The following is a 72,089-nucleotide window of genomic DNA, read 5'->3' as shown; positions in this document are numbered from 1 at the left end:
GCAAAGAAAAAGCATAAGCCGCAATGGATGTTGCAGGAGTACTCTCCTCCATCTACAAAGGCGAGGAAAAATAACTCAGCATAATCAATGATGAATGTCCTATTCTGGAACGTTCGTGGAATGAGAAGAACATCTCCTAAGTTATACTTGGAAGAAATCATACAGAAGTAGAACATCTTATAGCTCCCACTATTACTCCTTCATGGCTGGTTAACAAGTGCAGACTCGGCAGCAAAGCATGGTGCAACTTTGGATAAAGATGCATCGGAGTGAAGTACATTAAGACCATATTTTGTACCCAAAATTGAGAGTTCAGACCAGTTGTACTTTAGATTTAGCTAGAGTACGCTCAATTCTTTTGCTCTATGGTGGGAACCTATCCTGTAACATAAATACTTTGTCTCATCGTGTAACCTTATATTTATATTAATATATTCACATTTTGCCTGCAAAAAAAGGGTTACCGGACCGGTGGTGACAGGTAGCTAGACCTCTTCAACTGTTAGGGCTTTATCTCTGCTGAATCCATATAGGTTGGAGTGAGTGACGACCATCTCTGAGTCAGGAATCTACAGTTAATGCGTCATAGTATAACACATCTGCCAAACTTCCTAAATCGACCAATATACAATGTAGATCGTAATGAGCAAAAGGAAGTGTAAGGACCAATGCGTCTTCATGTGGTCTCTAGATGCCAAGATAGTTGGCTTCAGTGAATAGGATAGTTGGATCTTTGTGGGATAACATGTTGACCTGATGACAGCCCGTAGTCACTTCGTTGTTCATAATCTTCATGTGCTTTGCGACACGTATTTGGTATCTCACGCCTTTCTCTATGACTTGTCCACTTCTCTGGCTTGCCTTTCCTAAGATCATGTTGATCTGAACGCCACCATTAAGTGGGCTGGTTCTTGGGGGATCCCAACTAGATGTGCTGGCCTCCTCAGGTTGCACTGCATTCGCCTGCTCATGTGCTACGAACTATTTCAAGTACCCCCTCTCAATTAGGCCTTGGAGCTCATTTTTCAGGGTCATACAGGCCCTGGTGTTGTGGCCCTTACTCTTGTGGAACTTGCAGTAGGTTCGTTGATCTCTGGTACCTAAGGAACCTGGCTTTAGTGGAGCTGGCCATTTAAGGTAGCTCTGGTTCTTGATTGAGTCCAGCATTTTGTTCAAGGGAGCAAAGTTCCTGTCAAGGGAGGGAAGAGTTTCTTCAACCCCTTCCACGCGTGGTCTCTTCTATGGTTTTCCATCTTTATTGCTGGCTGAATTCTTGTGCTGCCCTTTTGGCGTTCGCCCTTTTGATAGGGAATCTGACCTCTGGCGACCATGATGGCGATCTCTCTTATACTTTGGAGGTGATGAGTTCTCATACCCTTCTCGTGGGACTGAGGGGGTTGTCCGATTAGTTTTTTTTGCTTCCCCATTGTTAGGACATCCTCCTCCCACCTTGCATGAGTTTCAACCTTGTCTAAGAGTTCCTCCTAATCGCAGGGTGGTTTTCTGGAGAGGGATCCGAATAAGGCGTTATTTTCATCCAACCCTTGTTTGACAGCTATGATAGCAGTCTGTTCGTCACAAGACTCTATTTGTATCAAAATTTCCATAAAGTATTACATATAGGATCTCAATGTTTTGCCATCCTTTTTCTTAATGTTGAACAGTGCATCGATCCATTTTGGCTGATGCTTGTTGCACGAGTATATGTCGATGAAGATTCTAAACAGTTCTACTGAGGACCTAACCTGCCGCTCTGGTAACCTATGGTACCACTGGAGTGCGGATCCAGATAGGGAAGCTTTGAACTCTTGACACATGACATAGTCATACCTTTCATACTGTCCCATGGTGGCTCTATATCTGAACACATGATCTACTCGATCTGACTTGCCATTAAAGATACTAAACTTTGGTTGTTTGTAACTGCAGAGATAGGACTTTCTAACCACTCGTGATGAGAAAGGAGATCGGCCTGCCCCCATTATAACATATTGAACCAGGGAGTCTTGCATTTTTCTTCCTTTACCAGTCATCCTGTTCATCTGACGGATTAGGTCATTCTTCTCAGTCTCCCATGCGCTTTCTTTGCTATAAACTCTTTTATTATGAGTTCTTATTTGGTGTCGAGGGTTGATGTCACGATACTGATCAGTTGACTCTAATTCTTCAGGAGAGTTTGAATGTTCGTCCAAACTATTGTATTCTGATTCTGAAGGCTCGTGCCTAACTAGATCTCATCGTCTAGGGATCCTGATCTGACCACTCTCTAGAAGGTTGTCACCATCGAGATTGATGTGCAGCTCCTTCCCTGTGTCATTTTGATACAACTGCCTCAGCAGTTGCACTTCCTGCTCGAGGTTTCGCCTTTGTTGTTCCAGAGTCTTTACCGCCTGCCTTGCCTGAACAAACCCTGGAGTGCTGAGAGTAATATTTTTGCCATTTTGACGTTCTCCTTGAGCATCAGTGCCTGCGCCTATAGCGACTAGTCCATTGGTGCTAGTTACCTATCCTTGAAGGGGGATATCTGCCTCATAATGCTTGATATTCTCTCCTTCATCAGGTATCTCACGATCCTCTTCTCTAATAGTGATGCTGCGAGTGGTAGCTCCACCTTTTGTCTTCTTAGTTCCTGCAATCACAATGTAAAGAATGTTTAAACTAAATCGGTTGACCAAAAAAATGTTACCTGCTACCGTTCCCGGCAGACGGCGCCAAAAGATGTAGGGGAATTTCTGAGTATCCTACGATCCTCCTCTATGCCGTGTGATGAAGAACTTTGGGGATGAAATAGGGAAATTAGATGAGTTGATTGAATAATCAGGGCTGAACCACTTTGCGGCTGCCTACGTATCTTCCTTTTTTGCTTAGAAGAGTCAAACCCTATTTTGCGTCGTTCCTAAGAGCGAATTCCTATTGCTTATATAGGTGGAGTCTTAGGAGTCCTAAGGTTTGGGCTAACCTCACTACTTGTGAGTTTCCTCCCCTCCTTGGACTCTGCTTTCCTATTAGGAATCCTCTCTCCTTGGAAGTCTGAATCTAGACCATTTCATATCAGAGATACATTTCCTTTTAGATCATAATAACCCATCATATATGGGAAGATTAGGCCTAAAAGGTAACTTCTTATTAGAGATATGTCATCCTGATTCCTTCCTTATCATCAAGGACCATCCTCCTCAATTCCCTTCTATTCAGGAACTGTCTATATCAATTCCTAACGACTTGGCTAACTGTTATCTCCAGAGGTGGTCTGTCACGTGACTAGCACATGTTTATGAAGCACTCGTGATAAACACGAGATTAGTTATTCTTAGAACTAATCCGATGGTTCTCGTCTTATTCTGGGTATTTATAATTACAGTCATTCCCTGTCCACGTGCCTTTTAGCTATTGGCGGGAAATCCCCCTTACACCACTTGTTGGGGAAAACGATACCAATCGATCCACACTAAGATAGCTTGTACTTAGACAATCTACTACTCCAATAAAAAATTTAATTTTTCACTACAACCAAGAACCACAATCCTAAACTATGGATATAACTATCACAAAATAAGCAATAGAAATATAGAGAAAGTGAAACATACAACAACACAAAGATGTACTGTGGTTCGGCCAATGATGCCTACTTCTACAAGAGCTAATCTTTTTATAAGTATGGGAAGGAAGATTACAATCACTCCTCTCAAGTCTCTCCAAACTTGCTAGATCACTCCTCTCTTCTTACAAGCTTTTTCTCTTTGCAAGGGTTTCCTCTCAATTTTGGTTGCTATCAAAATTGGGTTTCTATTCAAGACTTGGTTTTCCAAAACCTAACTTTTGTTTTTATAGTAATCTAAAATTTTGGTGCGTCTACGAAATTTCGTATTTACTGTAGAAAAATCAGAACCCGACATGTTTAGGTATGAGCGAGGGCGAGCTCTTGGCAAGGCCAATCTTGGATAGATAGAGCAGCCCTCTTATTTTTCCAGTTTCCCAAACTCCAATAGACATGTTTTGTGAGAGGCTGAAAAAAAACTATCTTCTTTTTCACGGCAAGGGTGCGGGCGCGCCTTAGGTATGACCAATCTGAGCGCGCGCGTGCTTTGACTTCTTCACATGAATAGTACTTGTTTTTCTATTTTTCCTCGTCCTCATGTGAGGGATAACACCAACACTTCTAGATAGAAAGCTATATGATCACATTGTAATAAGCAATGATGTAAGAGGAATGAAATCATACCGAGTTGCTGGGATCACAATTTTCTAAATAACTTCCTCATATCTTGTGACATTGTCATCCCCCAAATGGTTTTCTTATCTAGTAATCCCATCCTAGCTTCATTTTGTCCTTGGTCGAGTTCGAATCCAAAATCATCGCATAACTCCTCGAACTCAGATTTTAAGCATGCTTATAGCTAGTAATTCTCCGTTTAATTCACGAATTATTCACGTATTATAAGGATTCTTGTATAAAACGAACAAGACATGAATATTTGAAAGATGCGGTTTAATAAGCAAATTTCTTGGGCTGGGCTTATTATTTGTCGAATTATAATGTCTGAATTATTGAAATTAAAAAAAATGGGGCTTTTATTGTAAAAGTTGGAAACTGGAAATGGAAACTCTCGTACTTTAATACTTGGAAAAACTCAACCAACTAAAAAAGTAACAATTAAAGAACCCCTAAATGTTTCGACTAAAGAATAAGAAAAGTATGTGTTTAGTTCTTGAAGGCTTTAAGTCATAGCTAGAAAACAAATTCCACCATTTTTTAGTTCTTGAAGCCATAGCTTTAAAGATCAAAACTTAAAAGCAATCTTGTTTACCAGGAATGGATGTGTTGGTTGTACATTTTTAATTTTGTTTGTGTTAGTAATAGTAAGTAGAACAAAAAATTTGACATTTGTGTAAGTACCCTCCATTCCACACTACAGTACACATGTCCACATAACAAGTCGTCCTCCTTCAGGTCGTCCAGCACCATCAAACCGTACCCAACGACCCAACACCCAGGTCATCCGAAGCATCAGTTACAGCCATTTATGGAAGGATATCAACTAGCGCAATCTCGTAGCTCAATCAACACCACAATCAAGGAAACATTAACTTTGTAACAGCACATTAATGGCTGTAGATGTTGTGTTTACTAGACAACGACATGATGATCTAGAGAATTAGGAATGGATGCACTCTTCTTGGGATAAGAGTTGCCTACGTATCAAATTTCTCGAGCTAAACTTGAATCAATCCTTACTTAGTTCATCACTCTCTATTTATAGGTGTAGATGTTGTGTTTCCATATTTGCTTTGGACTGTTATGAAGTGCAGATGCACCTTGTGTGCTATCTTGATGATTCGTCATTAATGTGCTATTACAAAGTTAATGTTTCCTTGATTGTGATGTTGATTGAGCTCCGAGATTGTGCTAATTGATATCCTTCCATAAATGGCTGTAACTGATGCTTCGGACGACCTGGGTGTTGGGTCGTTGGGTACAGTCTGATGGTGCTAGATGACCTGAAGGAGGATGACCTATTATGTGGACACGTGTACTGTAGTGTGGAACGGAGGGTACTGACATAACCCCCTTTATTTTTTATTCGTTCTTTGGATAGCTATTACGTGGAGAAAGCACGGTTAAAAAGTAAAGATTTGAAAACACGTGTCTGACAACTATTTTGTTTTGAATTTAGGTTTTGGGGAATGTGCGGGGACTGTTTGGGCTAGATTCGTGGGCCTGAAATTACAGCGATTTGTGGGCGAGTAATGATTTAGGTTTTGGGAACACTAAATGTTTTTGTGTTCTCGAGGTTTGGGGCAGTTGAGGGGTTTTTGACTTTGGGATTTTGCTTGCTCAGTTCTCATTGTAGACAAAGAGAAAAAACCCAGAGCGAAACAAAAAAGAAAAGAGAGAAACAAAAAAACTTTGTCCTTCTTCGGTATCAGGTGCGTCTTTTGATCTTGCAAATCTTTCTCTTTCGTTAATTTTAGATCTCTTAATGTCTGCTACCAGCGATAACTTGAGTGGTGAGGTAGAAGTTGATGAATGGAGAGAGAGAACGGTAAGTGATGAAGAAGTTAAGGAGAGGGTGTGTAGTGGTGATAAGAGGCTTCATCGTCTTCATCGTTGGAGACTGTGGATGTGAGGAAGCCTAAGTCGGAGGATTGCTATGCAGCTTTGAGGGAGGAGTTTAGCTGGGTGGAGTCCTACCCCATGTACGACCTGAGGGGAGAGAGGAATTTGTTTCATAGTGACTACGTTCCTTAGGGTGGAAGAGTAGTTGTTTGTTATGGATAGTTGAAGGCTGGGATGAGGTTGCCTTTTTCCTGTCTTACTGTGGAGGTGTTAAACTTTTTGGGGAAAGCCCCTTGTCAGTTTGTGGGGAACAGCTGGAGGATTCTCCATGTGTTGGACTTGTTGAATGACAGGGGCTATAACATCTGTTTATCGGATGTGATGGAACACTTTGTTGTGAGGAGGTCGGGTGCTATGAATTTCGGTTTTCATGTCTTTAAGAGGAAGTCTCCTGTTATCGTGGGGGTGAGTAAGGAGGACTGGAGTTGTAGGCTGTTGTTGGCTGCGGGTAGATATTGTCCTCCTCGTTTGGAGTTTGAAAATTGGGTTATAAAGTTGCCTACTAGGTCGTTGGTTTTAGGTCGTAATGTGTGTATGGTATATCATAATTTGGACATTCTGATTTATCTGGTTTGTTTTTGCAAAGATCAATATTTGCTTTCGTACTAAGTCCGGTGTTATTGAAAGGTTTGCTTGTTTGAGCTTGGAGGAGAAACAAGCGTTGTTGGAGGAGGTTGCACATTATTTTAAGAGGCGCAGAGGAGAGAAGATCAACCATAAGAGGCTGGAGCAAAAGGCTAAGGCTCGCAAAGCTGCGGTTGTTATCTCTGATTCTAGCTCAGAATCTGCCATGGAAAGGGAGAGCCAAAAGAAAGCACCTGTTTCTAGAAGGAAAAGGGATGGAGGTGCTGGTGATAGCCGTTCTGGGGCGGCTAGGTCGACTGGAGGATCTGCTGAACACTGTTCTGGGGCGGTGAGGATGGTTGGAGGGGTGACGCAATCCAGACGCTCTGAGTTGGGTGACGCAAATCATTTGTCATCACAATGTTCTGAGTTGTGTGATGCAAATCGTTTGACGTCCCAATGTTCTGAGATAGGGGATATGGCACGCTCTGCATCCAACCGTTTATCCTCTGGTGATGCAGATCGTTCTGCATCCACTTGCTTCTCTTCTGGAGATACGGGTGTTGGAAGTGCTGGTGGGGAGGGTGATGCTCCCACTTCGTTCCGAAAGCCTAATCTGAAAAGGCGTTCTGAAATGGTTGAGTCAGAGGGGGCTAAGAGGGCCCGAACTGAGTCTGAGGAACGACCTAGTACTGGTGAGGGTCGTACATCTTCAGGTCGACTTCATTTGAAGAAAATGAATCTGATTAATTTGGCTGCTGATGATGGGGTGGCTGAGGCCCGAGGAAAGAAGAAAGTTGATGAGGTTGAGACTGTTGTTGAACAGTGCAAGGGGTCAGGAAGTACGGACCCAAGTAAGAAGAGTGAAAGTGATATTCTAGGTAGGTTGGTTATATATGGAGACCCTGTTAGTGGGCTGAAGATGTTTGTGGAGAATGGTGAATGTAGCTTCAAGTCCAAGTTGGTTGGTGGGGCATTGCTGGAGAGTATTGCGCTTGATGGGGATAGGCGCAAGCTGGATAATAAGGGTCTGGAAGTGACTTTGCTGGAGATAGACCGTTCTTTGTGCTATGTGAGTGTTCTTCCGTTCTGAGCTTGCTTCTTTTGGGCTTTGTCGATTTTGATCCAATCTGATATCAATATTTGTTCTCTTGTTTGTTAGGTTCTGGCAATGTACAAGAAGCTGAAGGAGATGGCTTCTATTTCTAATCATTTCAAGAAGGAGTTGGATGCCAGCAGGCAAACTTGCAGCAGGCTGGTGGCCAAGCAGCAAGTGGAGAGGGCTGAGGGCTCAGGTGCAAGAGTTGGGTGGGAAAGTGGCTCTCCTTGCAACCCTCTCTTGACTCTGCAAAGCTGGAGGTTCAGCTGTGGGTTGCCGAGTGCAAGAAGTTACGGTCCGTTGGTGAATGTGCTGAGACTGAGTATAACGACTTGGTGGATATGGTGGAGAGTGGCAATGTTTACGTTCTGGTAGATGATTACGTGGAGGTACTAGATAAGTATGAGCGTCTCAAGATGTCAGTTGAAAGTGGGGCTGCAACAGTGTCTGCTACAGGTACTGGTGTAGATGCTAGTACACAATCTGATCTGTCACCCGACCAAGTCGTTGAACCAGCTGTTACTCCAGCTGTTCCTTCTATTATTTCTGTCTCGGCTGTTCCTAAAGTTGTTGCTGATCTAGCTAGTGGCCCGGTAGGTGAAGAGGGTGGGCCATTGGAGCCTTTGAATGTTGATCAAGTAACACATGTTGTTTGAGCCTCTTCTTGTTTGATTGATGTTTGTGATGTGGTTGAAGTGTTTGAACAAAATTCTCTTTTTGCTCGAGTTGATACTGATGCTGATACACTTTATATTTTTATGATGGGGATACTGAAGTCGTTTTCCTAGGATAACTTGTTGGACTTTTACTTGAAGCATGCATGTGATTGCTCTGTTGTTTTTGATTTGTTGCTGGATAACCTGTGTTGCATCGTAGTCGTATTGATGAACTGCTTGACTTTGCTAGGTCGTCTGATTTGTTACAAGTCATAAAGTGTTTGCGTATGACCTAGTATATTTGCGTAGGTGTATGCCCTGATTCGTTCCTTTTGGGGGAACTTCTGATTGATGTGATTAGCCTTTGAGTGGCTATTATATTTGAATCTAACTTAAACCCTTTGTGAGGTCGTAAGCTGACTTGGGGTCCCCTAGATTGTATTTGTCTGATAATTGGCCTTTGAGTGGCAATTACAGTTAAATCATACTTAACCCTGGTGTTGGTGTTAAGTTGATTTAGTGTCTTTTTGAGGACTAGGTCTCCAGCTTGAAAAGATCTTGGGACGACCTTCTTGTTGTAAGATCGTTGGATTGTTTGGTGGTACCGAGCTAGGGATATTGTCACTGTTTCTCTTCATTCCTCTAGGAGATCAACTTCTTTTGCCAAGATGATGTCATTGTCTCCTGACTCGACTATGTCAGAATGTGTGGTTGTGAATGTGAGTTCTAATGGTATTACTGCTTCTGTTTCGAAGCAAAGTATGAATGGAAACTCGTTGGTGCTAGCTCTGGCTGTTGTTCTGTATGCCCATAGAATATTCTCGAGCTGCTCTGGCCATTGGCCTTTCTTGCTTTCCAACTTCTTTTGGAGGTTTTCTTTGATTGCCTTGTTTGTGGCCTCTGCTTAGCCATTGCTTTGTACATATCTAGGTGTAGAAAATGTTTGAGTGATGCGCCACTTTTGTAGAAAAGCCTTGACTTGTGCGCCCACAAATTGGGTTCCGTTGTCCATGACATGGGTGTGGGGTAGACCAAATCTTGTGATGATATTGGTCCATATGAAGTTGATGACGTTGACTTCCTTGACTTGGACTAGTGAGATTACTTCAACCCATTTGGTGAAGTAATCTGTGGCTGCTAGGACGTATTTGAGACATGTTTTCTTTTGAGGGATGAACGGTCCCATGATGTCTAGCCCCCACATGTGGAAAGGCCATGGGCTGGCTATGTTGATCAATTCCCTAGCAGGACTTAGGTGGTTGTGACCAAATGTTTGACATTGGAGGCATTTAAGTACGTAACGTTTTGCCTCTATATGCATGCCTGGCTAATAATATCCTTGGGCTATTGCTTTATGTGACAGAGATCGTGCACCTACATGGTTGCCGCATTTACCTTTCTGGATTTTGTCGAAAATGAGTTGGCCTTCGCGTGGAGTTATGCACCTAAGGTGGGGCCTTCCTATGGATTTGCGGAATAATCGTTCGTTGATTACTGTGTATCTTGGGGCTCGAAATTGTATTACATGAGCATTCTTTTTTTCTGATAAGAGTTCGCCATGTAAGATGAACTTGAGAAATGGGCCTATCCAAGATTGATTGATATCTTCTACGGATGAGGGTTGGAAATCAGTGAGGCTGTTGACACTTTCTTTCTGGTAGGCTGGTCTTTCCAGGATGTCAATGTAGACTGCGGTGGGGTAGACCTCTTGTGTCTTTGAAGCTAAGAAAGCTAAACTGTCTGCATGTATGTTATCTTCCCTGGGAATGTGCTCCAATGAGAACGTTTTGAATGATCTGATGAGGTCATTCACGACCTGAGTGTACTTTGCCAGGTTTGCTCCATTTGTGACATATTCTTTGGTGATCTGCTTGACGATTAGCTGGGAGTCGCTGTAAGCCTTAAGCTTTGGGACTTGTAGCTGTTGTGCCATGCAGAGTCCTGTGATCAATGCTTCGTATTCCGCTTCGTTGTTGGACGTTGTGAAATCGATCTTGATTGATTTTTGTAGCTGGCTTCCTTCTGGTGAAGTTAACACAGCCCCCAGTCTACTGCCATTGTTGTTGCATACTCCATCTACATAGAGGTGCCATGTGTCTGGGGTGTCTTGTTGATGAAGTGAAGTGACTGGCTCTGGCTCCTAGTTGATATCTTCGACGGGAAATCTACCAAGAAATCAGCAACGACCTGACCTTTTCGAGACGTTCTAGGAACGAACTCGATGTGATGTTCTCCGAGTTCTTCAACCCATTTGGCCATGCGAGCTGTTTTATTGTTGGAACTCAATATCTGTTTGATGGGTATATCTGTGATGACCTTGACGCTGTGAGATTGGAAGTAAGGACGGAACTTCCGAGCTGAGTAGCGTAAATAAAGCATTGTTTTCTCCATCGGAGAGTAGTGCTTTTCTGAATCTGCCAACGTCTTGCTTATGAAGTAGACCGGCTTTTCGACTCCATCATGTTCGCGAAAGAAAACTGAGTTGATTGCGAAGTCAGTAGTTGCAAGGTATAGCCCCAGTGTTTTTCCTTCTTCTGGCTTGGACAAGATGGGTGGAGTTGATAAATATGCTTTCAGGTTGTTGAAGGCTTTATGGCACTCGTCTGTCCAAGTGAAAGTTGCTCCCTTTTTGAGTATTTGCAGGAATGGTCTGCACTTGTCAGATGCTCTTGAGATGAACCTGTTGAGGGCTGAAACCATGCCAGATAACTTGTGGATTTGTTGCTTTGTAGTTGGTTTTGGCATTTCAAGGAGAGCTCGTATCTGTTCTGGGTTTGCTTCAATGCGTCTTTGTGAAATAAGGTAACCTAAGAATTTCCCTGATGCTACTCCGAATACGCATTTGGCTGGATTGAGCTTCATCTTGTTTTGGCGAAGCCGTTCAAAGGCTTTTTGTAGGTGGGAGATGTGATCGCTTTTGACCAACAATAAAACAGCCCGCATGGCCAAATGGGTTGAAGAACTCGGAGAACATCACATCGAGTTCGTTCCTAGAACGTCTCGAAAAGGTCAGGTCGTTGCTGATTTCTTGGTAGATTTCCCCGTCGAAGATATCAACTGGGAGCCAGAGCCAGTCACTTCACTCCATCAACAAGCCACCCCAGACACATGGCACCTCTACATAGATGGAGTATGCAACAACAATGGCAATAGACTGGGGGCTGTGTTAACTTCACCAGAAGGAAGCCAGCTACAAAAATCAATCAAGATCGATTTCACAACGTCCAACAACGAAGCGGAATACGAAGCATTGATCATCGCGGGACTGCAGATGGCACAAAAGAGCTACAAGTCCCAAAGCTTAAGGCTTACAACGACTCCCAGCTAATCGTCAAGCAGATCACCAAAGAATATGTCACAAATGGAGCAAACCGGCAAAAAATGCGCTTTAGGTCGCGTGAATGACCTCATCAGATCGTTCAAAACGTTCTCATTGGAGCACATTCCCAGGGAAGATAACATACATGCAGACAGTCTAGCTTTCTTAGCTTCAAAGACACAAAAGGTCTGCCCCCCCCCACAGTCTACATTGACATCCTGGAAAGACTAGCCTACCAGAAAGAAAGTGTCAACAGCCTCACTGATTTCCAACCATCATCCGCAGAAGAGATCAATCAATCTTGGATAGGCCCATTTCTCAAGTTCATCTTACATGGCGAACTCCTATCAGAAAAAAAGAATGCTCATGCAATACAATTCCGAGCCCCAAGATACACAGTAATCAATGGACGATTATTCCGCAAATCCATAGGAGGGCCCCACCTTTAGGTGCATAACTCCACGCGAAGGCCAACTCATTTTCGACAAAATCCACAAAGGTGAATGCGGCAACCATGCAGGTGCACGATCTTTGTCTCATAAAGCAATAGCCCCAGGATATTATTGGCCAGGCATGCATATAGAGGCAAAAAGTTACGTACTTAAATGCCTCCAATGTCAAATATTTGGTCACAACCACCTAAGTCCAACTAGGGAATTGATCAACATAGCCAGCCTATGGCCTTTCCACATGTGGGGGTTAGACATCATGGGACCGTTCATCCCTCAAAAGAAAACAGGTCTCAAATACGTCCTAGCAGCCACAGATTACTTCACCAAATAGGTTGAAGGAATCTCACTAGTCCAAGTCAAAGAAGTCAACGTCATCAACTTCATATGGACCAATATCATCACAAGATTTGGTCTACTCCACACCCTTGTCATGGACAACGGAACCCAATTTGCGGGCGCACAAGTCAAGGCTTTTCTACAAAAGTGGCGCATCACTCAAGCATTTTCTACACCCAGATATGTACAAAGCAATGGCCAAGTAGAGGCCACAAACAAGGCAATCAAAGAAAACCTCCAAAAGAAGTTGGAAAGCAAGAAAGGCCAATGGCCATAGCAGCTCGAGAATAATCTATGGGCATACAGAACAATAGCCAGAGCCAGCACCAACGAGTTTCCGTTCGCACTTTGCTTCGAAAGCAGTAATACCATCAGAACTCACACTCACAACCACACGTTCTGACATAGTCTAGCCAGGAGACAATGACAACATCTTGGCAAAAGAAGTTGATCTCCTAGAGGAACGAAGAGAAACAGTCGCAATATCCCTAGCTTGGTACCACCAAACAATCCAACGATCTTACAACAAGAAGGTCGTCCCAAGATCTTTTCAAGGTGGGGACCTAGTCCTCAAAAAGACACTAGCTCTAGCCAAACTCGACCCAACATGGGAAGGCCCCAACATTGTTGACAAAGTCATTGGAAATGGCACATACTGGATCAAAACACAGCTTGGTGATATGCTTCCCCGACCTTGGAATACAGCTCTCTTAAAGCGATTTTATCAATATGTTTTTCTTTCTCGCTCTCCAAATACATTAGTTGATATAAATAAAGTTTCATCAACATTTCAAGTATTGATGACATTTTTGCATTACATAAGTACAATGCATCTCACTGCGCAACCCGACCTACGTCATCACAATGCCAGGTCGTACATCAAAGGCAAAGTCTACAACGACTCAACTATAACTACGGTGGCTCCATTTCAATCAATTCAAACAAGGTCCTCCAAAAAGACCCTAAATCAACTTAACACCAACACTAGGGTTAAGTATGATTCAACTGTAATTGCCACTCAAAGGCCAATTATCAGACAAATACAATCCCTCAAAAGGACCCCAAGTTAGCTTACGACCTCACAAAAGGTTTAAGTTAGATTCAAATATAATAGCCAATCAAAGGCTAATCACATCAATCAAAAGTTCCCCCAAAAGGAACAAATCAGGGCATACACCTACGAACAAGACCAAGCCCAAACACCAACTACGCAAATATACCAGGTCATACGCAAACACTTTACGAGTTGTAACAAATCAGACGACCTAGCAAAGTCAAACAGTTCATCAATACGACTACGATCCAACACAGGTCGCCCAGCAACAAATAAAAAAAAGTAGAGCAATCACATGCATGTTTCAAGCAAAAGTCCAACAAGTTATCCCAGGAAAACGACCTCAGTATCCCCATCATAAAAATATAAAGTGTATCAGCATCAGTATCAACTCGAGCAAAAAGAGAATTTTGTTTAAATACTTCAACCACATCACAAACATCAATCAAACAAGATGAGGCTCAAACAGCATGTGTTACTTGATCAACATTCAAAGGCTCCAATGGCCCACCCTCTTCACCCACCGGGCCACTAGCTAGATCAGCAACAATTTCAGGAACAGCCGAGACAGAAATAGCAGAAGGAACAGCAAGAGCAACAACTGGATCAACGACTTAGTCAGGTGACAGATCAGATCGTCTACTAGCATCTACACCAATACCTGCAGCAGACACTGTTGCAGCCCCACTTTCAACTGACATCTTGAGACGCTCATACTTATCTAGTAGCTCCAAGTAATCATCTACAAGAACGTAAACGTTGCCACTCTCCACCATGTCCACCAAGTCTTTATCCAGTTCAACAATGGACCGTAACTTCTTGCACTCGGCAACCCATTGCTGAACCTCCAGCTTTGTAGAGTCAAGAGAGGGTTGCAAGAGAGCCACTTTCCCACCCAACTCTTGCACCTGAGCCATCAGCCCTCTCTACTTGCTGCTCGGCCACCAGCCTGCTGCAAGTTTGCCTGCTGGCATCCAGCTCCTTCTTGAAATGATCAGAAATAGAAGTCATCTCGTTCAGCTTCATGTACATTACCAGAACCTAACAAACAAGAAAACAAATATAGATATCAGATTGGATCAAAATCGACAAAGCCCAAAAGAAGCAAGCTCAGAATGGAAGAACACTCACATAGCACAAAGAACGGTCCATCTCCAGCAAGTTCACTTCCAGACCCTTATTATCCAGCTTGCGCCTATCCCCATCAAGCGCAATACTATCAAACAATGGCCCACCAACCAACTTGAACTTGAAGCTACAGTCACCATTCTCCACAAACTTCTTCAGCCCACCATAACCAGCCTATCCAGAACAGCACTTTCACTCTTCTTACTTGGGTCCGTACTTCCACAGGCCTAATCAACTTTCTTCTTTCCACAGGCCTCAGCCACCCCATCATCAGCAGCTGATAAGAGCCCAAAACTGTAGTTTTAACCCTGTAACAGTCATACTTTTAGACCAATTATGTGAGTAATAATTAAGAGTTAACGATTCGTGTTTTATGCATTTCGGGTTTCAAAGTCCATTATGTGCAGAAATGTGCCACTTTAGCGAGATAAAGGAGCAAAGGTCGGTTACTAAGGAGTTCCGTGATTAAAGGCCAAGATTCAAGAAGACAAAGCCTTTCTAAAGCCCGATCAAAAGCTGAAAAGTCGACGTGGGCAGAAATAGCACACAAGTCAGCAGAACTTCCGAAGGCCGTATCTTTGGACTCGGACCACCGAATGGGGCCTACCTTATGTCAAAACGATCGGCTCGGAAAGAGATTTCCAATGGTCTAAGCCTTGATCCAATTAGAGGAGCAGAAGTGGATGAAAAGTCTGTTAAAGCCAACTGCAGCTGAAGAGGCCTTTTTGGAATGAAAGAATTGGGTTTTGGGCCTGATTCTCTGGCCCAAAACATGGCTCCAAGCCCATGCACGATTTTTGGATCTGAAAGTATAAAAACCAAAGCTTAACTCTTTGTTAATGGTAGCTAGTTAGACCTAAAACTATATAGAACTCTAGATCTAGTTTTCAGTAGAGTAATTAAGTTTAAGTTCCATTTCCAATTCTTGTTTTAGATTAAATCTTTGAATCATTGTTCTTGATTGATTAGATAAATAAAATAGTTATTTCTGTCAATTTCACATTTTTGTTATGTCAATTTATAGATCTAGTTTTAATTCTTGTTGATTATCATTTTAAGTAATTTAAGTAGATTGAAGCATTGTTAGTTAAATTAGTTAAGTTAGAATTTTAATATGATGTGTAGTTATAATTCAATGGGAAATGATGGGTTGATGACTCAAGGCTAAAACCTCCATTAGAGGGGTTGATGAACCTTTGATGAAAACTTAATGGTATAGTGTAGAAGCATTGTAAAATCTATTCCACTCTAGAAGGTCGTGATTCGCCATGAGAATGGGTGCACGAACTCACATGCTAGTTAGTATTTGGTAGAAATGCCATGAACACTAGGGATTAGAACTCGAAATTCTTGCCGTAAGAACGTAAGAATCGAGATACAAGAATCTATGCTAGGTTATTAAGTTGGATTCGAGGTGGATTCAATTCCCCTCTAATCATTTATCTAGATTCAAAACAATCATATTTCCATAGCATTAAGTAGTTTAAATTCAACATAATCAATTTCATATTGTATCGTAGTATAACACCCTTCAGTAAATCTCTCATTAGACTTAAGACCGATTAATTAGATTAGAAAACATTCCATGCTAGAGAACTAGGAGTGAAGCAATTTGTTACTTCACTCTATTTCGATAGAATTGAGAGTAGAAACTTTGATAAATATAGACACGTAAATAGTTTTAGTTTACTTACGTTTTGAGTTCATCGTTCATTTCGTAGGTAAACTATCTTTTTATCATTTATCAAATGGCGCCGCTGCCATCTTAGTTTCACTTTAGCATTGTTTTCATAGTATAATTAGTCATTTTTAAGTCCTATTAAACCCACCCACCCTTGTTTCATTCATATTGTGGTTGTCCGTTTCAGCGTTGAAAAGTTCCGCAAAAATATACACGGAACGCCGATTCTAACTTCTAACCGGCGCTTTTCGCCAAAAACTGGAACCTTGAGCGCGACCCGCCCCCATCTTGAGCGCGACCCGCCCTAAAACACTGGAATTTCAAGTTACTCAGAGTGCGACCGCGCCCTAAGTGAGCGCACCCGCGCCCTAAGCTAAATTTCCATGATTTCTCTGAGGTTTGTTTTGAACCGATTTTTTAAGTTTCGGTGTGTTCTAACTTGTTATTTTTACACTGAACACGCCGTAAAACAAGGCGTTATTCATAAGCGAAGCAAGGGCGTTATCAGGTATTCCTTTCTTCCATACCTCGCATCTCGGTTAGAGGTTTATACTAAAATATCAAGATTGTTTGGAGTGTTGTCGTGTTTAGACTTAGACTTGCATGAGATTAAGGTGCAGTGGGAGAAAAACACCGAGCGTAATTAACCGCCCGGCGTCAACAAACAAATCTATCGAGTATACCAATCACTACACCTCTAGCTACTATTCCACCAACCACACCCGACATAATGGTGAAGAAAGACTCCTCTCTCCGATTTTTATAAAGCCTTGAGGGATAGCCCTAAATCTTGCATCGTTCTAGCGGACCCGATTGGGGATTTTGAATTCCCCAAACATATTTAATTTGTTACCCGTTTTCCATGGTTTAGATCATGAAAAACCTTATCAACACATCGCGTAGGATTGAACAAGTCCTTACAACATTCCATCATCCTACGGTTGGTATGGAACAAATTAAACCGAGGGTATTTCCCTTCACCTTAGCCCGATAAAGGCGTCTTCTTGGTTAAGCGCCCAAAGCGCTAACTCTCGTGGACTTCGTGGGCTAAACTTGTTCATTTGTTTATGGAACATTTTACCCACCCCTAAAGACGGATGAGATGCTTTCCAAGATTCATTTTTTTCCGACAAAATCCTCATGAATCATTTTTCGAGGCTTGGAATCGTTTTCACCCGATCTACTTATAGAGTGTCCACACCATAACCTAGCAAAAGACACGTTAGTTCGTGCCTTTTCAAAGGACTTCAACATCACCATAAAGAAGTCCTTGACATAATGAATGGGGGTAGTTTCCTAAGTAAAGGAGCCCCGGAGGCTTACAAATTTTAGAAGATCAAACTAAACGTAATAACAATGGGGGGTAGTGATGATATCCCATTCTGTTAGTTCTTCTTCAATGATTAAGGCCGCCCGGTATGTTTGAGATGAAACCCGATCTAGAACTTAAAAATTTAATCGAATCTCTAACTAAAAGGTTGAGGCTATTTACGTGCAACAAAAGCCTATCCCGTCATGAATGTTAACTCCAACCCATGTAATGTCTGTTTGAGTCCCGAAAGCACCCTGAATTCTATTGTCCTCTAAGCCTATGAACAACAACAATTAGAGCAAGACAATGTTTGCTCCATTAATAGCTATCCTATTCCTAATTCCCCATGGAGACAACATCCCGACTTTAGTTGGCAAAACAATCAACAAGTTTCACCTCCGGGGTTTAATAACCAAAATGTAAGGCAAGCAAACAACTATAATCAAGCTCCACCTAGGCAAGGGCGGGGACAAAGTCGGGAAATTATAATAATTATAACAACCAAAGCGCAACCCGACAAGGTTTAGCACAAGGTCGGGGTAATTATAATAGTTTATAATACCAATAGAGGTGTCGTTCGGTTAACAATAGTAACTATCACAACCCACCCATAAATAATCAGCGTGAAATAGTTCGGTCGCACACCACGTGACTACTACACCATCACATCCGAATCGTATAGGCGCCTTTATACGGGTTACCCAACAACTTTTCCAATCAATGACTCAATCAAATCAACGGATCTTACAATCCATAAATCGGGGCATACAACGGTTAGCCCAAGAGAAAGTTTCCAACCAAAAGGCGTGTTTCCATGACAAGCGATACCAAACCCTAAAACAACAAACCAGCCTTTGAGGTAAAGCGAAATACTAGTCTTGAAACTACAATCGTAGGTGACCTTAATGCCATCACCACTCTCCGCCGGAAGAGTGGTTGATAACAAAGTAACTATGCCTATAGTTACCCCATGATACTCCTACACCGGATATCGAACTAGATACCGCAGGTAGAAACTGAAGAGCCTACCAGCGTAGAGGTACCCGGTTAAACAACAAACTAAGAAACGAAAGCCAAGGTAACACATCAAGTCGAGCCATACGCTAAATATAGAGCGAAACCACCATTCCCTCAGAAGTTAGCCATGCTAACCAAGGATACAAACTTTGAGGAGATTAGGAACGTTTTCAAGAATCTAACGATAAACCTTCCTTTTCTCGAAGCTATTAAAAAACTCCCTAACCACCCTAAGTTTCTTAAAGAGTTGTGCACTACTAGGCGTAAGACCAACATACCTAAAGACGCCTTTCTAACTGAATAGTTTCCAACTTTATCCGAAAATAATGGAATTGTTAAGTACAAGGACCCTGGTCATCCTACTGTAAAATGCACCTTAGGAGATTCCCACACGACGACCGCTCTCTATTAGACACGGGGCGAAGTGTTAACTTACTCCGTATTACTTGTATAAACAAATAGGTCTACAGCAAATGCAACCTACAAAAATAACGTTGCAATTAGCGGACAGGTCAATTAATTATCCTAAGGGTGTAGTGGAAAACGTGCTTGTTCAGGTTTAGGACTTTTACTATCCTACTGATTTTGTTATCCTCGATACAGAAGTCGCTAACGACTCTGTACCGATCATCTTAGGGTGCCCCTTCTTGGCAACTGCCAACGCACTTATAAATTGCCGCGATGGTAAGATGTCCTTATCTTTTGGCCATCTTACAGTTGAGGTAAATATTTTTAAAATAATGAAACAGTTACCAGATTCGTCTATAGATGGGGAGGTTAGCATGATCGAGAGCTTAGCTCAAGATTATTTTAACAACATGTTTCCCAAAAACAATATGTACAAATTCCTTTCTTTTGGATCTTCAGATTTTGTAAATGACTCCTACTTAGAGGAAGTCAACACCATCCTCGAGTCCACACCAACCGTAAACCTTCCGGTTGCTCCATATCGAGTATGAAGACTTGCTACCTAAGCAAGTATTCATTATGCAAAATGAGGACCCCGACGAAACATCTATTGATTTTCCTTCCACCCCAGTGCTTAAACCTCTTCCCCCGGAGTTAAAATATATTCAACTTGATCCGGATGGTAGTCATCCAGTAATTATATCTTCTCTGTTATCTAAGAATGAAGATACACGTTTAATCCGGGTGATTAGGGAACATCGGTCGGCGATTGGTTCGTCCCTAGCCGACATTAAGGGAATTGACCCTAATGTTTGCACCCATCGTATCCATTTGGAGGATAACGCGAAGACTTTCGCGAACCTCAAAGATCGCTTGAACCCCGCCATGAAAGAGGTGGTTAAGGAAGAAGTCTTTACGATTACTTTCGATGCGGGTATCATATACCCAATCTCGATAGCGAATGGGTAAGCCCCATTCATGTAGTTCCTAAGAAATCGGGAGTTACCATGGTGCGAAGCGGGAAGGGTGACTATGTTGTCACACAAGGTCCTATGAAATGGAGGATCTGTATTGATTCTGAGGCGTTTAAATGTTATGACACGAAAGGATCACTTTCCTTTACCTTTTATAGATCAAATGCTCGAGCGCCTAGCTGGTCATGCTTTTTATTGTTTTACGGATGGCTACTCGGGCTATTTTCAGATTATTATTGATATTGATGACCAAGAAAAGACTACCTTCACATGTCCCTTTGGAACGTATGCCTATAAAGCGAATGCCTTTTTGGCCTTTGTAATGCTCCCCGTACCTTCCGGTGTATGCTTCATATATTTAGTGACATGGTAGAGCTTTATGGAAGTTTTCATGGATGATTTTTCTATCTATGGAGACTCCTTCACAGACTGTTTGTCTAACCTATCTAAGGTTTTGACACGGTGTGAAGAAAAGAGCCTCGTTTTAAACTGGGAAAAGTGTCATTTCATGGTGAAAAAGGGCATAGTACTAGGTCACATCGTATCTAGTGATGGCATAGAAGTAGATAAGGCCAAACTAGATAAGATAGCGACCCTACCTAAACCCACGGACTGTCCGGTGATATTGGGCCTTTCTAGGCCATGCGGTTTTATAGGCGGTTTATTAAAGACTTCTCAAAAAATAGCTAGGCCTTTAACTAATCTGCTTTTGAAAGATGCAATCTTTGATTTTAATTTTAATCAGTGACGTAGGCTTTTTGAAACTTTAAAAGCCAGCCCTAACCTCTCGCACCAATTATACTGCCTCTCGATTGGTCTAAACCTTCGAACTCATGTGTGATGCTAGTGACTATGCGGTTGGTGCGTCTTAGAACAAAAACTAGATAATAAGTCCACTTTGTTATTTATTATGTTAGTAAAACCTTAAACGATGTTCAACGGAATTATTCAACTACCGAAAAGAATTTTAGCTGTCATTTATGCTTTAGATAAGTTTTGTCCTTATTTGGTTGCTTCTAAAACTTTAGTTTACACGGACCATCACGACCCTTAAGTACCTTCTTGCAAAGAATGATGCTAAGCGAGATTAATCCGATGGATCCTTCTCCGCAAGAGTTCACATTAGAAATAAAGGACAAAGAGGGGTCGAAAACGAGTTGCCGACCACTTATCTAGACTCACAAACGACGATCGAGTGATTCCGAGTCCATACTGGGACTCTTTTCCGATGAGCATCGTATGCGATTTTTTCAGCACCATGGTATGCTGACATTGTAAATTATTTAGCGGCTGATGTTATGCCTTATAATTGGTCAAGAAATGAACGTAAGAAGTTCTTGGCCAGAGTTAAGTTATACTACTGGGATGAGCCATACCTTTTTAAGTATCAGGCGAATCAGTTATTTCGTCGTTGTATTCCCCAGTGGGAATATAATGAAGTTCTATCGTTCTGCCATGACAAAGAGTGTGGTGGCCATTTTAGTGGAATGAAAACAGCCGCTAAAGTGCTTCAATGTGGATTATTGGCCTACCCTTTTTAAGGATGCCCAAGTGCATTGCAAGACGTGTATTCGTTGCCAACAACTTGGGCGAATCACGAAGCGTAATATGATGCCATTAAATCCAATCTTGATAATAGAAATTTTTGACGTTTGGGGCATTGATTTCATGGGTCTTTTCCCTGTTTCCCACGGTTTCATTTATATTCTAGTTGCGTGGACTACGGTCTAAATGGATAGAGGCCCTAGCTTGCGTAGCAATGACCATAAGACCGTTATATTTTTATTAAAGAATATATTTTTAAATCGGGTTTGGCATTCCTAAAGCCATCATTAGTGATGGTGGAACACATTTTGCAACAGAGAGTTGTTGCATCCCTAGTGAAAAAGTATGGAGTTACACACAAAGTAGCAACTCCTTATCATCCACAAACTAGCGGACAAGTAGAAGTTTCTAATAGGAAATCAAAAAATTTTAGAAACAACTGTAAAACCCCGATAGGAAAGATCGGTCGGCGTCTATCGGATGCCTTATGGGCGTATAGAACTGCTTTCAAAACTCCTATAGGTATGTCTCCCTTTAGACTTGTATTTGGGAAACCATGTCATTTGCCCGTTGAATTAGAGCACCGCGTGCTCGTGGGCTATAAAAGCCTTCACTTCAATATTGATGAGGCGGTGTCAAACGCATGAAGTTGCAATTGAATGAGCTTGAAGAAATCCGTAGCGATTCTTACGATCTCGCGAAGGATTATAAAGCTAACATGAAACGTGTTCCTAAAAAGCAAATCTTGCGCAAAGAGTTTGTGGTTGGTCAAAAGGTCTTGCTTTACAACTCCCGTCTACATATTTTCCCAGGGAAACTAAAAACCCGTTGGTCTGGCCCTTTTCTGGTTACTGAAGTCACCCCTTACGGGGCAATCACCTTGGTAAATCCAAATGACAACAGTACCTTTCAAGTTAATGGTCAACGGTTAAAACATTTTCACGAACTTCTGTCCCCTGATGTAGAGGAAGTCCTTTTACAGGACCCTGTCTATGAGGATTGACCTTTGTCATTGGTGTACTTCCTTTCACTTCCATATAGTGGTAAGTGCACCATTCAGGTAACCGGGCCCTCCCTATGGAGTGTGTGGCTGTAAGTACCGGATCCTAAGTCCACGGTTAACATAATTCACGTTTTCCACTTTTGCATGTTTTCTCGGTTTTTGAGACTTGTTCCTCTATGGGGTGAATTATGTATTTTTTGTTTTTTGTTTTTCTTATAATAAACTAATAATAATAATAAATAAAAATAAAAATAAAAAATTCTAAATCATAGAAATAGCAATCCAACACATCTAGGGAATCTGACTTTAAACGACCCGCGTTAGAACAAATTTTGTGTTTAAAAATTTGTTTGGGGGTGGGCAATCGGTCTTTCCATCTGGATTGCTCGAACTTTCCATTTGTGTTGCTTAGGCCCATTACTTGTAGTTCAATTGGATTAACGTAATCTAAACTTAGATTTCCTTCGTTCGCATAACTTACGTCACACACGCACTTCGAGCCATTTTTCCACCCTTTTATACGTCACCCATGGTTAGAATCAAGTGTTTTATGGATCATTGGATTGGAAATTCTCTACTGATAATTTCCATAACTCATTCGCCAAAATCGGGCCAGTAACGAAGCGGCAAATTAAATTTGAAATTGCGCAAAAAATCGGAAAATTTTGGAATTCAAATTGGGCTTGGGCCCAAACCGTACGCACGTCTGTGCGTCTCCTTCCTTTCCAAAAACGCACAGTTCTTTCCTTTTCAATCCCGCCAGTTACCAAGGTTTAAAACAAACCTTAAACACCAAAAAAAAAAAATAAAAAAATAAAAAAAAAAAAAAAATAAAAAAAAAATAAAAAAAATAAAAAATAAAAATAAAAATAAAAAGAGAAAAGGAAACCTAACTACACCCACGCCAAGAAATTCAAATCCAACTAAAATCCTCTCCAAACCATTACCACCACCAACCTAACTCCGAAAAACAGCCACCAATTCAAGTAACCACCGCCACCACCGTTGTTTTTAGTTTTTTTTCTTCAAACTTCGCCCTCCCATAGGTCTACAAAACCATTAGTTGTCTCGAAACTTCAATGGCGCTACGACGAAGAATTTTGCCGTAGCACGCGTTTGCTGCCGACAGCTTCACGCCATTTTACGATGCGGAGATGATTAGGAGGGATTGGAACGGACTGTGGTACTCGATTGAGGAGTTCTATCACTATGATGTGGTAGAACAGTTTTATAAAAAAGCGAGAATTGGAGGGGATAGGATTTTTATAAAGGTAGCGAGAACGAGGAGGGAAGTAACGCAGAGGCGGTTGTTGGCTGGCTGTTAGGAATTACGCTTTGAAAGCAACCTCGTAACGATAATTCAGGAATCGATTATCTTCGGAGTTCTTGCTTTGATGAAAAATATCGCGTCGTGGAGGGTGAATACAATCCGACATCTCATCGCGCCCCGATCAACCACGAGAACCAATCAACCGGTCAGTAGCTCGGTGGATTGGTAAAGGAACGCCGGGGAAAGACAAAGTCGATGATATCGGCCTACAATGTCCGCGACGTTCTCGGATTTTGCAAACAAATAAGTATAATTTCTGCATCCTCGACTTAATGTTTAATGTGATTAGAGGAGTGGGAAAGACCTTGGCGCCTCTTCCCGTATTGATCACTAAGATCATGCTCTCCTTTAGAGCTGTCGCAAAATCTGCTCCTATTAAGATCAAATTGCATTTAATGCAAGTATCTATATGGATTGCATCCAAGAGACGTGGCCATTGTCTGAAGGAAAGGTTGTTGAGTCGGAGGATGAAAGGGAGGATATGACATGTCTGGATGACGATGCATTAAATACTTGTAGTTCTAATTTATAACGCATGCAAGTGTTGCAAACTGGCTTGTGTTGCGTTTATGGTATTTGTGAAGATATCCGAGATAGACAGATTGTAGTTCGAAAGAAGCAAACGAACCTTCAGACGAGACTTGAAATGCTCGAAAGGGTTCAGGACGATATCTTGTCTAACATGGAGACTATCCACCAGCATCAACAAGCCCAGTATGCAGTACTCAGGAGTGAGATGGAAGCACAGCGCTTGTTCCGAATAGAGATGCTACGACACATGCCACCCATGGAGGACTCTGTTTCAGCCGAGTCCGACAGGCATGAGCGTCGTCGCCGAAGGACAGATGGTTCAAGCCATTCTCCATCCCATGGCCAATCTCCATCTTAGGGTCCATCTTCATCACATAACTAGGTGTTCACCATCAGTTTGTGTTCGCTATTATTTCATGATTTTGTTTTATTAGTTGGATTTTAATGCAGTTGTTAAATTTAAATATTAAGGTGTTTGTTTTATGTTGTTTGGTTTTAAATTTTAGTTTTAATATAATTCGTTATATGATCATCTGCTGTAAAGTTGTTTTGGAGGATAGGTTGAGAATTTGGCCGATATCGGCATATCTATGATTTGTGTGGTCTAGCATGAAATGTAGGAGAGTTTAGAAGTTACTATTCTAAATCCAGTATGAAAGATACCAGGATTTTTAGAAAATCACGAAAATGGTTTGTTTCCGTTTTCGGGTTTGGAATTTTTCTATTTCCGGAAATTGCCTTAAAACAATTTGGGAACTTGCCGATTCGTTTTGGAAGCTCAAAACCTATTTAAACTCCCTTCATTCTACACTAACAAACCACACTACACCCCAACATCATCCCGCACCTTTTACTCCAAGATTTTCCTTCTTTTTCCTCTAAACTCTGTTTTCAAAGATTTTTACGCGCTGCTTCTTCGTCGAGCACGCCTAGCGCCGCGCATACACTTTCACAAAGTTTAGTCAGAGCGCGACCCGTGCCCTCCTTGAGCGTGACCCGTGCCCAAACTCTGTAATTCTAAAACTTCAGGCGCGACCGACCACCCTCCTCCTTGGCGACTTCGGCCCAAACATTGTAATTTAAAAAAACCGGCGACCAGCGCTAAAACCGCCATCATCGTGAACACGGAAGTTCCAATTTTATGAGGGTCATTCCAGGATTTTTGGAACTGTTCAAGGAGTCGTTCGGATGACATCTCCTATAGTCATATACGAGCAGTCTTTCGAAGGCGTGTTGGGAACCGAAACCTATGGACATTGGTTCCGGCCACGGGATCCCGATTAGGATGGCGTCATCTATTGGTAAGTGATGACGATTCATATTCATCACGCGACTTCGCTTATTTCTACGACCACGTTAAATTTTATTGTAATCGGGATGGAGAACAAGGGAATTCTCCGTCAGAGTCGATGACACGACACATAAATTCAATAAACATGTGGTCGCTTTAGTTCGGGATTACCAATACCGATCCTGTTCACACATTGGCATATATGACCGATAATGCATATCTTTATGATTATACATATTTCCATGAGTATTATGGGGAGGGTATTTCAAGTAATGGACCGAGGCGATATAGCATTGCCCCTTGGTAGCCTTTTTCCTAAACGTAGGCACCACCATGTTATTCATCCCGATGAATATTTTTAGGGAATGGCAATTCATTTCGCAAAAGCGATCGCTGGTGACATTTTCCTCGCTTTAGGCGAGGGACGTCGCCGATATGACATTCCCCGTTTTTTTAGTCGCTAGTCTTAAAAGAGCCCAAACCATGAGGCGTAAGTATCTTCTTATGCCTATGTTGCTAAGCCGCATCATGCGTAGTTGTTTTTACGATTACGTGCACAATTCACAGATTGGAAAAGGGTTGAAGTAATGAAACCCACCAATGGGGTGGTTCGCTCATTCGCGAATAATGACTTGGCCGGGATGGCAAAAGTGCGACCTCATTTGGTCGCCCGTACATCCCATCGGACATAATAACACTTAACAAGGTTAGCATTAGTAGATGATAAATGGGCAAGCTTGGCAAGTTATAATGGGTGGCGGGGATGCGAAGGAACCTCATCTCTTTAATGAGGAGGAGGATGCTTAAGCGGGAGATAAGGTAAGTTTTTAGTTTTGTTATTGTCTGCTTATGTCCCAAGCAATTTAATTCTGTTAACCCCATAATGGGTGGAACTCTTATAGAGTTGCGTTAGTTTTTTTATTTCCTATATTAGTATGTTCTAACCTTGTTTTGCAGATGTTCCAGAATTTCACGCATTTCCATGGTATTTTTCTACTCTCTTTATTTAAATGCTTTGAGGACAAAGCATGCTTCTTGTTTAGGGGGGCATAGAAACACGTGTAATTAAGGCATCTGTTAGGATATAGATATCTATAATATGCATTTGTTTTCAAGTTAAAAATTTCAAAAATATAAATAAATAAGTTTATGCTATACACTTAGGAATATTGGTATTGTTTTCTTTCTATGCTCTTAACAATCTAGAAGTCTCAACGTAGCTTTTTGCATCGAATAATTGTTAGAAACTTAGGTTAATATGTAGGTAATAATCTTTGCATCTATCTATAAATATATTACATGAGTATCTATGATTGTTAGCGATAAGATTCGAAATCTAGGCTAGAGTACTTATTCTACAAATCATGTGAGAATATAGCCTAAAGCCTTATATGAATGAAACATTTGAGAAATGACACAAGGGAGAAGTATATTCGAATAGAGAAATCACACGTCCACTTGCTTGATCACTATGCCATATCCTAAGCGAGAATTTAGACCCTCTTTGGATCGATATAGCGAGTAAATTCAAACCTATGAATTATTTTCCGCTAGTAAGCCCCTCGAGCCTTTCCTTAGCCTTTCATAACCCACAAATCCTTTACCTATTACAAAAACAAAACAAATCAAAATAAAAAAAAATCAAAAAAAAAAAAAAAAAAAAAAAAAATCAACCTACCCAATTTAGAATAAGTCCGAGAATAGAATGAGGAAGAAGAAGAAGAGAAAACCGGTGTAAACAAAAGTTAGTTAATTGCTTCGGAAAATAAAGAAAAGAAGTTTCCATCCAAAGAAAAGAAAAATAAAAATAGAAATAAAATAAAAACTCCGAAAAAATTGAATAAAAGGAGTTAAAAGCCAAAGAAAAAGAAAAAAAATATAGCTAAGGATGGAAACAAAGTGTAGAAGCAAAAGTAAATAACAAGGTTTTCTCTAAGTTACATAATATGAAGACTCTACTATCTCAGACTTGTCCTTTTGAATATCCATTTCCTTCCTTCTTAAACCATCTCCTAATCCTCGCAACACCTAATAAAGACCTCTAGCTCAATTAGGAATAGGTTAGTGTGATAGTAAGTGGCAGATGTGTTTGATCGACTCGGCTTCCTTGTTGTCATTGAGATTGTAAGGTAAAGTGTGCCCTTGCGACTGGAGTAGCTTAAACTTGAGTAGAAAAATCGAGTGGTTTTCATCTTGACATTTATGTGAGGACCTACTTAAGGACGCTTATTCGAAGTTTTAGAAACGAACACGCTAGGCATTTCATAGTATTACTCATAGTATTTATATTTGTATCATAGATGATTGATTATTATGCATATATTAGCTTAGGTTTTTTACTTGGTTATTCTTATTCATTTGCTAGTGAGATGTATAGATAGTTGGGACATGAATGAGGAAACAATAGTTTTATTTCTTAGTCATTGTAGTATAGTTGAAGTTTGTGAGTACCTTCACTGGAAAATTCTCACGAGGCTATAACTTCGGCCCACTAGGGAACTCCTAGTGGTTTAAAGGCCTTGTTGTATATGGTCAATGCAATCACACTCAGCTAAACGAGAGTAGTTAGAACTCCATTTTTGGTCACTTATTCTAATTTCTCATCTTTGCTTGAGGACAAGCAAAATGCTGTTTGGGGGTGGTTTGATAAGAGCCCAAAATTGTAGTTTTAACCCTGTAACAGTCATACTTTTAGACCAATTATGTGAGTAATAATTAAGAGTTAACACTGATTACGTGTTTTTATACATTTCAGGTTTCAAAGTCCATTATGTGTAGAAATGTGCCACTTTAGCGAGATAAAAGAGCAAAGGTCGGTTATTAAGGAGTTCCGTGATTAAAGGCCAAGATTCAAGAAGACAAAGCCTTTCTAAAGCCCGGTCAAAAGCTGAAAAGTCAAAGTCAACGCGGGCAGAAACAGCACACAAGTCAGCAGAACTTCCGAAGGCCGTATCTTTGGACTCAAACCTCATAATGGGGCCTACCTTATGTCAAAACGACCGGCTCGGAAAGAGCTTTCCAATGGTCTAAGCCTTGATCCAATCAAAGGAGTAGAAGTGGACGAAAAGTCTGTTGAAGCCAACTGCAGCTGAAGAGGCCTTTCTAGACTGAAAGAATTGGGTTTTGGGCCTGATTCTCTAGCCCAAAACATGGCTCCAAGCCCATGCACGATTTTTGGATCTAAAAGTATAAAAACCAAAGCTTAACTCTTTGTTAATGGTAGCTAGTTAGACCTAAAACTATATAGAACTCTAGATCTAGTTTTCAGTAGAGTAATTAAGTTTAAGTTCCATTTCCAATTCTTGTTTTAGATTAAGTCTTTGAATCATTGTTCTTGATTGATTAGATAAATAAAATAGTTATTTCTGTCAATTTCGATTTTTATTATGTCAATTTATAGATCTAGTTTTAATTCTTGTTGATTATCATTTCGTAGTTTAAGTAGATTGAGGCATTGTTAGTTAAATTAGTTAAGTTAGAATTTTAATATGATGTGTAGTTATAATTCAATGGGAAATGATGGGTTGATGACTCAAGGCTAAAATCTCCATTAGAGGGGTTGATGAAGCTTTGATGAAAACTTAGTGGTATAGTGTAGAAGCATTGTAGAATCTATTCCACTCTAGAAGGTCGTGATTCGCCATGAGAATGGGTGGACGACCTCACATGCTAGTTAGTATTTGGTAGAAATGCCATGAACACTAGGGATTAGAACTCGAAATTCTTGCCGTAAGAACGTAAGAATCAAGATACAAGAATCTATGCTAGGTTATTAAGTTAGATTCGAGATGGATTCAATTCCCCTCTAATCCTTTATCTATATTCAAAAACAATCATATTTCCATAGCATTCGTAGTTTAAATTCAACATAATCAATTTCATATTGTATCGTAGTATAACACCCTTCGTAAATCTCTCATTAGACTTAAGACCGATTAATTAGATTAGAAAACATTCCATGCTAGAGAACTAGGAGTGGAACGAATTTGTTACTCCACTCTATTTCGATAGAATTGAGAGTAGAATCTTTGATAAATATAGACACGTAAATAGTTTTAGTTTACTTACGTTTTGAGTTCATCGTTCATTTCGTAGGTAAACTATCTTTTTATCATTTATCAGCAGCCAAATCAACCAGGTTCATTTTTTTCAGATGAACCCGACTTGAAGATGTACGACCCTCACCAGTACTAGGTCGTTACTCAGACTCAGTTCGGGCCCTCTAAGCCCACTCTGACTCAATCACTTCGGAATGCCTTTTGAGATTAGGCTTCCAGAACGAAGTGGGAGCATCACCCTCCCCACCAGCACTTCCAGCACCCTCATCTCCAGAAGAGAAGGAAGTGGACACAGAATGATCTACATCACTGGAGGAGAAGTGGTTGGATGCAGAGCGTGCCACATCCCCTAGCTCAGAACGTTAGGACGCCAAACGATTTGCGTCACCCAACTCAGATGACAAACGATTTGCATCACCCAACTCAAAGCGTCTAGATTGTGTCACCCCTCCAACCATTCTCACCACCCCAGAACGGCTATCACTAGCACCTCCAGCCCTTTTCCCTCCAGAAACAGGTGCTTTCTTTTGGCTCTCCCTCTCTATGGTAGATTCTGAGCTAGAATCAGAGATAACAATCGCAGCTTTGCGAGCCCTAGCCTTTTGCTTCAGCCTCTTACGGTTGATATTCTCTCCTCCGCGGCTCTTAAAATAATGCACAACCTCCCCCAACAATGTTTGTTTCTCCTCCAAGCTCAAACAAGCAAACCTTTCAATAACACCGAACTTAGTACGAGAGTGAATATTGATCTCTGCAAAAACAAACCAAATAAATCATAACGTCCAAATTATGATATACCATACACACATTACGACCTAAAACCAACGACCTACCAGGCAACTTTATAACCCTATTTTCAATCTCCAAACCAGGAGGACAATATCTACCCGCAGGCAACAACGGCCTACAACTCCAGTCTTCCTTACTCACCCCCATGATAACAGGAGACTTCCCCTTAAAGACATGAAAACCGAAATTCATAGCACCCGACCTCCTCACAACAAAGTGCTCCATCACATCCGATAAATAGATGTTATAACCCCTATCATTCAACAAGTCCAACACATGGAGAATCCTCCAGCTGTTCCCCACGAACTGACAAGGGGCTTTCCCCAAAAATTTCAACACCTCCACAGTAAGACGGGAAAAAGGCAACATCATCCCAGCCTTCAACTGTCCATAGCAAACAACTACTCCTCCACCCCAAGGAACATAGTCACTATGAAACAAATTCCTCTATCCCCTCAAGTCATACATAACCAAGTCGGACTCCACCCAGCCAAATTCATCCCTCAAAACTGCATAGCAATCCTCCGACCTAGGCTTCCTCACATCCACCATCTCCAACGATGAAGACGATGAAGCCTTATCACCACTACACACCCTCTCCTCAACTTCTTTATCACTTACCGTTCTCTCTCTCCATTCATCAACTTCCACCTTACTACTCAAGCTATCGCTGGTAGCAGACATTACGAGATCTAAAATTAATGAAAGAGAAAGAATTGCAAGATCAAAAGACACACTTGATACCGAAAAAGGACAAAGTTTTTTTGTTTCTCTCTTTTCTTTTTTCTTTCGCTCTGGGTTTTTTCCTTTTGTCTAGAATGAGAACTGAGCAAGTGGAATCCCAAAGTCAAAAACCCCTCAACTGCCCCAAACCTCGAGAACACAAAAACGTTTCGTGTTCCCAAAACCTAAATCATTAAGCGCCCATAAATCACCATAATTTCAGGCCCACGAATCTAGCCCAAACAGTTCCCGCACATTCCCCAAAACCTAAATTCAAAACAAAACAGCTGTCAAACACGTATTTTCAAATCTTTACTTTTTAACCGTGCTTTCTCCACGCAATAGTTGTCCAAAGAACAAATAAAAAATAAAGGGGGTTATGTAAGTACCTTCCGTTCCACACTACAGTACACATGTCCACATAACAGGTTATCCTCCTTCAGGTCGTCCAACACCATCAGACCTTACCCAACGACCCAACACCCAGGTCGTCTGAAGCATCAGTTACAGCCATTTATGGAAGGATATCAACTAGCGCAATCTCGGAGCTCAATCAACACCACAGTCAAGGAAATATTAACTTTGTAACAGCACATTAACGGCGAATCATCAAGATAGCACACAAGGTGGATCTACACTTCATAACAGTCCAAAGCAAATATGGACACACAACATCTACACCTATAAATAGAGAGAGATGAACTACGTAAGGCTTGATTCAAGTTTAGCCCGAGAAACTTGATACGTAGGCAACTCTTATCCCAAGAAGAGTTCAACCATTCCCAATTCTCTAGATCATCAGGTCGTTGTCCAGTAAACACAACATCTACAGTTTGTATTATTTTTTCATAAATAAAATTGTAAAAATAAAAATAAAAACGTTATATACTTATATATCAAAGTTTTAAATGTAAAATATATAGCCGAATTTTAAAGGAATGCATTCGTATTATACCTGTTTAAAACACGTATATTGTATTTTTGCCATTAGCGTTTTATTGGATCGAATATTTAAAAGTATTATTATTAACCATTTTGAATCTTTGGCGAATAATTTCCGTATCGAACTTTTGCCGTCTATGAATTTACTAGCTATGGCATGCTAGCTACGAGAGTTGTTAATATCTACAACAGAGATTTTAGGTTTGCACCCTTTGAAAGTCGCCTTGCTTTTGCAATTGGTACTAAGGTACTCCACAGCTTCAACTTACATTTGGTGCAAACCAATTAATGACATATAAGGGTTGGGCGCATGGGAACGTAACTTATGTTTCCCCATTAAAGCAGACTTGTTTTTTGGATAGTGCATGGAATTGGAAACAAGTTAGAATTAGGAATCATCACCCACGTTTGGGATTAGATTTTGGTTTCTCCAAAAGGTTTATGTACTAGTTTAAGGTGAGATGCGATTACATAGATCGAATTATTATTTTGTGGTAATCCAAGAGAGAAGTGCGACTTGGGAAATAAAATAGAAGTTGGGAACTTATTGGAATAGATTCAACAAGAAGGCCCAATTTCAAGGAAAAGGAAGTCTAGAGGACACTGTTTTTTGTGAGTAACTCACAAGGACAAATTCTAGCAATTAGTAACCCACGAACCCACGATTTCAAATTTAGTAACCCTCAAGGACAAAATAAGTTGGCCTGGCCCATTTACTTTTTTTAAATGCCAATTATACCCTTCCGTGAAATTGACCATTTTTTTAAAATACCAATTTAACCCCTCCGTGTTATATTTAAAGCAGAGAAATTTTCAAACTCATAAACTACTTTACACTACGCGTTGCATTTTTAGTGGAGAGCGAAGATCGCGACACCAGGTTTCAATCTAAAAAGGTTTGTTCTATATGATTTCAATATGAGGTCCAATAATCTATAAACTTAAACTTGAAATCGTATACTTAAAATTGAAATCATATGTTGACGATATACTTAAACTTGAAATCGTATTTTGAAATCATAAAATGTTATGATTTGTATACCCTCAACATACAATTGTTGAGATTGTTTATGATTGATGGTTTTTATGCTATCGGCTTTGTTTTGATTGAGGTTGTTTTATTATTTCGATTTTTCTTTTTTTTTATATCAGATCTGTTTTAGGAATGTTTATGTTTTCTTCGTTCATAGTTTAATTTGGTATGAAGATGTATTGTTCATAGTCTAGAATGGGTATGAATACTCATTGAACAAATAATATGAACACTTATTGTTCATAGTCTAGTTGAGTATGAACAATGTATGTTCATACCTCTCTGAAGCATTGTGAATGATCATAGTAGTATGTGTACTATGAACATTTAATGTTCATGGTGAACAATCAATGTTCATACCTAGTACGTGTACTATGAACATTCAATGTTCATGGTGAACACTTATTGTTCATAGTCTAGTTCATACCTCTCTGAAGCATTGCGAATGATCATAGTATTTCGTTTTTATTGTGTACATCTCCTGAATTACATTTTTATTGTGTTTTTGTGGGTTGTTATACATGGAATTTAGTGTGATTGGAGTTTTTTGCTATAATGGCGGTACTTTGTCCTTTCGTTTTAGGTTGGATTCTTCGATTGATATTGTTACGCGCAAGGTGTGTGATAAGTGGCCTAATTTGGGATTAAGGAGTTTTTCTATGTGTTTCTTCCGTGATGCAAAAGAGAATTTGATTGAAACGGATGGGGATTTGCGATCCTTGGCTTGCTATTATTATGGCATGAAGATTGCAACTGTGGAGATTAAAGTAAATGTGGGTATGAGTTCAATGAGTAGTTGTAGTGGTACAAGTACATCAAGTTCATTAGGTTCATCGAGTTGTTTAATTGGTGGTGAGGTTGTTGCTCATAAACCTTACAAGTCTGATTTTTGGTGGCGTAACTTTGATGGTGGTGTTGGGCAGAGATTTGCTTTAGGTGCTCTTGAGTTTAGATGTAAATTGATAAAGTACTCTATTGTGAGTGGTTACAAGTATGAGTTGATCAAGAATGATGATTTTAGAGTGACTACGGTTTGTCAGAAGAAGAATGAGCTAAATTGTCAATGGTGTATCCACTCTTGGGAGAGTTGTGGTTATTTTGAAATTAAGAAGATTAATCTCACACACACTTGTAGTTTTGCAGTTAAAGAATATGACCATCCACCTCTCACTTCTTATCTTGTGAAGACTCATATTCTTGATTTTGCAAGAGATAAACCAGATTTGACATTTGGAGATATTAATGCTTTATATACTCGTGAGTACGGGCTTAGTATTTCAAAGCACATAGCTTATGCAGGTAAGATAGAAGTTGGCACTAAAGGAGTTGTATGGTGATGGTGCGCTGTCTTACAATAACCTGTTGTGGTATACGAAGGAGTTGAAAAGAAGAGATCCTGGGAATATTGTTGAACTTGAAGTTAACAAGGAGAGTGGGAAGTTTGAGAGGGTGTTTGTTGCTTTGAATCAAGTATTCATGGTTTTAAGTTTTGCCGCCCGATGGTGTATTTGGATGGAACATTCTTGAAATCTGATTACAAAGAGTGCTTGTTAGCTGCTACTGCAAAAAATGGAGATCAAGGTATTCTCCTAATTTTACTACTTGCATTTTATTAGTTTTAATTTTGTGTTCATAACTGTTTTGGAGTATGAACACTCAATGTTCATACACTTTGTATCATATAACACTGATGCTTCAAGGTATCTCATATATGAACAATCAATGTTCATACACTATGTATCACATAACACTGATGCTTCAAGTTATCTCATATTTTGTTTTTTTTGTTTTTTTAAGAATTGTTCCCTCTTGTTGTTGGTGTTGTTAACATTGAAAATGATTCCAATTGGTATTGGTTTCTTGATATGTTTAAGAAGGCTTTTGGGTATGAGTGGAGGTATACGTTTTTTAGTGATAGGCATTATGGTTTGCTTGTCAACATTCCTATTGTATTTCCTAATTCCTATCACTCTTTTTGCTTATGGCATATGGAGAACAACCTTAAAACATGTTTGTCGAAGTCATGTGGTATGACAAAAGTGTTGATTACATTATTTAAGAAATGTACTTATGCTGTCACACGTGAGAAATTTGAGGAACACATGGCTGAATTCAAGGAAATTGGTGGAGATGCAATTTCTAACTTTCTTAATAGGGCGCCTTATGAGTACTGGGCTAATGCGTACTTCTGTGGGGCCCGATATAGTGAGATGTGCTCTTCCTTGGCGGAGTGCTTCAACAGCTAGATAGATAAAGAGCGGCATCTTCCCATCACAGCCATGTTAGATGGAATTCGGATGAAGATAATGAAGATGGCGTCTGCCCGGAGGATGGAATGCAAGAATTGGAAAAGTTTTCTTTGTCCTAAAATTGAAGCAAAGTTTCTTGAGAGGACCGAGAAGGCTCGTTCTGTGACTGTGACAAAGTCAGATGATCATGTATTTGAAGTTGATACGGAGAAGCATAAGCATCGGGTTGAGTTGCTTAGGAGAGACTGTACTTGCAACAAATGGGGCATAGACGGTTTTCCTTGCCGTCATGAGATTGCTAGTATTCATTGCAAACAGGAGTCGGTGTATTCATACATTGAAGATGCATTTTGCTCCACTTATTTCAGTAGCACCTACTCTCATGGCATAACTGCAATTAGCCGTAACGAGATCTGTTCGGATGGTTCTGATGAAGTGCGAATTCTCCCAACAGATGTGAAGAAGCATCCAGGTAGACCACGAGTTAAGAGGATTGAGAGTGCGGGTGCTATGCGTTATACTGCCCACAAGTGCAGAAAATGCCACAGTACCAACCGACATGACCGAAAGAATTGCCAAGGGGAAACTGTTGATGTGTTAACTACTGATATGGAAATCTAGAGGAAGGGTTAAGTAACCTAGTGGCGATATGGTATCAAGGTCTTGCCAATTATTCTAGGTGGGAAGCACTAATCAGGCTGTTTAATGTTTTGTATGAATAATATATTGATTGACTGATTGATATTAATACAATTTTCATATGTTTTTTATATTAGGTTGTTTAATGTTCTAGGTGGAATATATTTTAAAGTTTCATATGATTTATATTATTCATTTCATTAATGTTATTGAGATATGATTTTTATATTTGTTCATACCTACTGGAGTATGAACAAATATTGTTCATACCTAGTGTACTATGAACATTCAATGTTCATACCTAGTATGTGTACTATAAACATTCAATGTTCATGGTGAACAATCAATATTCATACCTAGTACGTGTACTATGAACATTCAATGTTCATGGTGAACAATCAATGTTCATATATGGTGTACTATGAATATGATTTGTTCATACTTAGCAATCACTGTTCATACACTAACAATCGTTATTGGACTATAAACATTCAATATTCATACACTAACAGGTATGAATAATGAATGTTCATACATTGAGGTATGAACAATCAATGTTCATACCTACTGGAGTATGAACAAATATTGATCATACATGATAATTAATAAAGAATAACAATAAGAGAACACATGATAAACATCAATAATAGTTCATACATTTTGTCATTGTTTTACTGTGAATCACCACTAATGCACATTCATACACGACAAAAAATATTGTTTTGTCATTGTGTACCAAAAAACCACTCAAAAAGAACACATTTCACTTTGAATCACCGCGTCAAAATATATTGTTCATACATTAAACTCTCCTTTTCTTAACGCCTCCTGGAACTCATGATCTTCCTTTGTCCAGCTTCTTGGGTTATCAGAAAGCAATCCACATGCAAGTTCTGGGCGCATATTGTGTACTTCGGTTTCAGTAGTTACATCACAAAAATCCCAACAACCTTCTTCATAAAGAATTTGCATCATTTTGCAAACATGAACGCCGCAATCAACGCTGCAATTTAGAGAATACAGATCTCAGGTAAATTATTGTTTTCTGTATGTCTAGAAGTCTCCAAGAATGTCAATGAATAATTACGTGCTTACCTATTGTGTTGTTGTGGACATTTTCAAGGCATTATTCTTCCTTTATTACTGAGGTTGTGGATTTCCTTCTTCTCCATTTGGATCCGACTGTTGATAAGATCAACCAGTCCTTTCCTCTGCAAAATAAAAGGAAGTTACTAATTTTACTACTTACAGTTTATTAGTTTTAATTTTGTGTTTGGTCATGAACAATCAATGTTCATACACTCTGTATCACATAACACTGATGCTTCAAGTTATCTCATATATGAACAATCAATGTTCATATATGAATAATCAAAATAAAAAGAAGTTATTTCATTATATTTTAAGAAAAAAAATTTCATGTCAGTTAAGTGTTTTATGTTGAACTCACCAGATCTTTCGCAACTTAGAGCAATTTTTTTTTTGGTGATTAGCGAGTTGAAATGCATCCATTGCTCCTGTTTTCCCTCTCTCAACTCTATTACAAGAAGTGTCCAATGTCTATCTGAATGAATAGGAATAGCCAAGAATTTTGCAGAAAAGTCGATGCTCTACACTATTTTTTCCAAGCCTCCTTCTTCATCTAACATTTTCTGTGTCAATGATTGCATGAAATAGTAAGAATGTGACAACATCTACAATATAGAAATGAAATAGAATTTTGTAATAAATAATTTACCTTTATGTTGGAAGTGATTAGACAAGTTTCATTTTTTCCATGGTTCTTTTCTTGAAGGTGTTTAGACCACCAGTCGATAACCTGTTGCATTACATATTTCATGAACAATGAGTATTCATAGTCCAATTTTAGTATGAACAAAGAATGTTCATACCTCATGACTATGAACATTGATTGTTCATAGTACAGTATGGACTATGAACAATGAGTGTTCATAGTCCAATTTTAGTATGAACAAAGAATGTTCATACCTCATGACTATGAACATTGATTGTTCATAGTCCAATTTTAGTATGAACAAAATTTACCTGAAAATCAATTTCCATATCAAACAGAAGGTCTTCAACTAGAACACCTTGTACTTGTAAATTTCCATCTGACAACTTGTCTGTGTCTTTCTTCTAATCCCTTATAGTAGGGACTCGTCTTAGGGTCTTTGAGTGGTCTACTCTCAATATCATCACCAAGAATTTGCTTGCCAGTATCAACTTTCTTTCTTTTCCCCTTGCCTTCAGCAGTGTATTCCTTGCCAATAGGCTAGGCTTAGTTTTCCTTGCTTTATTTTCCTTGATTCTCTTTACTAGTGAACAAGTCCGCTCTGCTCCCTTACCCCCCTCAACATCCTTCTCTTCACCTTTATTTGTATCTCCCTCCTTGTCTGGAGGAGACAATGTAAGACATAATTCGAATGATGGAGGTTCAAAATCTCGCAGGAGCTTCACTTGTTGCACTTCAACCAGGGGGACTTCATCAAGTTAAGGTTGCAATTCATCATCGGCAGCTGTATCCCCCTCTTCACCTTTATCTGTATCTCCCTCCTTGTCTGGAGGAGACAATGTAAGACATAATTCAGATGATGGAGCTCCGCTGGAGTTTCACTTGTTGCACTTCAGCCAGGGGGACTTCATCAGGTTGAGGTTGCAATTCATCTTTGTCAGTTGTATCCCCCTCTTGCCTTTCCTTTAAAATCTCCTTTAAGTTTTTTATTTCTTTTTGGCGATCAAGAAGTTGTTTCTCAAGTGTGGCAATTTTGGCCAACAGTTCTTTGTTCTCCACTCTAAGTGCTTCATCCATTCCTAAAGTAGGCTGGACTTCATGATCTGTACTTTTGACTAAATCAATGTACATGTCACGAAGTAACTCCCTTTCAGCCTCCGTTGCTGCTTCAGCATCGACAACGATTTGAGATGCAACGACTTTAGTAATCAGAGTCTTCCAAAACGCATCAAACAAGGTCTTTAAATTCCACCTCGCACACCTGGGGAATTTACTTTCATGGTTATGTACCTTATTAATGACTAGAGAGTGTTCACAAAACCAAAACTGCAACGCACGAGACGAAAGCCATATTATTAGTTCACACACCAATAAAACCCAAAGGACTATGAACATTCAATGTTCATACCCAAGGACTATGAATATTGAATGTTCATACCTACCAATTGAAAAAAAATTAAGGAGAAACAATACCATAAACATTATCGTGCAGCCATTGATCGTCAGTTTCTTCTTTTCTTTCCTGTCTTTGTGCTCTCTAGCTACATCAATTAGGTCATTGTGGATAGCTGTTGGCCAAGACAACTTTCTCAATGTATCCAAGTTGTCAACAGCATTTACCAATGGCCACATGATTCTGTAGTTGGCATTTGTGAAGAAGCAAGTTGTCAGCATGAAGAGAGACAGCAGCCTTGCAAAATCTTCAGCTGCGTTTTGCTCTTCTGGGTCGTCCAAGGTCCTCTGTATTCCATCTTCTATATGAACCTTGGTATATCGGATGGTCTCATCACCAAAGTACTTCAAAATGAACCTAGTTTTTCGTTCATCATCTCCGACAATCCAGTTTAGCTGCACCATTGTCTCGGTCACAGGCATTCCAAACATTAGGCTGACCTCTTGTACAGTGAGCTTGGCAAGCTTTTTTCCAATCTTAAATGCCTTCTCAGGTACAGTGAAATTGTCCAGAATATAAAATATTTCATTGTTGGGTTTGTTTCTTTCTACAATAATGTTGTTGGACAATGCATCAAACATGTACCGAAACGGCGTCTTCTTCATTTCATGGAGATGTTTTTCTGGAATGCCTCTCTTCTTGAGTTTTCTTACAAGACTTATCATAAAAGACAAGGTACTTCGCAGCTAAGTTACCTTATTTTCCTCCTCTTCCTTTTTTTCCTCCTTTTCCTCTCTCGTCTTTCTTGGTTACTATTTCCTTTACCTTCTTGCCCTTTCCTTTTTTAGTATCCTTCCTTGGCGACTTTATTTTTTTAGCAACAAATTGATCGGCATCAGTGGTCGGCACTGCCTTCCTTTTCTTCCGTCTATAGAGTAAGTTCTGCAAATTAATAAAAGCCCTATATCAAAATTAAAAAATTAGGAAAGTATAAACATAATTTTTGTTGATATGATACATAAAATTAATAAACAGGTATGAACATTCAATGTTCATATGTAGTGTACTATGAACATTCAATATTCATACACTAACAGAAACATTATATTTAGTATGAACATTCAATGTTCATACACTAACAGGTATGAACATTGAATATTCATACACTAATATTTCCTACCATGCAACATGCATGCAGAAACTAACATTCACTAACATAGGAAACAGAGTTATGAACTATCATTGCAAAAAAAAATCATTGTTCATACCTTTATTAGTACCTCGTCTTCTTGTTCTTTTCTCAACTCTTGTTCATCTGTTTTGTCATCATCATCCTCAGTAGTTTCTCCTCCTCCTTGTTCCTCCATAAAATCATCCACCATAATATTGTCAATAATAGATGATATTTGTTGGATGTGTTTTTACAATAAACTTGGTTTTCAAATCTAGGATTCGTGCAATTTTCCGTTTCGTACAAGTTCTCGTCGGTTTCCAATGGTGAGTTTGACAATTTTACTGGTTTTGATTTTGATTTTGTTGTATTGTTTGATTTAAGTAAGAAAAGATCTAGGGTTTGGTTTGCAGTCTTTGCGCTCTTTTTTTCAAAATGTATGAAACTAAAAGCGTAAAAGCCTCTTTTTTTTTGCAGTCCTTAGGCAAACGGGAGTCACTTAAGATTCTTCTATTTCACGATCCTGTGCTCCGTATTCTTTCCTTTAGTAGCAAGTTTCTGGGTAGGATTGATACCCTTATCTGCTCTTCCCATGCTTTCCCCCCCTTTTTTTAGTAGCTTTCTTCTCTACAACACTCACAATCTACTAAATCTCGTTTTATCATGGGTGATCAATCAACCATCCCCCCCCCCCCCCCCCACCCCTGTAGAACCCTCTCTTGGTTCTCACAGACATCACAACCCCTCTTGGAGTTCTCTTTTCCAAAATGAAGCGAGCTCTTCATCTAATCCTGATATCTTTATTGCGTAGATTTTCTTATGAACTGGTGGAGGGAGTTGCTGAGATCCCTAACAACATAGTGCATCAAGGTGTCGACTTTTGGAGCGAATATGTGGTGGGTTTCTTCATTGGAAAAAGACTGCCATTTCTATTTGTAAAGAACACACTGAGCAAAATTTGGAAGCTTAAAGGGGATTTCTCTATTTCCACTGACAAAGAACTATATTACTTCAAGTTCAACGTGGAAGAAGATAGGAGAAAGGTTCTAGATGTAGAGCCAATATTTCTCGTAGGTAAACTGTTTGTTATAGCATAGTGGACCCAGGAAGTTGAAGCTCAGAAGAATGAAATAAAATCCCTTCCTATTTGGGTAAAACTAATGGATCTACCAAAAGAGTTGTGGACTGATGATGGTCTGGGGTTTGTGGCAAGCCTGGTGGGGGAGCCTAAGAGAATGGATGAGCAAACTAAACGGAAACAAAGGCTTAACTATGCAAAGGTCCGCGTGGTAGTTCCCATAGACTTTGATTTTAGAACTAAAGTTAAAGTTAAAATGCGGGGAAAAGAGGTAACTATAAAGCTGGAATATCCGTGGGTTCCTATTTCATGTGCTTTATGCAAAAAATATGGTCACAAGGAGAACAAATGTCCGGAGAAACCCACCCAAGTTTGGGTAAGAAAGAGTACACCGCAAGAAGTAAATAGAGGTTTGAATGTAGGTTCTACATCTAGGGAAATACCAAGTCCAGTGGAGGAAACACCAATAGATCTGGAGGTTGAAGAGGGACAGGGGGTTTTTCAGGAACAAGATAGAGCTACAGAGAATAGTCAAGCTATAGTGGTATGGAATAACAATGCTGTAAGGGAGAATCTTGAAATGCTGTAAGTACGATTAACGCAAGCTTGGTGAATGCAGCGAATACGGGTACTGAATGGGCAGTAGTAAATAGATCAATCAAAGGTACAGAGAAGGTAAGGGAAGCAGAAAAAGGGAATAGGATTACTTCTCTTCCCCAACTACCCAATTAATAGCCGAGAAAGAAATATGTACGAAGGGTTAGTTGCTGAAAATGAGGAGGTAGATGATATGGATGACCTATCGAGTTATGAGGAAGAAATGTTTAATGACCACTTGCCTAAAACAAGCCGAGGCATGAAAACGTCTTAGGAGGATTGGTTAAGCTCAAAAGCCAAAAAGAAGCAAAAAGAATTCAAGAACGTTCTTCGGGAGAAATTGAGCCTACTCTCGCAATGATGAAGAAGGTAAAGTCACTAACCAAAAACAAAAAGAGGTATCTTGAAGATTATACAAAAGAGTTTTGGGACGACACTATGGGACTCACATATGTGTGTTGTGCTTGTGGGTGTTTTTTCTGTGACTATGAGAAAACGCAACTTCATCTTAGGAAAGATCATCCTAAGATAGTCAAGCAATTGAAGGCTAAAAACTAGGAGATCAAATAAGATGATTCCTATGAGTACTTGCTTGTGGTATGTGTAATGTCATTTGTGTGAGGGCTTCATGCCTGTTGTAGTCTTTGTATGCTCCCTTTGTCTTTGATTGGGGCTTGTGGATTGAAGGCAGATGGTCCCTCAGGCTATGGTTGATGGGGTTCTTGATTGTGGTTTTATGCGGTGTAGGGAGAAATCCCAAGTGTTTTAGGTTTGATGCCTTAGGTTATGTGTACCTCCTTCTAATGACCATACTCTTAGGGAGGGTATGTAATGCTTCTCTATGTGCAATAAACAGGTGGGGGTCTGCCTTAACCCCAGCAAAATCTTCAAAAAAAAAAGCGTAAAAGCAAGAAATGATGGACACGTAACTCTCAAAAGCGAAACCGCTTTTGAGGGTAATTATGTCTTTTCACATGTATGCGCAAGTATGAACATTCGTTCATACCCAAGGACTATGAACATCGAATGTTCATACCCAAGGATTATGAACATTCAATGTTCATACCCAATTAATGTCCATTCCCAAGGACTATGAACATTCAATGTTCATACTAAATACACCGGGCCGTTTCGTCTGGGCAGGGCCGTTAATTATTTTGCGTCAGGGGTATACTTGACATTTCATCTACCTGATCCGTTTTTTATTTCGCGTCAAGGTTATACTTGACCTTTCATCTATCCGGTCCTTGTGAGTTACGGAAAAAAAAAAAAAGGTGTCCTTCAGAGTTACTTTTTCGGCAGTTTTGTCCTTGAGAGTCACTCCCTGTAGATTCAATTTCTCAAACTATTGCGCTTTTACACAACTGTCCTTATATAATAACTTCAACGGGCCATGTTACTCATGTAAGTTTCAAGTCTGCTGAAGGGCAATAAGGGAAGTAAAAACTGCCACCGAAATTGGGCATTGCTCGGTGATTATACAGTATAATAAGGTTTCTCTTTGCTGCCATTGCCTACCTTGTGAGAATATAGAACTTGTAACTGGTTTTGATTTCTGAACAGTGGTTCCTTTTTTTCTCAGTAGGCGCCAATGGGGAGAAGAAAACAAATGGAAGATGCTGAAAACGGAACAGAATCGTCTGAAGAAGAGATATTAAGAAGCAGAAAAAAGACAAGTGGAATCAAGATGAGCAAAAGCAAGCAGCCTCGAACTATAAAAAAAAGAAGAAGAAGCTCTACTCCAACCGAATCAGATTCGAGTTCATCAGGAACTGAGGACGAAAGAAATAGGCGTAAAAAGAGGAAGATTACTGAAAAAGAAATTAAAGAGTACATGATAAAGAAAGCTAAGAAAAAAGTAAATCGTGTTGCAAAGAAGATGAAGGCCCGCCACGGACATGACGCCCATGTTTGGGGTAAGAAGATAGAGCGTGATATTTCTCAAGTACTAGTTGGCAAATTCTCTTACAGAGCTGCGAGAAAGAAACAGAAAGAAATAGATGCTGAAATTGAAAAAGGGGAAAAGATGAAGAAGGAAAGGGAGATTGAGAAGGCACGATGTGAAGACGAAATTGCACTGTTGGCTAGGGAGCGCGCTAGGGCCGAATTCCAGGATTGGGAAAAGAAAGAAGAGGAGTTTTATTTTGATCAAAGCAAGAAGAGGTCAGAAATTAGATTGCGCCAAGGACGTGCTAACCTATTGATATTCTCTCCAAACTGGTTCACGTCTTAGATGATGTTGAGGTCGAGGTAGAGGATCCCGACGAGCTCTTTCAGGGTTTAACAATAAGAGAGATGGAAGAGCTTCGTGCTGACATAAAAATGCATCTGGATTTTGACAGGGCAACACCAACACATATATGGGAGGCAGCGCTGGTTGTTTGTGACTGGGAGCTAGCTGAAGCCCAGAAAAGATATGCTCTGGATCGTGCTAGGCTACGTGCTGAACGAAGGCGTTTTTATCCGAGCATTGAAGCTGAGGTTAATAAAGAGCTGCAAGGGAAAACTCACAAGGAGCTAGAGCTGTTGCAGTCTCATTGAAAATAAGATGCATTCTGGCACAGCCCTAGCGGACTGCTGGGAGGCTCATCTGAAACGCCTTCACATCTACAAGGCAAAGGCTTGTCTGAAGGAGATTCACAACAAGCACTTACGTGGGCATCTCCACCGTCTTGAACATCCTCTCGAGAGGAAAAGGTACTCTGAATCAGATTATGAATCAAAAACTACAGCGGAGGAAACTTTTGATGATCTAGAAAATGATCGACCGTATTCTCCTGTTTCGTTTTCTCCTGAATTGCTGCATGGTGCAGAAAATGAAGAAGCGATCTACCCTGAAGTTGACAGGATTGAGCTGGAACAGAAACGTGTAATTGTATTAGGAAACCAGAAGAGGCGACTTCAAAAAGCTTTGGCATCAAAACCAACTCCTCCAGAAGATAACATGGACTTGAAGGCTATGAAAGGCATGGGAGCAATGGAGAAAGGGGATGCTCTTTTTGGCTCTGGGACTGAAGCAAACATGGAATCACATGTCTACTGGTGGCATGACCAATACCGTCCGAGAAAGCCCAAGTATTTCAATCGTGTTCACACTGGCTATGAATGGAATAAACACAACCAAACCCATTATGACCATGACAATCCTCCTCCAAGTATGGTGCAAGGTTATAAGTTTAACATCTTCTATCCAGATCTAGTAGACAAATCAAAGGCTCCTGAAGTAATATTAGAGAAAGATGGGTGCAATAACCAGACATGCGTAATTAGATTTCATGCAGTCCCTCCATATGAGGACATTGCTTTTCGCATCGTCAACAAGTATTGGGAATATTCACGCAAGAAAGGTTTTAAATGCACTTTCGAAAGTGGCATTCTGCATGTCAACGTCAGTCGCTATCGATATCGCAGATGAAAATTATTGTCTTCAGGTATCTGTAACTCTGTAAGGAAGCGCAACAGTGCATGCTTCATCGAGGCCTTCCATTGGTATATGCCTGATCACCCTACGGATTCCTCTTATTATTTAGTTGTGGTCTATGCTTGATAGTTGATACAACATGTAACCAGTTTTACTAATCAAATTGTTTACTTATTATCAAAAAGAAAAGTAGCTACTCAGTGTTACTTTGACCATGAAATTAAAGCCACAAAATCTTCTAATTAACTGTACTTATCAAAAAGAAAAGCAGCTACTCAGTGTTATTTTGACCATGAAATTAAAGCCACAAAATCTTCTAATAAATCACAATTGTAGATTCCCAATTAACTAAATGGTTGCAGTCTCAATTTACTAATCCTAACAATTATAGTATACTGAGAGTGACTCTCATGGACAAATTGGACGAAAAAATCACTCTCAAAAGTAACTTTTTTTAATCACTCACATAGACCGGGTAGATGAAAGGTCAAGTATACTTTAATAGATTAACAGACCAGTGTGTTCTGTGCTCTATTATACTTTTGATGCAAAATAAAAAACGGCTCGGAGTGATAAAAAAGTCAAGTTTACCTTGATGCCCGACCCAACCGAAACGACCTGGTATATATAGTATCATTATTCATATACTTCAATATGAACTATGAACAATCATTTTTCATACTTCAACATAATGTATGATTAGCAAAAACACCTATTTTGGTATGAACATTAATTCATTGTTCATCTCTCCAATAGATATGAACAATCACTGTTTATATCTATTTGTATATGAACAATTAATGTTCATACCTTAACATAATGTATGATCAGTGAGAACACCTATTGGAGTAATCAACATGAGTTATGAACTCCTCAACATGATATATGATCAGTGAGAACACCTATTAGAGTCCTATTTGGAGCATAAACAATCACTATTCATATCTTAACATGAGCAATGAACAATCAAACAATGATTGTCTCATTGGGCACAACAAAACGATAGAAGGGTAAAATCGGAACAAAATATATTTAAGATCCAGGATATTTGTCCTTATGGGTTAGTTTCACCCAAAAATTAGTTTTTCGGATTATTTACACCCGAAAATTGTCCTTCATTGATTTTGAAAAAGGATTGTCCCACATTAGGGATGTAAATGGGGCGGGTTTGTCATCCCCGACTTCAATTTCACTCTCCATACCCGCCTCATCCCCACTTAAGAGGTAATCGGGGATTCCCAATACCCGCCCCACCCCCCATTAACCAATTTACCAAACAAAATTTATACTTATATTCACATTTTTTTTTTTGCACGCAAGTAAGGAAATTTATTAATGAAATGAATTGTCAAAGACAATACAAGTTACATTCTTTTTCATCTAAATCAATAGTAGGTCCTAAAGGGACTTTCTATCTTAGTAACAAAGTCTGGTCTACTAGTGCTCCATACTGAAGTGTCGGGCAATAAGGTGGATTATCCCTTCCTTGCTGCTGCATCTGCACTAAAGTTGCCTTCTCTCCAAACATGGGATAGCTTCCAATATTGTAAAAATGCAATTGTTCGCTTCCATCTCGCTCTAAACATCTATGGAATTGCATCGCCATTGAAGGCCTTTACAGCAACTTCCGAGTCAGCTTCAATCCAAATGCAACCCCTATTCATCTCCACTGCTTTCTCGGCTGCCATGACTATGACTATGCATTCGGCATGATAACTATCTACCCGATCGAGACCTACAGCAAGAACCCCAACCACAGCTATTAAATTCTTATTCCGGCATACTATACCAGCCCCGCCATTACTGGGAACTCCTTGGACTGATCCATCGGTGTTACATTTGATGACATTTCCCACTGGAGCAATCCAGTGCACTTATTGGATCAACTGCGTTAGGGCACTTTTCACCTGTACATCAAGCCTATCAAGAATGTGAAATTCTTTTATGTCATTGTGTTTGATGACATTTCCCACTGGAGCAACCCAGTGCACTTCTTGGATCGACTGCGTTGGGGCACTTTTCACATGTACATCAAGCCTATCAAGAATGTGAAATTCTTTCATGTTATTGTGTTTTTTTCCTTATGATAGCCAACCGAGACTTTGATCCCCTTAACTAAACTAATTTTCTTCTTTATATTTAAAGACCCTTCATGGACTTTGCATTATCTTAGTGGAAAATTGGTTATGATTTTAAGAATGAGGTCTTGAGTTTAATTTATAATTTTGTAATATTTTAATAAATATACATAATATAAATAATATATGCAAATCTATATAACAAAGAAGGGTAGAGTGGGTTGACAAATTCCTCCTTATAAGGTGATACGTGGTCTTGTCACTCCCTAACCATAGCCACTAAAATGTTTTTCTAGGGTGAGTTAACAAATTTTTTTGGGGTGGGTTTAAAAGTTTTTCTCACCTCACCCACCCCACACAAAAAAGGCCTGAATTGTTTTTGGGCTGAACTTTTATGAGCTGTTGGGCTCTAAAAACATTAGTAGAGGGGGTAGATGCGCGTCGGGGGTGCCTATATCTGTGCCCTACGCACGGGCAAGTACTAGTTATATACAATACATACTTAATTGGGGCGGGGTCGGATAGGGGACCCCAATCCCCATACCCGCCCCATACCCGCTTGGAAGGAATTCCCCATACCCGCCCCATCCCCATTTCCCCATACCCGCCCCATAAGGATCGGGTCTCCATGGATCCCCGTCCCATGGGTAATATTGACATCCCTAATTATCCTAGAGAGTGATTCTGGACCAATTTCTTGTACAGTATATGGATGTTAAGCATCGTACTCAATTTGATCCCACTCTTAAATCTGGATTTGTAATTTAACTAACAATTACTGTTTGAGCGTGCCAATTCCATAACACTAACAATATCATCGACTACATAATTTTGATCATATGAAACCAGAGGAGGAATAAAAGTCGATAAAAAAGATGAAATTGTGCTTTCAAGTAGTGTGTTCGTATTAAAAGTAATCCACAAATTGCTTTTTTTAGTGTGATGCCTTCATTGAGTAATCATTTTTTATATCAAGCCTCATAATCCTTTACAGACTGCACACTCACTTCCCTCAAAGTAAACCAAACTCTTCTTGGTTCCTTTCCTTCTACCTTTCTTTTGTGTTTCAAAAGCGCAACTTTATGACTTGATAGTTCCATTCATTCACAAAGCATGAAAAGGAAGCCAAATGCGACAATTATTGTACCACAATGTACACATTCAATCCCATAAAAGCATACACGTCTCATGGCACAACCTCCTTTATCTGCCGAGTTTCCTTCGTGTTCTCACATCCTTCTTCGCTAAGAAAAGAAGTCATCACCCTATACTACATATAAGTCCTCAGTGTGGAATTAGAAGAGAGAGTGATCGAGTAAAGAGCAAAAAGATCGAGATGGGTACAGACTGGGGGCCAGTGATTGTAGCAGTAGTATTGTTCATCCTCTTGTCACCAGGACTACTGTTCCAAATACCAGCAAGGACAAGGTTCGTAGAGTTTGGAAACATGTATACTAGTGGGCTTTCTATTCTTGTTCATGCCATTTTGTTCTTCTGTATCCTCACCGTCTTGGTGATCGCGATTGGCGTGCACATACATGTTAAATGATCAATCTGAAACTTTCAGTTTTGTATTTTTTTTCTTCTTACACAAATTTAATATGTAGAAGAAACTTTATCTTCTTATTCAAGGGTTCATCAGCTCGAGTCTTATTCATTTACATACCCAGTCTTTTGGTTTGTGAAGAAAGGGTAGCTCCGTATCCTAACTTTGAACCTGTGAAAGAGATATGGGTTATGGACTCATAAATTTGTCGACTCTACTGTTCAGGAGTCTAACTTAAATTCCTGAAGCACTGATGCTGAAAGCATAGCCTTTAACGTAGCTTCAGGGGTGCGAGGACGGCATTTGCTAGTACTCAGTAGTCACTACATATGTTTGTTTGTACGCTGAAAGCAAAAGTAGCCGTCCTTGGACTGTAATAATGCCACTTGTTTCATCTCAAATAGCTATCATCGAGAAACGTCGATTTATTTGTTTAGTCTTTCCATATATAAACTCTCCTCCATTCCCCACTACATAATCAGTCATCTCAATTCCTGATTCTTTATTTAAAAAGAAAGCCTAGTACGTCTACTCCATTGCCACTACATAGTGCTTTGTCTTGAGTTTGTCTCAAGAAGAAAGCAATTAAAGAAGTTAAGCAGGGAAAGGATAGATGGCTGATTGGGGGCCAGTGGTAATAGCGGTGGTGCTGTTTGTACTACTGACGCCAGGATTGCTATTCCAACTGCCTGGAAACAGCAGAGTGGTGGAGTTCGCAAACATGCAGACTAGTGGTGTTTCCATTCTGGTGCACACCATCATCTATTTTGGTCTCATCACTATTTTCCTGATCGCAATTGGTGTTCACATCTACACAGGATAATCATGATAATTCCCTACAATTACTTTATCCATTGTTTGTCTTTGTGGACTTTATATATGTTTGGCAAAATTATCACTGGTGATGGATTACAATCTTCATTTTTCTTTGTTATTGTCAAATACTCATATGTGGTTTCTCTTTAGAGTATCTAGCGCCATTAGCTGAAAGGCAATCAGACTTATCCTTTTAACACACATAACTATGGAATTAGTTGGAAGTTGGAACAATCTTACTGCTTGTTTGCTTTCTCTGATCATGTTATTTGTGTATAACAACGTTTCACTTTTAAGTTCTAAGTTCTAACCTGAAAGTTAGTGGAAGAGAAAAAAAGGAAACAATGGTATAATCGTAAGAGGTTTCAGGTTATCAGACTTCATTCATCTCAGTATAAATTTCTCGACTGTCCAAAACAATGTAAAACATAACTACCACTCCGATTATATCAGTACCAGAACCAAATTTCGGGTGTTTGTTTGGACTTTTGGTCTTTTCTTAATTGTCCCACATCGGCGAGGTTGAGTCGTATGGATTAGTTAATAACAAGTTTCACGGGAACAGTTGAATAGGCTGCAAAGGATGTTAGCGATGTCGCGATGAAAATGCCCACCCGGCGGATGCCACACTCCCCCTGGACCACCTTTTACTTTTAAAATTGACTGGTCAAAATTAGTCTTTCTCAATTATTTTTGGTACTCAAATTCACGCATATTTTTACGGGGGTCCGAAGTCCCAACAACAATCTACGAGATGTCCATGTACGCCTAAGAAGAGCCCACATGCCAATTAAGCGACTATCGACCATCGACCATAACTGATGGCTGCATTTGAAGATTGTGCCTGAAATCAAGATTCTATGAAAACCAGTAAAGACCACAGGAGAGAGGGAGTTTGCGCATTCGAAAATAGACCACAACTACTTTAAACTTTTCAGGAAGCCATCTCCGGTCTATCAAAAAGTTGAAGAGTCGAGCTTGGTGGAGTGGAGATGGATTGCAATCCAAATTGGAGCCCAGGGTAGTCTTCGACGCCCAAAACACATTATACCGCCTTGAGAAGGAAGAGCGTGAAGTGCCCTGAAGGCCTAAACACCTGTTACCCCTCAAGTCAGATTCATGGCTATTGGGGTGGAACTGAAGGTGTAGTCCTGAATTACAGTACTCAGTACAATTGATACTGCTCAATGTTTAGCTGTGCACATCCTCCAGATGAGTTTACCTCATGCTATTCAGCACCTAACATTAGACAACCTTTTTTGGTATAACTTGGATTTTCCATTGGTTTGGGATCTGTATCGCTCCGTGGTAGAGAGTTTTCAGGTGTGTTCACCAAAACTTCAGTGCCACCTTGAGAAGGTGAAGTTGATACTGTACCTCAAAGTAGCACTGGAACCATTTCTGTTACAATTTCTAACCTTCATCCTGGAAAGGTGGTTAAATTAATAGTGTACAATATCTGTGATATCTTCTTTCCATGAAATGGCTGAAAACCCAGAATGGATAAGGGTACCCCACAAGACAACATTGCTAGCATATGTATCTACACCGTCCTCTTCTTTGGACTAATGACTGCTTTCGTCATTGCCAACTGTGTTCACATGGCACCACCATATGATCATTAATCACTGCTACCATAGCTATTGAGATTCATATATCCGGTTTATGATATCACAAAGTGAACTATCGTATTAAATTAAAGGGTTCTCTTTCCACATTTGTTATCGTCATCCCCGACCAATTGCATAGCACTTCTAAAGTTTACCACATTCATAATTTGCCATATCATATTATTTATTTTATTTTTTTTTTTTTTTTTTTTTTTTTTTTTTTTTTTTTTTTTTTATTGGCAAGCCTGTTTTAAATGAGATCAGTAACTCTTTGATACTGGTGGGTTCGAGCCCCAAACCTCTAGTATCATCACCCAAAAGTTTTACCAACTTTGCTAGTCGGCTCCTGCTATCCTAGTGTCCTTCAATACACGTAACGTCGAACCATGAAATTAAAAACACTCTACATCCCTTCACAGATCACATTATGTTTGATTCACGTCTGACGTCTCACGTTCCAAATGTCCAGTTTTCTCATGATACTGCAATTTATCAACTTTTCGAAGCAGTGAAACTCTCTAGCTCTTTCTCTTAAACCAACCTGTCATAGTGTAACAACTGAATCGCTATTTCATCAATAACATACACATGCAACAAAAGCCAATATACCAAACCCTGAGATAAGATACACCAGACTTGTGGATCCAGAACACGATTAATCTCTTTATCAGATCTAAAGATGTGAAAGATCAGGATCCAAGCTAAAGGTGCCATCCTAGAACAGGCCCTCTCCTTTTGCTGCCCCAGCAGGCTTAGGGAGTAGGGACTGCCCAGTATTCTCCACAACAGAACCAAAACAATATACCATCTACTCTGCCCAAACAGTATACACTTCTGAGTCCACAAGTCCAGATCACAAATAATCTCTATATCAGATCTAAAGATGTGTAAAATAAAGATCCAGGGTAAGAGTGCCAGTGTGCCACCATCCTAGTACAGGCCTCTTCCTCTGCGTCGCAAGCAAACCTAAGGACTGCCCCATATTCTCAACAACAGAAGCAATAATATACAACTGTGTGCAAACAACAGCTCAAAAACCCCAACTGAAACACCCCTACAGATGAAAATATTACAGGATACCTCAACATTATTCTCAAATCATACTCGTCTGTAAGAAGAAATCACCTCATTACTTAACATAGCTCGTAGTAAACAGGAAATCAGTGGACAAATTGCTGACATACCACAATGAACATTGTCATCCAATCCTGATAAACTGATATCACATCAAAAAAGCTCAAACACCACTAAAAACTCATAAACTTCTGAGTTTTCTTACTGGCTCAACTTCTCTACATTCCCAAAGGTGGGGTGCCTAGATGATCTCTCTAACACCCCGCTATCGGCTTTCTAGTAGTCTCCATGAAAAATCAGAAACCCCAGGAGCAGCGACTGAGTAATTGGATAATAATTACCCAAAACGATATATTTAAGATTAAAGGTAATACTTTGGCAGATTTCGTAAGAACTGGGTGACTACAACAACGTAAGTCATCATGACTTGATGGAAAAATATAAGACAAGTCTCTTGTCTCTAACTCGCCCTTATTCTATTTCAGTGGGATATCTCATCCTACAGTGTTGATGTTATGATTATCTATAAATAACACAGTTAATCGATCAAAAAACAAATGGGAAAAGAAAATAAGCATGACTTAATAGAGCAAACAATAAGTAAAAACCAGTGAACAATCGAGTACAAAAAAAAAAAAATAACAAATTCAAATTAGTGGCAAATCCGTTCCACTACCTCAAGGGGCACATATTCACAAGTCCTAGTAACATCCTTGGAGAGTATAATCACAAGTCAAAGTACTGTATTTGGTAAAATCGTCTTAATAAGTATGATGTAATAGAATAAACAATAAGGAAATAGCAGGGATGACAAACAACACCCAAGTAAAGTATAAAATATATCAACTTCATTTTTAGTGGCAATCCCGTTTTACTACTTCAAGGGGCAAATATTCACAAGCCCTAGCATCCACTCTATTTTCTTGATGACCAGAGAATATATACCCACTTCCGGTCTTATCAGTTGATTATTTTTTATCTTGTCTATCTGCTGCTAGGGTTTAGGGTTTACTAACCATAACAATGAAGTTCACTGACCAAAACAAACAATCCTCCGGGTTTACTTCTTGGCGTTTACATGCTATAGGTGCTAATTGGTCTTCAATTGGTCCCAGAACCCCCACTATTTGTGATTCTTCAACTAGCAGCAGGCCAGCTCACAAAACTTCAGTTCTGCAGTAGCGTACAAAATTGTTATTAAATTTAATCACTAATACAACAAACCAAAGAAGTACAAGATAATGCAAACAATGACATGCTTCACAACAACACGCAAGCATGACGTGGTTGATAACTAGTAGATAATGGTAAGCCAGGCATGCCAAGCACAGCAAAGAGTGAGATTCATACATACGCAACATGCATTACTTGGTAAGCAGTTGGAGATGATGAGGACTTCTGATATATGAACAACTAGACAATGGTGCACTCCCACGGCAAAATTGCGCACTAGCAAGTGCCGTCTCAATTGAGTATTTGTTCAAGGACCAAGTTAAAGACTGCCACAGAGCAGATAACATCAAAGACTAAAGGTAATTACCTAAGATCTAAACAACCAGTACAAAATCTGGTTGGCTGAAGATATCTTCTATGAAATATGAAATCCTACTGTGTAATATGAAAGGCTCAAAACCTAGTTTCTATGCCAAAAGGGAAAAATGTTATTCCCGATTGGTAGGGATATTTGGAACAACTAAAATCAACTAAAGAGTATTCAGCACTAACAACTTACAAAACCATCTCCATTGGTTCCTGACCAATACCATTTCTTGGGTACTGTTTGTCTTTACTTCAATAGATCTTGATCTCTAACTCAATACCTGCCCCTTAATCTGTAATTATGTACTATTCTAAGTTGGTCGCTCCAGTAAAAAGAAGGATTATGTACTGACAGACCAATACCACATCCAACCAGAAGGGAAAAAAATTACTCATCATCTCTTCAAGTATTAAATGTAGTTAAAAAAACCACCATCAAGAAGAACCATAACAACTTGCACTTCTCTCTGCAACTCCGGCACATGGACCAAACAAGACTAATAGCTGAAGGAACAGAATGAAATGAAAAACGTACTACGGTACTACGGTAAACTTCAACCTCGGGTAGATGCCTATTGATGTTCACAATTAAACACTAAAAAACATAGTGAATGGAAACCAGAAGAGGGCATGACAACAAATTTCTTTATTCCTGGGAGACCAGCATTGAAATTTTTATACAAATTGAGGTCACCTGAATTACCAATCACTCAGGCTTATGCAATAGTTTCCCATAAAAATTGAAAGAACACAATGAAGGGAACTAACTTAAAATTCTACGCATAAATTGAATGATATTCAAGACTGAAATTTCTCCATCCTTGTCATATTGTCTAATCTGAGAACTTTTACTTTGCATGTGTTCAAAAACCCAAAAGAAATCCTTTATGTCAAACATAATGACTTCCCTCAGCTTTGGTCCAACTTGTACTAGTGAACATTGTCGAACATGTCTACTTTTCCCTCAATAGTGCAATTTATCAACTTATCGACACTTTAAAACTCTGTCTTTCTCCCAAACCAACCAGTCATATTCTAACAACTGAATTTGCAAATTCATAAATTAGCATATATATGCAGCAAATATAACAAGACAACACGAAACCCAGAGGTCAGATACACCACACTTTTGGATCCATAGCACAAATAATCTGTCAGATCTAGGGTAAAAGTGCCATCCTAGCACAGGACTCTTCCTCTGTGGCTCAAGCAGACCTAGGGACTGCCGGGTATTCTCAACAACATAAGCAATAATATACTTCTGTGTCCAAACAACAGCTCAACAAACCCACCAACAACTGAAACATCCTACAGATAAAAGAATTACAGGATGCCTCAACACTAATATCAAAATCATACCCTTCCGAAAGAAGAAATAACCTCCCTCTTCGTTATTTAACATAGCCCACATTAAACACGATATCAACGGACCAATAGCTAACATACTACCATAACCATTGTCATCCAGTCCAGAAATATTGAGAACCAATATTCAGCAAATACAAGCGATGACATACGACACTCAAGTAAGAACGGAAAAATATGAACTCCCAATTTAGTGGAAAAATTGTTTCACTGCCTCAAGGGACACATATTCACTAGTCCTAGTAACGAATTTGGACAGCTATATCCACAGGTCCTAGTACTGTATTTAGTAAACTGATTTCGGCGTAACTGGACTATTGTCTATACTCTATACCTACAAAATGAAGTAGAACTGTGCAGTACCTAACATAATTGGTTTACATATACAAATGACATCAAAGTTTCAAACTCAATAATATCGGTGATTAATGTACAAACAAACCATTATACCATTAAAGGGATAAATCCTTCTTCTACAACACATAAAGACATAAAACCCGTAGTCCCTAATACAGTAGAATTACATACAACATAATTCAGATCAAACATATCTCAAAATAACAAATTCCTCAAATAATTCATTTCAATCATTATATCAAAAACTAAAACGGAACTACTGGGAAAATCCCTAACACGGAACAAAGAAAACCCTCACCAGACATCTCTTGAGCGGTCTACCTTCATTATTCCTGGGAGATAGCATTGTTATTTTTATACAAGTATAAATTACCAATCACTCAGGCTTACCTAACAGATTCCCATAAAAATCAAAAGTTCACAACGACATTAACAAATTTAAAAAGTGGAGCCTAAACAAAAATGACACTGAAAACTTTAAAGTTCTACTTATCATATCATCTAATCTGATAACTTTCACTTTGCTTGCCTCAACTGAGACTAGAAATGAACATTGTCAAAGAAAATGCGAAGGGTACAAAGACTTGATTCCTTGCACCAAAAGGAGATGAAATCCCATGAGTTGGCTCCAACAGTTCAACACAAACTCCTAATCCAGTTTAAGAAGCCAGGCGCTAGCCTATTTTCTGATTTCAAATTTGCTACAACCGTTACAAATTGGAATATTTTAGGTCTTTTTTTTTGTTTGACTAGAATTAATTTCATTAATTAGTTGAATAATTACAATAGGTTACAAGTTACAACATGGTTTTCGTAGCAAGAGCCAAGTAGCTACAAGATGACCTACCTATACGGCTATACCTTTTCCCAATTACAATCCCAATTAACTTACTAGAATATCCCAATTAGTCTTGATAGATAACCCCTTTGAAGATAAGATTTGCACACGCCCAATCAAATAGCTCCTCTTTGATCCCCTCCACAACCTTGATGAGTTCTCTTTCTTGTTATTCAAAGATCCTGCCAATTCTCTCCTTCCACAAAGTCCACACGATGGCTCTTGGATAATCGCATTTTAGGTGTAAGATTAACTCATGGATATCGTTTGATACTTGATCTTTTGTGCGGCACTGGTAGCTTAGCGATTAAGCTTGTGAAAAGGGAAAAAATCTAAGGGAAAAAGAAAAAAGAAAGGTAGACTGGTAAGTTATAATCCTAAATTAACAAAACCAGGATGAGTGAGACCAGAAGAAAATATAAAGGCTCCACTAAGTGAATCTTCTTCTCTTTTTATCTCCTTTTCTTTTGTTATCACCCCAACTCCTTCCCAACCTAGACGAAAGTGAAAGTCAAATACAAATTTATAGTCTGGGTGGAGATTGACCTCTGTCATTCTCACTGTTCGTGACTCTTTTGCCTTCCAAAATCTTTACACTACTTCTACTGTTAGAGATATGGACAAGATGCCTGCAAAATGGCTGCTGGATCCATAACCCCCAACCTTGGGCATAACCTTTCAAGACTTGAGCAGTAGGCCACCGGAAGCTTTTTGCTCTATAAAAAGGAAGCTCACCAAACAGAAAAAATGACAAAATAACAAAGACAAAGACATACTACGTACACCAAACCATACCCAGTCCAAAAATAACAAAGTAGCTAAAACCATATAATAAGAGAAGATTCGAAACAAAGGCTACGGTTCACCAGGTTCTACAAAGACAATATTTAAAAGGGTATTCCCTAAACACCTACAAGAATTAGACCACCACAACAGATAAAAAAAAATTTGTACATACATTAGAATACAGTCACATAAAGGAAAACTAAGTAATAAGTATGCTTCTCAGTAGGAAATCAAGCAACGAAGGTGAGGGCATAAACAGAGAACCCAAGTAATGGCCAGTGAGCATAGCTGACTGAATTTCGAGAACTAACAAGGACAATAGGACTGATTTCTGTTACTACGAAGACTAGTTCCATATAAGTTCCATAAAGTAAAACAAACCAAATGATTTCGGTGTAATTGGACTACAGTCAATACATACAAAATGAAGTACAGCTATGCAGTAACTAACATAATTGGAGTACAAATACAAATGACACCAAAGTTTCGAACTCAATAATATCAATGCTTAATGTACAAACAATCCATTAGACCATTAAAGGGTGGGTTAAATCCTTCTTTCACAACAATTAAAGACATAAAACCCGTAGTCCCTAATACAATAAAATTACATACAACATGTAATTCAGATCACTCATTATATCGAAAACTAAAACGGAACTATAGGAAAAATCCCAAAAACAGAAGAACGAAAACCCTCACCAGACATCTGTTTAGGCGAAAGAGAGCGACCACCACCTTCAATCGACGGGGAAGATACTGCTGGTGGACAAGGACAAAGAATGGCCCGACCCAACATAGACAAATTAGATACAATCCCAACAAAGTATAAAACAATGACTAGTCCAAGTACCCAAGGCATTAATATGAATCCAATCACAAACGTAACTGATCCACATAACATCAAAGCTAAGGATATTCCCAACAGTAAAGATGCAAACCCAGCAGGAGAAACTTGTGTAGCAGTAGTAGTAGTAGTACTTGTTCTAGGCTGTACAGTGGTGGGAGAAGGTGGTCGGGAGGTTAGAGGAAGTTGGGGTGAGTTGATAATGGTTAAAACAAGTGTACATAGGTCGTAGAATAATCTTGACTGGTGTTGTTCTTGACTACTTCTCATCATCTTGTTATGGTGTTTGTTGTTTTTTGGTGTTATTTGGTCTAGTTATGTGAGAGAGTGGGAAATGACATGCATGTGAATAATGATGAGAGGAAAGGAGGAGGAAGAAGATAGGGATACTGATTGAGGAATGAAAATGAGGATGGAGATGACTTGGAATAGAATACTCGAATAATGTTTTTATCTACCCACGTGGCGCAACTTGGAACCGGGGCAACTGCATTTTTATACGCCGTGGATACAGGAATTACCACAGCTCCTATTTTTCAGAGTTCGAATCTGTTCAACAGCGGTTTTGCTGGTTGAATCTATCAGTCCATAATGTCCCACGATGTCCACCCCCAAACAACTATCACTAAAAATATAGAAATTACCAAGTACACCCCTCTTTCTCCCACCTCCCATTTTGTTCTTACAATCTTCACTTCCTTGTTAGAATCAATACCCATTCTATTGTAATTGACTTGTTAGTTGTTACAGTAGTTGTTTAGCAGTTACAAACTAAAATCTTGATATAAACACAAAGAAAAAAAAATAGTTTATTGTTAATATTTGTTTTAGAAGAAAAGCAAGTCCAAACTGGATGAGGTAAACTTCACTAAGTGTTATGACCTAATTTCTTAACCTAATTCTTCATCTCCTTTTTCTTGGCAGTTCTCCTTCTCTCAGTTTTTTCCTCCTCTTCTATTAGGTTTTCTCTTCTCTCTTATATTCGGTCCTCCGCTCTCTACGCTTAATCCTTGACTTTGCTTTCATCCATCTACTATGCTACTCCCACGTGTCTTCTACTACGTGGCACATACAGATCCACCGCTATACTCGGTCCTCCCCTCTCTACGCTTAACCCTTGATCTTGCTTTCATCCATCCACTGTGCTACTCCCACGTGTCTTCTACTACGTGACACATACAGATCCACCGCCTAGCCAATTATTCGATATCCTCCGCTCTATGGTTTTTGCGTACTCATTCTCTTTGGACTTCGTCCTAATAGCCCATTCATTCCTCCGGACCTACAAAGCCCATTAGGTTCAAACTAGACCGTAACACTAAGAATAAATTTAATAATGGGAATCATATTAGATAATGATGGGATTTGCTAGATTTTTGAACTTGAGTTTTCAATTTGTAAGAATTGACAAAAAAGAACTGAATAAAAAAAAAAATAGGTTTTGGTGGTAAGATTGGGGTATTATGGGAAAAACACAATTTTTGGGAAAAAATAGGAAATTAGTGGCTGGACACGTGGGTCATTATGGGTCGCTGGTAGATTCTACCAACAAAATCACTGGTGAACAAATTTGGACTCTATTTTTCCAATTATTGGAAGTTACTTACCTTTTCAATCATCTCACTAAGAACAAATAATTCGGACTCTTTTAGTCTTTTTTCTTTCGTTAATTCTTTTGCCACCAAAGCAACCCTACTTACTTGCTATATACTGTTTGTAAATTGATTGAAGTGGAAGCTTTTTAGGGCAGCTCGTCGGGTTGTGTGTTGGTGAAAAGACGTCAGTAATGGCAAATCTTTGGCACCTCTTATGGTAAAAAAATGGAATGGAGAAACTTCACTTATAGTAGTATATGAAAGAAGAAGAAAGAAGATGCTTTATAGTGTTCTTGATTTGAGTACTATACACTTCCCCCATAAGTGATTGAAGAGATTTTAATAAGTGTGCCACTACTTGACCAACTTTTTTTTGGTTGGGTTTGTAAGTGGTGGAAACGTTCTTTTCTAGATAACATGCAACTCCTCACGTATGGAGACTAAGTAGGAAAGGTTTCCTCTAACGTAAACAAGCGGTGCACTTGCTGTTGCTATTTCCAATTGTTGAGAAGAGGTCACGTGGGTATTGGATTTGGAATTTTATTGAAATAGCAATAGCAAGCACACTGCTTGTTTACATTAGAGGAAGCGTTTCCTACTTAGTGTTAATACCGCACGGTTTTGGAAGTTTTATTGGTTTTGGAAACCAATTATTTGCCCACGGCAGTACGTGCACTTTGTTCTCTATAAATACCGAGCCTCTTGTGTAATTTTGGTAAGCTCAAGTTTGGATGCTCAACTTTGTAAGCCAATGCCCCCCTAAGGGCCAAATCATCTCAAATGAAGCATATGAATCAAGTCCAAACAATGTTAAAACTTGATTCCATAAACCACTTTGGTTAACATATCAGCTAGGTTCTCCTTGGTGTTTATCTTAGTGAGTAAGATATCACCCTCCTCTAAAATTTCTCTAACAAAGTGAAAACACACTTCAATGTGCTTTGTACGGGCATAGTGAACTTGGTTATTTGCCAAATATATAGCATTCATGTTATCACAGTGAATCTCGAGTCGATCCTTCACAATACCCAAGTCATCCAACAAACCTTACAACCAAATAACCTATTTCATAGCCTCAGTCACTGCCATATATTCTGCCTCTGTCGTAGACAATGCAACCATAGACTATAAAGTGGACCTCCAACTCATTGGAGCACCAGCTAAAGTAAATACATACCTAGTAGTGGACCGACGCTTATCCAAATCACCTGCATAGTCAGAGTCCACATAACCTACACATAGCTGACTAGTATCCTTCTCAAAAACATCAAACCAACATCTACAGTACCAAGATTGTATCTTAGAATCTATTTCACAGCTTGCAACTGTTTCTTCCCAGGGTTATGCATATATCTACTAACAACAGTAACAACTTGTGAAATGTTCAGCCTAGTACACACCATCGCATACATCAAACTACCAATATCACTTGCATATGAAACATGAGTCATGCACTCATGTCCTTATTGGAACTCTGAGACATAGTAGCACTAAGTTTAAAATGAGGGGCAAGAGGTGTACTCACAGACTTAGTGTTCCCATCAATACCAAACTTATGTATGTAGTACTTTCTTCAAATATATCTTTTAAGACAAACAAACCTTGCCCTTTACTCTATCTCTCTGAATCTCCATGTCAATAATCTTCTTAGCTTCACCCAAATCCTTTATCTCAAATTCTGAAGACAAAAACTGTTTAAGCTTATCAATTTCAGTCTTACTTCTTGAGGCTATAAGCATATAACATCAATATACAAGAGCAAGTAGATGAAATAACCATCATGTAGTTTGAAAAAATAGACACAATGATCGTGGTGACTTCTTATGTACTTGAGCCCTAGCATATAAACCGATCAAACCACTTGTACCATTGCCTGGGAGACTGTTTCATACCATATAGTGACTTTTTTAGTTTACACACCAAATCTTATTTTCCTGTAACTTTAAACCCACTCGGCTAAGTCATATAGATCTCCTCTTCTAAATCACCATGTAAAAAATAAGTTTTTACATCGAGCTAGGCTAGCTCCAAATCATACTGAGCTACCAAGGCCAAAAGGATGCATATGGAGGAGTACTTCACAACTGGAGAAAACTACACCTCATTATAATCAATCCCATCCCTCTGAACGTAGCATTTAGCTACCCATCTTGCCTTCTAACGTAACTCGTCATTTAGAGATCCTTCTTTCAATGCAAACACCCATTTCCTGCCAATTGCCTTCTTACCATTAGGTAACTTTACAAGAACCTAAATATCATTCTTATGAAGAGATTGCATATCCTCATCCATAGCTGTCTTCCACCTTTCTGACTTGGGGCACTGGATTGCTCTATAATATAAGGAAGAAACATCTTCATAAAGACTTTCAATAACAAGAAGTGCATAGGTAACATAATCATTTAGCCAATACAATGGGGGAACATTCCTCTTAGATTTACCAGTTGCAATAGGTTATGAACCAGAGCCAAAGGACCAACATTAATCTGTTCCTCTAATGGAGCCACATTCTCTACATCATCATCTGTTCCATCACCTGTATTCACTACTTCTATGTCTTCAACTGGAACATCAACTGACTGAGTACCCATAGTTGTCAATCTACTAGATACACAACCATCTAGACTAGGTGAAAATACATTAGTCTCCACCTGCTGCAATAACTCTTTGGTCGTACTCTCCACCTACTGAGAGTCAGTAAACTTCAACGTAGAAGCCTCATTAAATGTCACATCTCTGCTCAAAACAAACTTTTTATCTTTCGGATCCCATAGCTTATGGCCTTTAACTCCACTTTTCAGACCCACAAAGATAGCTTTCTTTTACTTTAGGATCGCCATTTGACATGAAAGTAAGTAGGACACCCAAACACACTTAGGAATCATAATCCTAAGTAGGTTTACCAGACCAAACCTCCATAAGAGTTTTTCCTCCAATTACAGCCGAAGGCAACTTGTTAACAAGGTAGCATGCATAAGTCAAATCTTTAGCCCAAAACGATTTGCCCAATCCAGCATTGGACAACATACATACACTGCACCTTCTCCATTAGAGTACGGTTCATGCACTCAACTATCACATTCTTTTGCGGCATACCTTTCACTGTGAAGTGCCTCTCTATTCCCTCATTCTAACATACTTATAATAACAGATCACTGGTATATTCACCACCATTATCAGTTCGAAGTCTTTTGATATTTCTGCCAGTCTAAGTTTCAATCAACTTTTTCCATTTCACAAAGATATCTAGGACTTCATCTTTGTTTCTCATGATATATACCCACAACACCTAGAGTAATCATCAACAAAGGTCACATAATAATGTTTGTTCCCTCTAAAAGATGCATTCTTGGAAGGACCCCAAACATCCGTATGAACATAATCAAGGGTTCCACGTGTACGGTGGATAGCGGTGCCAAACTTCACCCTTGTCTACTTGCCCAGAACACAATGTTCACAAAAATCTAACTTACAGGTCTTAGCACCTTTCAACAGTCCTTTCTTTACTAATGTTTGCATGGACTTCTCACTTGCATGTGCAAGACACACGCTATAATTCAGTGGCCGACCTCCTTAAGAATTGCCTCTGAATACTCAGTAACAACTACTTCTCTACTAACTGTACCACCCTTCAAATAGTACAAGTTATTCTGACGTATGCCTTTCATGATAACCATTGCTCCAGAAACTATCTTTAAAACACCACTATCAATGACTACCTTGTAGTCCTTAGCTTTTAAAGTACCAACAAAGATAAGGTTCAACATATCAAACATCATTTATTTCCCTAATTGTTTCATCATACATCTTGAGACAAATATTACTTATCCCCATAATGCGACAGGGTTGATCATTCCCCATCAACACATCACCACTTTAAAGCTCCTTGAAAGTTGTAAACCACTTCCTTATGTGATAAACATGATAGGTAACACCCATATCCAAAATCCAATGACTAGAATCAATAAAACAAATATTAAATGTAATAGGAAAAGATAAATTGGAACCATCAGAATCATTACCTCCTTGAGCAATGTTGACATTGGGTTGTTTCTACTCAGTACACTACAACAAATATGACATATGACATCACTAATTTTACATCACTTTCAGCGAAGTGATGTAATATGAAAACTATATATGACATCATTTTTCTCAGCATGTGTAATAATTATCACAATTTTTTTTTAACATCACTTATTTTAGAAGCTGATGTAGTAGAGTTGTACAACATGGGCTAGATTTTGCCCTCTCGACTTGGAACGAGATTTACTTCTTCTACCACCAGAGTTTAAGCGGTCATTAGACCTCCCTCTTCCCACAAAAGTAGTGCTCGTTGACTTTCTTGACTCCTTTTTCATTGTTGATCATCATATCCCAACTTGTCAACGTAGACTCCATTTCATAATAGTTCAAAACTTTCTTCCCGAACATAATGGTGGTTTTTATATGCCCATACTCCTCCTTAGGAAGAGATCTCAACAAATGGAAAGCTTTGTCGTCATCATTCATTTCTTCTTCAATGTTCAACAAGTCGGTAAGTAACTTGTTAAACTCGTTCATATGCTAAGACAATGAAACACCTTCTTTCTTTCTCATATCATACAACTTTGATTTCATAAAGACACGACCTTCCATTGTCTTATATAAGTACTTCTCTTCAAGGATTCTCCAGATTTCCTTGGTTGAAGTCTCATTGAGAACAAGGTACTTCACATTTCTAGCCAAACACGATCTTATGATACTACAAGCTCGCCAATTTTTCTTAGACCAAACACTCTACTCTATATCCGATGGCTTTTCATCTAACACATCATCCAAGTCTTGTTGGCATAGTGCATCTATAACTTCACAACACCACATACTAAAATTGTTAGAACTATCAAATTTCTCCACATCAATCCTTGCATGGTTAATATTCAAAGTCGTAGGAGATAGTTTCTCCTTAAACCTAGAAGTAGTACCCGATGGATGATCCATCGCCATACTTTCTCAAACTTCCATACCTACAAAACAATCAATAAACCAACGAAACCCCTTTCAGGAATTTCAACAACAAAAGAAGCCCTAGGAAGAACCTTGGCTTTGATACCAATTTGTTACGCAAATGAATGTGGAAACGTGACAATTGGACAAAGAATATTGAATGTGGTGATGGAATTGACAAAACAAATTAATCAAAATACTTACCAATGCAAAGCGAATAACTCATAGAAATGGATACAAGATTTACGTGGTTTGGCGTTAACCTAATCCACCAGCAAAAGTGGAGAACTTTACTAATCAAGAGAGAAACAAATAGAGTACCGATAACTATAATTTAATAATGTAAAAATAGTGTTTAGAATAATACTAAATCATGCTAATCAATCAATAATAATATACTCTCAAATTCATAGAATATAAGGAGCAATCGTGTTCTCCACTCTTGCTTGCACGTATTTAATACAAATCTAGACTAACTAAACTAATAACTAATGAGAGAGTAATAATATGCTAAAGACAGCAAATTAAATATGCTAAAATAGTAAATTGATGAATGAGAAAGATAATAGAGAGTGGTTAATCGACCTACATGATTCAAACAACCATTTAACCTAATAATTGACTTAGTTTTATTGATCCCTAGTAAACACCAAGTTATCTCTAACATTGGCTTCACTAGCATGAGAGATTAGCACCTCCACAAATATATTTGATAGAGTTTCTAATCTCTAGTTTAATTCTTATGAGTTTTATCTCTAAAATTCATAAGAACCAAACTTGAAGAATTTGATTAAAAATAACAACTAAGCTTAAACAATCATAATCATCATATAGGCTTCATAAAGGTTTAGCCTTGTTTCATTGGATTTATTCTACTAAAGCAATAAAATAAAGACATAATGTAAAGAGAGAATTGAATAAACAAGCTTTTATTAAAAGGTTTCTAAGGGAGGCTACAAACTAAACCTAATTCTAATCCTAAACTAAACTACAACTAAACAAACCTAATTAGAGACTAAGGGGAGGAAGGAGTAAATAAGTTTAGTCTTAACCCTCTTTATATAGGAGAGATTTAGGGTTATATTTTCATGCATGGGCCTCGAGCTTAGACTTTGGGCCTCTAATGTTAGCCCAAAGTCCATTAGGTCAAATCTAAAAGGGTCAATTCTGCTAAAAATTATTTCAGTGCCATTTTCGCTAATTTTACAGCTTTTATTGGGACAAGGCTGAGTCCATTGGAAATTTTATTCCGAGCCGGTCGTTTTGATATAAAATAGGCCCAATTCCAAGACCAGAGTCCAAAGATATACTCATTTGAAGTTCTGTTGACTTTTCTGTTCTTTTTCTACCCGAATTAACTTTGACTTCCCAGCTTTGACTGAGCTTAAAAAAGGCTTTTCTTCATGATTCTTGGGTTTTAAATGTAGAACTTCCTCAACAATCATCTTAACTCGTTTTCCATACAAAATGACATCTTTAAGTACATAATCAGCTTCAAGACCTGAAATACACAAAAACACGTAAACATTACTAACTCTTATTTATTATAAACATAATTGGCCTATGTATAATACTATTAAGGGGTTCAAACTACACTTTTTGGTGCTTATCAACTACCCCCAAACAGCATTTTGTTTGTCCTCAAGCAAAGATGAGAAATAAAAACATATAAGTGGCCAAAAATGTGGTCCTAGCTAATCTCATTTCGCAGAGTGCGATTGCATTGACCATATACAATAAGGCCTTAAACCACTAGGAATTCCCTAGTGGATGAGTTATAGACTCGTGAGATTTTTCCAGAGAAGATACTCACAAACTTCATTTATACTACAACGACTATATAATAAAAGTAATTGTCCTCTAATTTTATCTTAGAATCTATACATCTCACTAACATTTAAACAAGGATCATCAATCTAACTCCTAAATTAATACATGCATAATAATCAAATCATCTTAAGATAAGCAGCTATACAATGAACTATGCTATGAAATACAATGGCAGGTCCGTTTATGAAACTTTTGGGTAGTGTGCCTTAAGTAGGTTCTCACAAGGAATGTGTCAAGACACATAATACTCTGATTTTTCCACTCAAATTTGCTAACTCCAGTGTGCAGTGGGCACACGTTTCCTCACAATCTCAATGACAATCCAAAAAGCAGAGGTCGATCAAACACATCTACCATTTACTATCACACCGAATTAATCCTAATTGAGCTAGATGTCTTTCTTAGGTGATACGGGGGCTGAGGTGATGGTTGAAGAAGGAACGGAATGGATATTTAAATAAACAAGTCTGAGATAATAGGGTCTTCAAAATATGTAACTAGATAAAACCTTGTTCTTACTTTGCTTCAACACTTAGTTTCCATCTTTAGCCTTTTTATTTTGGCTTTTTGACTCCTTTTATTCTATTTTTGGAGTTTTTATTTTATTTCTATTTCTATTTTTCTTTTTCTTTTCTTTTCTTTGGATAAAAACTTCCTTTCTTTTTCTTTTATGAAGCAACTAACTAATTTTGGTTTTCCATAGGTCTTTCTCTTTATTTTCTTTACTCATCCTATTTCTCAGACTCATTCAAGATGGGTTGGCTTATTTTTATTTTTATTGGTTTAAAAGATGGGAAAAGGATTTGTGGTTGTGAAAAGGCTAATGAAAAGTCTTAGTGGGGCGGCTAGCGGATAATTATTTATATGTATGAATTTTTAGCTATATCGATCCAAAGAGGGCCTAAATTCTCGCTTAGGATATGGTATGGTGATCAAGCAAGTGGATGTGTGATTTATCTACTCGGATTTTACTTCTCCCTTGTATCATTACTCAGATATTTCACTCATATGAGGCTTTTAGGCTAGATGCTCACAGGATACACTACCAAAAAAGTGACTTTTAGCCGCGAATGTTTTTGCTGCCGCGGCCAGGGTTTGGCGGCTAGATATCACTTTTTGCCACGACATGCAGAAGTTGTGGCAAGAAATAATATTTTGCGTCAATATTTTCCTTTTGTGGCAAAAGGTACATGTTTTGCATCAGTTTCATTCTGACCGTGGCTTTAAGTTACGGCTCTTGCAACAAGCAAGTTTTGGGCGCGGCTTTAAGTGCGTGTTTTGCAACAAACAGTGGCAAGAAGTTCTTAGTTTGCCTAATTATAAATTTTCATATTTATTTTCAAAAAGGGCAGAGAATTACACATCACTTCCCACGTGTATTTTCATTCTTTCCCACAATTTTATTTGGTGAAAAATGAATGTCAAATCTTCTAAAAAAAAAAATTGAAACCCATTTCACTACTTCTACAGTTCCGCCTCCTTCTCTCACTGCATCCGCCTCCTGCTTGACTACTTCTCAAGTGTTTCTTCACTGCTATTGCCGGTAATCACCTTCTTGTCGAAGGTCTTTAATTAACGCTTTTTACGCTTTATAATTAAAAAGTATCATTTTTTGAGTGTTTAATTCTTGTTTGTACGTTGATTCAGTATTTATGAGTTTATAATATAATCTTTATGATTTTTGAGGTAAAGGATTTGAAATTTAAATTTAAATCCTTAGCTTTCTTCTTGTTTAGAGGTAAAGTTCAGAACTTGTGCATTAATTTATCTTATATTCTTTGATCTAGCTTATTGTATTAATGTATTGTTTCTAGAAATGTAGCTTTCAAATTACCACTTAAGTGTTCTCTCAAGATGACCATGGTTGGGTAATCTCTTTTTTCTCATGCTTATTTACTGTTTGTTTAAATTCCCGAATGAAAATGTTTTATGGTTGAAATTAGGATTATTTATTATTTTTTGTAACATCATAACTCTGATTGTAGTACCGTGGAAGATGATATTATCATAGATCAAGTGATGCACCAGAAATTATTGATGACTTTGAGATCGGGCAAGTAGAAGCTATACACATTAAGGATAAAGAGGCGAACAAGCAGAAGTTGAGGCGGTGCAAGTGCATTTGTCGAGATAAGGTCATTTCTTTTTTATGCATTGATTTACACTTTTATAAGGGCTCATGCTTTTCTCTAAGTCTTAACTTTAGCTACTGGAATTGCTTATCAAACTTCGCAAGCCATGCCGGGAAGGAAAGAAGCTGCTCATTTTGGACATTGATTATACTTTGTTTAATCATCGGTCCACAAGCTTATGTATCTTACATTTTCTTTCTTCTCAAATGTGCTTTGACATAATGGTTTGGCTTATATAATTAGACCAATTGATGAGTAGTATCCGCTACACACATGCCATTCTTCGTTTGCTTGGTGTATATGGGTATTTGTGTACAAGTTTGATATGGGTCTGCAGTATCCTGAAATGGAGCAGCCCTGCTGAACTTATCACCTGTTACTAGCTACACCTCACATGTCTTTGTTCAAGCCACGGTATGCAAAGTTACCACCCCTTTTTCGTTTTATTTTATACTTTCTAAACCTAGAGTTAGGGTTTTGGTATATGAGAAACGGGGTTTCTTTGTTTTACTCTATGTAGGCCATTCCATAACCTGTTTCAATGGCTAATCTTGGAGGAATTTGTGGTGATTAAAGTCTCATCATGTATGAAAGAGATGAAAGTTCGACTACTTCATTTACTTTGAGCTTTATTTGGCACCATCAGATCTTTAAAATTGAGCACAACTGCATCTTATCCTTGCATTTACTTGCATTCACAGATTTAATCAATTGAAGCTATAAAACTTTGGTGAAAGATGTAACAGTCTTTTATGAATGTAATAGCCAATATATTTGAACTCTTATATGACCCTCAAGGATAAGCAATGTCACCAGATTTAAGTAGATGATTGACTTCCTTGTCTTTTATGACTGCGTGATGTTCTTCTCCTTGAACGCTATCGATTGCCTGCCTAGTTTTTAAATTCCAATTTACATAATATTGTAGCTACCTTCCTGGTACTTCTTTCTTCCAGCTTTAGCCACTGCACGTAATGGTACCAGGTCTACCGCTGGTCTGTATGAGAGGTGCATTGTTGGTGGACAATATAGAAATGGGGGTCTGCAATATCCTCGAATGCAGCAACCCTGTCGGAGTAGTCTTGACTTGTTGTCTGTTACTAGCTACACCTCACCTGTCTTTGTTCAAGGACATTCTTAGAAAGGTTTTGCTAACTTTGCCCTTGACTTTCTAACGGGTGGTGCCTCTGCTGCTGTATCCAAAACTGTTGCTGCTCCCATTGAACGTGTGAAGCTTTTGATCCAAAATCAGGATAAGATGATCAAGTCAGGGTGTCTCTACGCCATACAAGGGTGCTGCGGAATGTTGCAGATGGCTACTGGAAATGGTTCCTTGTTTCCTAGTACATTTATTTTCTTTGTGCCAAGTTATTATTTGTTTGATCAAGTGATATTTTGTACTCGGCGAAGCCATATTCAGTTCAATTGAAAATGTGGGACCTCATTGTTAGAATTATTTTGAAGTACCTAATATTTCCTTTTGGACCCCCAAAAAAAACCTTTTAGCAGCGGCCAAGCCGTGGTGGAAAGGGTTATCCAATATTCAAATGTGAATGCTTTTGCGACGGAACAACTGTGGCCAAAAGTTTTTTCCAATAAAATATAATAATAGCTTATTAAATGGGGAAATACATTTGGCTGTGAGAGTTTCCGCGGCAAGAAGTGAAACATTTAGCCGTGGCCGTATGTTAGCCGTGGCAAAAATCTTCTTTCCACACCCTTTATTGCCACGGGCGTGGCTAAATGTTTTTCCGCAGCAAAACACATTTTGCCACGAATTTTGGACATTTAGTCACCACAAATGGCCGTAGCAAAAAATCATATTTTTAGTAGTGATATGTATTAAGTACTCTAACCTAGGTCTCAGAAAAATACTGCCAAGTACAATCATACATGTTTATGCAAGATGTTAATGAAAAGATGCAACGACTATTACCTACATATTAATCTAAGTTTCAAAAATTAAATTCTAATTCAAGTACTACGTGAGATTTCTAGACTAATATCATCATGGAGAAAGGAACAATACCATTATCATTAAGTGCATAGTATAAACTATTTTTATGATTTTCTACTTTTCTACTTTTTATATGATAATTAATACGTAATATACAACCTAATATGTGTTTAAACATTTACAACATGTTTCTATACCACCCCTAAACAGAATCATGCTTTGTTCCCAAAATATGGAATAAAAATAAAGGATAGAGAGTACCATAAAAACGTGTTTGTAAATAGGAGCACCTGAAAAGGAAGGTTAATCTATAATAATATAAAGAAATAAAAACATACACAACTCCTATATGAGTTCCATGAAATAATAAATAGTGCTTGGGACATAATCGGGCTCTAACATAAATAAAATAATACCATAAGTTCACAAATCAAGCATGCAAATATCATGGCTCCTATAGGATTAGCTTATGAAATTTCACGAAATAGTGACATTTCATGAAATTAAGATACCTGTTTCGGCAGTAAACTGCTTCAACACAACGAGAGCAATGGTAAAGAACACACTAAGAAACAGAGGAATTTGATGTTGGGGGAGATGAAACTGAACCAAGATAATGGCTGCCTACGTACCCAAGATCTATTTTCTAGGGATCAAGTTTCCACGTAGTTCCTTATGAAAAATAATGTGGTATTTATATAGGTAGAGTAGAGAGTCCTTGTAGCTCAAGTAATCTTGTAGCTTGAGTAATTGTGATAGATTATAACTCTCATCTGATAATTATCTCTTTGATAAAAAACGAATCTGGACATAAATTAATGTCCGTTAGTGGCAAGCCATGCGGCTAAGGTTCAGCCTTAGACACATGAGTTAATGGGCATGTACATTGATCTATGGTAAAGCAAATTGGGCCTTAGCCCTGTTGATTAAACGAATAAAGTGGAGACCCCTACTAATGGACGTTTGCCACGTAGGTGGGGGTTGAAACACCGCCCCCTCTTTGGCATGTGAACAAAGTTCATATGGCAAAGAAGAGAAGAAAAATCAAGGAAAACTTGAAATAATAAAAGAGTAAGCGGAGTGTATA

At 39.0% G+C, this 72,089-nt stretch overlaps 4 protein-coding genes, 2 long non-coding RNA genes and 1 pseudogene across 6 annotated transcripts; 5 read left to right on the top strand and 2 right to left on the bottom strand.

Annotated features, from left to right (window-relative positions):
• The first annotated feature begins 35,675 nt into the window (after positions 1–35,675).
• On the top strand, positions 35,676–36,233 carry LOC147496685 (uncharacterized). The gene has a single exon (XM_086562634.1). It carries the CDS (start codon positions 35,676–35,678, stop codon positions 36,231–36,233), a length of 558 nt encoding a protein of 185 aa, XP_086418760.1.
• Positions 36,234–36,870: 637 nt separating this feature from the next.
• On the bottom strand, positions 36,871–37,903 carry LOC147496684 (uncharacterized). Its single transcript, XR_015194858.1, has 3 exons — positions 37,702–37,903; positions 37,347–37,462; positions 36,871–37,254 (listed from the first exon to the last, which is right to left on the bottom strand). It is a non-coding gene; the product is annotated as an uncharacterized LOC147496684 (long non-coding RNA).
• A 5,502-nt stretch (positions 37,904–43,405) lies between these two features.
• Positions 43,406–45,816, top strand: LOC147496683 (splicing factor Cactin pseudogene; annotated as a pseudogene).
• A 2,901-nt stretch (positions 45,817–48,717) lies between these two features.
• On the top strand, positions 48,718–49,368 carry LOC147496682 (uncharacterized). Its single transcript, XM_086559620.1, has one exon. It carries the CDS (start codon positions 48,854–48,856, stop codon positions 49,271–49,273), a length of 420 nt encoding a protein of 139 aa, XP_086415746.1. The 5' UTR covers positions 48,718–48,853; the 3' UTR covers positions 49,274–49,368.
• A 368-nt stretch (positions 49,369–49,736) lies between these two features.
• LOC147496681 (uncharacterized) lies at positions 49,737–50,204 on the top strand. The gene has a single exon (XM_086559621.1). It carries the CDS (start codon positions 49,884–49,886, stop codon positions 50,091–50,093), a length of 210 nt encoding a protein of 69 aa, XP_086415747.1. The 5' UTR covers positions 49,737–49,883; the 3' UTR covers positions 50,094–50,204.
• A 3,195-nt stretch (positions 50,205–53,399) lies between these two features.
• LOC147496680 (uncharacterized) lies at positions 53,400–58,919 on the bottom strand. Its single transcript, XM_086559619.1, has 2 exons — positions 58,358–58,919; positions 53,400–53,943 (listed from the first exon to the last, which is right to left on the bottom strand). Exons 1-2 carry the CDS (start codon positions 58,773–58,775, stop codon positions 53,912–53,914), a joined length of 450 nt encoding a protein of 149 aa, XP_086415745.1. The 5' UTR covers positions 58,776–58,919; the 3' UTR covers positions 53,400–53,911.
• Positions 58,920–68,346: 9,427 nt separating this feature from the next.
• Positions 68,347–69,028, top strand: LOC147496679 (uncharacterized). Its single transcript, XR_015196704.1, has 3 exons — positions 68,347–68,477; positions 68,728–68,781; positions 68,899–69,028. It is a non-coding gene; the product is annotated as an uncharacterized LOC147496679 (long non-coding RNA).
• The last annotated feature ends 3,061 nt before the right edge of the window (positions 69,029–72,089 follow it).

This window comes from Coptis chinensis, chromosome 5, assembly GCF_015680905.1.
Source record: "Coptis chinensis isolate HL-2020 chromosome 5, ASM1568090v1, whole genome shotgun sequence".
Taxonomy (NCBI): domain Eukaryota; kingdom Viridiplantae; phylum Streptophyta; class Magnoliopsida; order Ranunculales; family Ranunculaceae; genus Coptis; species Coptis chinensis.
Note: the sequence above shows the minus strand (reverse complement) of the source record. Positions and strands in the feature narration are given on the sequence as shown.

Coding starts and splice junctions, on each gene's coding strand:
- LOC147496681 (XM_086559621.1), top strand. CDS start 49,884: ATGGCTGATTGGGGGCCAGTGGTAATAGCGGTGGTGCTGTTTGTACTA.
- LOC147496680 (XM_086559619.1), bottom strand. CDS start 58,775: ATGATGAGAAGTAGTCAAGAACAACACCAGTCAAGATTATTCTACGAC. Junction 53,944..58,357: donor TTCGCCTAAACAGATGTCTG/GTGAGGGTTTTC, acceptor ACGCTACTGCAG/AACTGAAGTTTTGTGAGCTG.
- LOC147496685 (XM_086562634.1), top strand. CDS start 35,676: ATGGCGTCTGCCCGGAGGATGGAATGCAAGAATTGGAAAAGTTTTCTT.
- LOC147496682 (XM_086559620.1), top strand. CDS start 48,854: ATGCGACAATTATTGTACCACAATGTACACATTCAATCCCATAAAAGC.